Source organism: Myotis yumanensis, unplaced genomic scaffold (assembly GCF_028538775.1).
Source record: "Myotis yumanensis isolate MYYU_CA2020_CCGP unplaced genomic scaffold, mMyoYum1.0.hap1 SCAF_3, whole genome shotgun sequence".
NCBI lineage: Eukaryota > Metazoa > Chordata > Mammalia > Chiroptera > Vespertilionidae > Myotis > Myotis yumanensis.
The window spans coordinates 127,853,524-127,925,612 of NW_027223754.1; the positions used below are offsets into that span (position 1 = coordinate 127,853,524).

The following is a 72,089-nucleotide window of genomic DNA, read 5'->3' on the forward strand; positions in this document are numbered from 1 at the left end:
ATCCATTATCTGGCCTTTCTTTCGAGTGTCCAGATAAGAAACCAATAGGATCATAGAATTTAATCCTTAATTTCTTCAAATTTAATATTCTGGGCTAATTAATCCTGCTGTGTCATTGCTTGATATTTATCTACTATTTGCCTCCTCCGTGACGTAGATTTGTGTCCTACATTTATTTCTTGGCAAGATCTAGCTGAAGGGGGAGCAAATGAGTACCGAGGAGGAATGGCTAGCAGAGGCTTTCAAGCCTCCCTCCGGCTTATCCTCAGAGCAGCCCTGATATCCTCATGGTCTTCTCTGACATCTTTACTTGGGACTCAACATGGTATTCTGCAATCATGACCATCATCTATCTCTGTTATCCCTGTTATGATGTGTGTGGCTTCCCAATGTTCTTATGAGTCTGTGAGGAAGATTAAGGAGGGAAGGTACATGATAAGGATTTGGAACATTTTAAAAATAGTATTGCAGAGCTCCTTTTCTTATACACAACCCTCCACCACATTGGATTTTCCCACAGTTTCTCCTCCCTTTCTCTTGATGATATAGTTTATTTTTCATTTATTTTCTGGGTGGGAGTTTGACCTGATCCACTTGGACTATTTATGCCCTCTTCTTGTCTTCTGGGGGCATTTTCAATTTGAGCAATACAGATTTCGGTGGGAAATGTACATTTACTGTCCCCCACCTCTTTCTTTATCAGAGCTTGGCAGAAGAGAAACCAATGGTCTTGGACAAACTTGCTAAAAGAAAAATCAAGTGGGAAACACTGATTCACACATAAACAATTGTATCTGCTAAATAGTCTATTCAAATTGAGCATCTTTATGCCATGAAAGTTGGTTGTCTTGTCATACTGGATGAAAATATTGATATTCCTTTTAGAAAAATTGCCCTGTGCCTTATTAACATGATAATTTCTAATTCTACAAGTTTCCCGTAACTCCTAGGGTGGTGAGGGTGATCTCATGAAGGAGACCATGATTGCCAACTCTAAAATGCCACATGCTTTTTCTTATATCTGGAAAACTTGCTTATCATACAATACACAGTCAAGCTATTAGAGCTGGGCCCTTACAATTGTTTCTAGTAAAAAACTCACTATCTGGCAATATAGGATCCCACATTATAAACATTTGTGGTTAAGAGTATGGCTACTTAGACTAGCCAACATGCTAATTGGATTTAAGATGTTTTAGGATTTGAGGGCTGAAGAAATCCTGTTAGACATGGTGGGTAGAGATTAGCATCAGGGGCAGGGTCACCTCATTCCTTGAAGTAAGAAAGGGAAGAGCTACAGATGCAGGAGAATTTGGAGGGGTAACAATAAGGCCTCATTATGTGAGTGAGAGAAGGAAGAGCCAATGTGGGAGATGGAAAAGGTGGTCTATGGACGAAATGCTGACAGGCACTCAGTGCCAAGCTGAGATAGAAACCACAGTGCCCAGCATATATGGTCATTTGGAAATGAATAGTGTCCGCCCTTCCTTCCTTGACCTGGACATTTAGGTATACCAGGTATACCTTGCAGGTATTGTTGCCATTTGTCTTTGCTTGCATTTCTTTGACTTAGTTTATTGTGCCATGTAATACTTATGTATATCAATTGTCTACATTTTCTTAGATAAAAGACCCCCTTTATGTTTCTCTACTATTAGAAAATCTATAGCCAAAACTATTTCTCATCTTTCAGACTTGCAAGTCTAAGACACTAGCTTAAATCACAGACCTTTCTATGGTGACATAATTTGAAAGAGAAAAACCCACAAAATTTAAAGGGTACCAGTAATTATTTAGTATATATTATGTGCTAACACTCTGTGAGGTGCTTTGCATACCTTAATTGATTTAATATTCATGCAACACAGTGTGATGGATATATTATGTTTAACAAGAAGATCGCATCAATATTCCAAAGCCACCCATTTGGTAAATGGCAAAGGCAGAAAATTAATATAGGCCTAAGGCCATGTTTTATCCCATTGTTCCATACTTCCTTAGTGGAAGGTAGCATAACAAAGATCTCTGCAATTTGACTAATGACTTATTTAAGACAGCATCATAGAGGTAAGGAGCAGAGTATGTTTGGGCTTCCACTGAAGTCACTGTTGATTAGAATTTGAGAATAAAACAAAATATCAAGACAAAGGACTAGATAAGGTTAATCTGAAATAGACTTGAGCAAACATAAACAGCTTCTATGTACACACATCATAAACCATGCAATCTAGTAACAATCTTTGTTTCCATTAAAAACTAAGTCAGTTTTTCTCTTGTGGCAGCTTTCTAACCAACAGGAAAGGACGTGGCTCAGATGGTGGTCATTCCATGACTTGGATTTTGCCTTGGAGCTTTGAGTCTGTCATGATGTGTGCCAGCAGGAAAACACTTTAGAGGTCATCTAGTTAACCCTTCAAATTTCCAGATGCAAAAGCTCAGGATGCTTATATTGGCAAGATGATTCATACAACAGCACAATTTTACATATCATCAGTCTAGATATTTCTAAAAATTCTTAGATAGTATTATGCACTTAGTCTTTCTAATCTAAGAACTTACAATAAATATCATTCTTTGAAAAATTTAATTGACCATCCTGACCCACCATAGTTACTTTACTAAATATTTTTGTATCATTTGGTAGTCTGAAATATTTCGTTAGTAATTTCTAATTCAAATATACACCAAATAAATGACTTTAAAAGAGAAGGCAGAGGGGGAAGAAATCCTATTAGATATTATTATGGACTTGGAAAAATTTTAATGACTATTTTAAGCCATGTAATAAAAAAGAAAATATTATTAAAATCTTTTATTCTTTATTTTCCAGAGCTTGACGTAAAGAGCTTCTGTAAGATCCTGGGACCATTATCCTACTCCAAGATCAAGCATTTGCGCTTGGATGGCAACCGTAATATCACCCAAACTAGTCTGCCACCTAATATGTATGAATGTCTACGTGTAGCAAATGAAATCACTATCACTAATAATTAATTTCAATTATATTGACGTGTATCCTGGAGCAACATCTTATGCTTGTATTTTTGTGTGTTGGTTTTCATAGCGTCCATTTTTGTTGTTGTTTATTACTTCCATGAATTTTAAATTCTGAGAGAAAATGTTTTGTAAACATTTTACTACTTTTTTACAAAGAAAAGATGAAAAGCAGGCCTATTTCATCACAAGCATGACACATGCTCACACATACACATCAAACAATGCGTTAATTGTAAATTTAGTGCTTTTTACATCTCACTGTCAAATGATGTGCAAAGCTTTTTACTGTCTGCATGGAAGTCAGCTGAGTTTTATATCTCTAAATGTTAACTTAATGTGCCCAAAAGTATGGAATACATAAATATGGATGTTTACTGTCTTTAATCAAATTATCTTAATATGCTCAAATTTGTTCAGCTGAAAAGCAGGTGGTAAATTTTGAGACCAATGATTTTGTGAAATACTAAACAAAATTCATGAAGCCACATACATTTAAAGCAGAATTGTTAGTATTAAGAATATATATAGTTACCTAGAAAAACTTTCTGGAATTATTTTTCACTTTAAAATCTTATGTATGTTTCTTTTTTTATTATTTGCATGTTATGTTTAACAAGCTAATAGTAAAATAAAACATAGCAAATGGCATCACTGTGTTTGACTTCTTATAAAATTCATCTCTCTCATATATAAAATACAGTCATGTACCATATAATGATATTTCAGTGAATGATGGATCACATATACAATGATGGTCTCATAAGATTATAATGGAGCTGAAAATGTTCTATAGCCTAGTGATGTTATAGCCATTATAAGATCATAGCAGAACACATTACTCCTGTGTTGGAGGTGATGTTTGTGTAAGCAAATCTACCACAATGCCAGTCATATAAAAGTATAGACACACAATTATGTATAGTACATACTTGGTAATTATGATAAATAGGTTATTGGTTTATGTATTTATCATGCTATACTTCTTATCATTATTTTAGAATGTATTCTTTTTTATTTATTAAACAAAAAAGTTCCCTGTAAAGGAGAATACCATGTTATGTCAGCCTCATACACCTCCTGTTTATGTCTCTTTTTTGCATATTTTCTCTTGTGCTTGATTTAATCTCATATTGTTTTATAACTTTAGTGGAGCCTAAATGCACAGTGTGAATAAAGTCTATAGCAGTATACAGTGATGTCCTAGGGCAGTGATGGCGAACCTATGACACGCGAACTCATTTTTTTGGTTGATTTTTCTTTGTTAAATGGCATTTAAATATATAAAATAAATATCAAAAATATAAATCTTTGTTTTACTATGGTTGCAAATATCAAAAAATTTCTATATGTGACACGGCACCAGAGTTAAGTTAGGGTTTTTCAAAATGCTGACACGCCAAGCTCAAAAGGCTCGCCATCCCTGCCTAGGGCTTCACATCCACTCACCATTCATTCACTGACCCACCCAGAGCAACTTTCAGTTCTACAAACTCCATTAATGGTAAGTGCCCCATACAAGTGTACCACGGTTTATCTTTTGCACCATACTTTTTACTGCTCCTTTTCTATGTTTAAATACACAGATACTTACCATTGAATTACAGTTGCCTAAAGTCTTCAATACAATAATTTGCTGTACAGGTGTATACCCTAGAAGCAGTAGGCTATACCATTAGTCTAGGTTGTGTAATAGGCTGTACCATCTAGGTTTGTGTGAGTGCACTCTATAATGTTCACACAATGTCAATATTGCCTAAAGGTGAATTTTCCAGAACATATCCTCACTAAGTGGTGTATGACTGTATTAGATCAAAATTCAAAAAACATCTCTAATCTGCATTATATTATTCATGTTAAATAGAATTTACCACTAAGTAAATTGTCTGCTTCTAACTTCCACTTACAAAGAGGTTTAAACACACCTTACATTATGTGTCCAGATCCCAATTCTAATTCATGAAGTGAAGGGTTCCCCACCACCACCAAACAATTATCTGGACATCAAGTGGGTATCCTACAATTCAACTCAATTTTGACACTATAATTGTGGAGACAGTGTCAGATTTACAGGTTAAGACAGTATCCTTTCTTCAGATGCCAGTAACAACCCCAGGTCCTGCACTTCTAACAACTGGCTATAAAATAGAGATTTCCCAACACCTGCTCCTCATGTTTGATTATTTATAGACTAGCTCACAGAACTCAGGAAACTTGCTTACTCTCTAGATTATAAATCTATAATAATAAAAGCATAATATGCTAATTAGACCAGACAACCTTCTGGAAGAAGCCGGTGGCCAAGGGAAGCCCTGGCCCCCCATAGTAGCCAGGGAAAGGAAGGCCTACTCTTGCACAAATCCCGTGCATCGGACCTCTAGTCTCTCTCTCTCTCTCTCTCTCTCTATATATATATATATATATAATATGCTAAGTGTCCTTCTCTCCTTCCAGGTAATGACGTCACATAGCAACCCCCAGCTTCCTCTCCCTAACCACGACTAACCTCCTTGCTGTTTCTTCAGCCCAGGAACACTTTAGCCAGGTGGAAACACTTTACACTGGAACCAAATGTCTGTGAAGTGTTTTCCCTGTGCCTCATCTCATTTGATCCTCACAGAAGTCCTGGGGTAGGTAGATAGGAGACTCAGTAGAATCCTATTTTCTTGCCATTAGCTGGAAAATGGAGATTTAGAAAGTTTAGAAACTTGACCCAACTGAAAAGAAGTAAGAAATGGTGGACCTTGAAAATGACTTCAGCTTTTCTCACTGCACAGAATATACTCAAACACTGCTGCAGTTAAATATTTTACCCTTTGTTCTCCCTGCATGATCTACAATAATAATCTGCTTTGTGTTGATATTTACTGCTGTGTTGCTGACAATTACCTGAAGGAGAAGTTGGGGTGCTTCACTGGTCTGGAAAAAGTTTAGCTAAATCAGAAAGCAGGTATAAATAAGTTTGTTCTATATCTATAAAAGGCTAAGTTGATTCGCACATGCACAATACATATAAAGCTCTCGCTGGCACCAATCGCACACGTGTGTTTTGATCTGTCATTGTCGATCATGAATTTGATTGACACTTCTATTATAGAGAAAGGGTGAATAGCGATATTAAAATATTTATTCTAATTAATTTCCTTTCAATGTGCACAAATTCATGTACTGGGCCACTAGTTTATTATAAAACTCAGCCCTGGATTGTGTGGCTTGGTTGTTTGGAACATCATCCTGTGCACGGAAGGGTTTCCGGTTTGACTCCCCATCAGGGCAGTACCAGAGGCAACTGACCAATATTTCACCTTCACATTGATGTTTCTCTCTCTCTCTCTCTCTCTCTCTCTCTCTCTACTCAATAAAAACTTATCTTCAGGTGAGGACTTAAAAAAAAAGAGGATATAACTTGGGAACAGTCAGATGGAATAAATGCATAAGGCAAGGTCTGGGGAAAGGACATGGAAGCTCCTTTCTCTAAGCATGCCACTCTCTCAGGATCACCACGTGTTAACCAGCCTGAAAGCTCTCTGTACATTATCCTTTTGTCTCCTGGATAAACACTTTCGTAAAGCAATGATGCTCATGGGTTTTCTTCTTTCCTAAATCATATTCACTGGAGACTTACTGTAGACCCTGATTTTGGGTCTACAAATGGAAAAGTGAAAAAAGTCCCTCAACATTGCATTTGAAAATCAGGGCTAGATCATACCTTTAGGGTGAAGGAGAACCATAATGTACTGGTGCTTTGAAGTTTGTGAGGAATTACGCCCTAATAATACAGAGGGATGATAAACCACCAATGAGCCAGATGAATGTTGATTTCTTAGTTAAAGGTTCTCCAACTGGTAAAAGCTGTTTTCAAAATACTGGAGAGGTTAAAAGGTTGGTTTTACAAAGGACTTTTTTTTTTTTTTTTTTTTTTTTTGCTTGTGATCTTTTAAGTTTGGGTTGTTTTTTTTTCTTTTCTTTTTTTTCTATAGCTATAGTTTTATCATAGTGATAGCCTTAAATATTTTTTGGCTTGGATTTTGCAACCATTATAAATACTTGCTTAACACTTTACTCACAGGTAAAAGAAAATTCTCATTTTATTTACAGTGAACTGTGAAGGACCAGAACTGAAAATGTATATAAAAATAACAATAAAAGTTAACAGACATGCTGTAAGTATATGAAATATATATTTTAAATATTTTACTAGTTATATTTATTTATTCACTCATGAATTCCATAGATTTTGTTTCCTAATAAGGTATAAGAAGTTGGACACAACATAGGTAGGGAGAGTAGAAATTTAGGCAACATAAAATGAGTGAGGTCACTCCCCGGCACCTTTATCTCATGGAGAGCCCCAAGATTCCACTTCTGCTGTATAGTGGCTCCTCTTTCACATTTTGATCGGCCCAAATAGTATCACCTACTTGTATGTCTTATTTCCTTAAAATGTGCCTGCTGTTCTATAAAAGAGAATACATTCTATGTTTTAAAAATATCCAACAGGGCATGTGCTGGGGGGGGGGGGGGGGGGAGCAGCCAGGGACAGGTCAATGGGGGAAAAGGAGACATATGTTAATACTTTCAACAATAAAGAATTTAAAAAATAAAATAAAAATATCCAAGAATCTTAGCTACCTTACTTATGAATTTTGTCTAAATAAAAAAAAACAAAACAAAACGCTCTCTATTCTCACTGCCACTTCTTGAAGATTTGTTCAATTTTCATCTAGATTTCTGAAGACTCTCATGTTTTTCCTAACTGCGTCACCCACAATGAGTTACCAGAGTGAGTTTTCCTATGTATAACTGCTCCTTTATTATTTACCTGTTCACAACTATTCAGTGATACCCCATCATTTTCAGGATGTGACTTAGGCTCCTCAATGCAGCATGAGAGGGCCAGGACACGAACAGCCTTTTGAAGTCCAGCCTTTGGTCACCTCTAGACTAGAGTCTCATCTCTTATCAGGTCTTGCCAGGTCCCACATGCACCATATTACATCTCTTGTCACTGCAACCTTACTTACCACTTTGCAGCTGGATTTGCTCTGTTCTGTATGAAACTTCTTTCCTTTCTTCCTGGAATCTACATCTTTTCCACTTAGAAGCACCTACACATCTTTCAAGACTCAACTTATGCTACCCTCTCCATTTGTCACAAATACTTCTGAACCTACTCAGATAGAATTATTACCCTGTATCATAAAAATCATATCTTTTATCATAAAATAGTATGCTTTAGAATAAAATAATATTTTTATCATAAAGATAAAAATTCTTTGTCAAAGTTTTAAACTAGAATTATCAACTATCTGTTGTGCCTCCATCTGTAACTTTTCCATTAATTTATTAAACAAGTATTTATTGATCCTCTACTGTTTTCCAGGAATTGCTTAGTTATTAGGGGTTCAGTAGTGAGCAAGACAAATAAATTCCTCCCTTACCAAAGTTGGCATTCATAATGAATATATTAGGTGAATATTAGCAAAAGATCTAGTATAGTTCTAATAATATCAGACAAAATACACTTTAAGAGAAAAATGTATCATTAGCAATGAAAAGGTTCACAGTATCAACCTAAAGTTTAATATAATAGAATAAAAATTTAAATATATTTGCAACTAATGAAATAGTATCAAAATGTACATAGAAAATTAATAATTCTAGGCAGATACTGAAAATTTTTAATAACATTGTGGTAGATTCAAAACATTCTTTTAAATTATTAATATTCAAACAGATTTTAAAATCAGCAAAAATATAAAAGATAAGAACTACAAAATTTTCAACCTTAATTAATGGACAGATATAATATTCTTTATTGAAAAACCAGAGAATTAACATCATTGTCAAGTTCAAATAGAGCGCTCATAAAAATTAAGTTCATACGTGGGCACAAAACCAAATTTTTTCAACAAATTTCAAAAAATAGGTAGCTTACCTGTATATGTCCCATTTTCAAGTAAAAAATATATCAGAAATTTAAAAAAAGATAATTTATGTATATTTGGAAATTAAAAAAATAATTCTGAAATATTTATGGGTCAAAGAAGACATCTATATAGCGAGCTAAAAATAGTGAAAATACAAATAATGCTGAAATTCATATAAAAATGAATTTCATTTAATGATATTAGTAACTCCAATATAATTTATAACCTTCATTCCTGTTAAAAATCTGCAAGTTAATGTAAAAATAGATTGAATTTAAATAAGAATTATTTCCTTTAAAATATGTAGTATAGAAAAGATGTTCATTATCACTATTTATTTTCAACAGTTTTTTAGCAGAATTTGCCAGCATAATAGAAAAAGAAAAGAGATGCATTAAGAATGTTAAAAAGAGAATAAAACTCTAATTTTTTGATAATTATATGATTGTCTACAGAAAAAATGAAAAATATTTTACAGGTATATTATTAGAAATCATGAGAAAAGTCATTTATTTACCTATTGAATTTCAGATCCAATGCTATTTTTTAAATTTTGCAATGCTGGGTATGGGACTCTGCAAACTGCAGTTCCTGGGTACTGCAGAGGTTTGCCAGGGCGGACACTAGAGCAGTGGTTCTCAGCCTTCCTAATGCTATGACCCTTTAATACAGTTCCTCATGTTGTGGTGACTCACAACCATAAAATTATTTCCGTTGCTACTTCATAACTGTAATTTTGCTACTGTTATGAATCGTAATGTAAATATTGATATGCTATATGTGCTTTCTGATGGTCGCGACCCACAGATTGAAAACTGCTGCACTAGAGGAAAATTGATAAAGGGAAGAAGCAAGAGGACTTCCAGTTAGGTGTGTGTGTGTGTGTGTGTGTGTGTGTGTGTGTACCTGACAATTGATTCTAAGATGATGGATTTTTCTCACACACAAAAATCAATTTCAAGTAGATTAAGAACTTAAATATAAAGCACAAAGTTTAAAATGTTTAGAAGAAAAGATAGGGGAATATATTTCTGATGTGTAGTAAAAAATGATTTCTTAAGACAAATCATTAATAAGGAAGTGATTGATAAACTTGACTACATCATTATTAAAAAATAAGTTCATCAAAAAATATTGAAAAAGGAGTGAATGAAAAGGCAGAAACTAAGAGAAGATAATTGCAATGTATATAGTGTACTGAGGATTAACAACAATGGTATATAAAGAAGCACACAAAATCAATTTTTTTAAAAAAGCAAACATTTCAATTTTAAAAAGGGCGATATCCTGAGTAGGGATTTAACAGAAAACACTGACAAAAAAAAGATGTTCAACTCATTAAAAATTAAGAAAACTAATTAAAACCATAAAAAAGACATCACTTTTTGCCTATTCAGTGGTCAAAAAATAAGTCTGACAATTTAAAAGATTTGAGGAGATGTAACCATTTTTATAGCTTAATGCTATGAATGTAAATAGGCCTAACTTCTTAGGTAAACAAAGTGACATTATCTTGTAAAGTTGAAAGTTAACATATAGCCTAAACACCACCATTCCCTTTTAACAGTATTTCTCAAACCTTAATGTCCATATAAATAGAACAAGGATCTTGGTAAATTGCCATTTTCAGGCATGAGCCAAGCTTCCAGGTAACCCCCATGCTCATACTGCCAGTCAGCTCACACTTTGAGTAGCAAGATAAACCCAATATAAACTTTGCATATGTGCAAAAAGAAATGTATGTAAAATATTTATAACAATTTTTAAAAAATAGCAAAAGATTGGTAATAACCCAAATGTGCATCAATAGAGAACTTAGTAGATGGTAGTGCCCAATGGAATATTATACTGTAGTAAAAATGAATGAACTATAATTAAATGCAGTAACATGGATGCATCTTGGTAATAATACATTGAATTAAAAAACAAGTCTGAGAGGAGAAACCAAGATGGCGGCATAGGTAAACACCGGAGATTGCTGCCTCGCACAACCACCTCAAAAATACAACTAAAAGACAGAAAGGACATCATCCAGAACCACAGGAAGGCTGATTGAGTGGAAATTCTACAACTAGAAGGACAGAGAAAAGCATACTGAGACTCAGAGGAGACGCAGTGTGGAAGTAAAATACTGAGGTGCGGAGTACATGCAGAGCGGGCTGGCGGCTGAGGGCGTGGTTGTCGTTTTCAATGGGGAGGGAGTCTCAGGCTCTGAGCTCCAGTTCTGGGCGAGTCTCTAGGGACCCAGACTCATATGGGAGAAGCAGGACTGTCTGGCATCGGTAGGAACCCGAGGGCAGCTTTATCTCTGAGGGGCTTGCAGCGATTACTGGGACACTGAGAAGCAGAGCCTCTGAGGGCAAGAATGAGAGCAGCCATAACTGCTAGCTCTGCCCTGTTGATCCTGTGGGATCTGCCCCTCCCAAGCCTTGCAGGGAGGCTTTGGCTGGATAGCCACAGGCAAAGGCTAGATTAGCACCTCCCTAGAGATCCAGGAGCCAGGAAGCCCAGAGGTCAGAGTGGGACCATCCAGTTTGCAGCTCCGTGAAACCATAAAAGACACACTCAGGGGGCAGACTCAGTGAGCACCAAAGTCCCAATGAAGCAAGTCTTGCCCCAGAGGGGTGTCTCCAGCACAGAAGTTCTCCCACTGCAGACACAGCTGATTCTCACAGCCAATTGGCCTGGAGGTCAATTCCTCCCAGTGATACCTACAACAATCAAGGCTTAATTACAACAAGACTGTGCACAAAGCCCACAAGGGGGTGCACCAAGAGTGTCTACCTCAGGTAATTGGGACACTTAGCACAGAAAGGCACTCTATTGACACAGCGAAGCATAAAATATGCCAAGACAAAGAAACAGGACACAAACGACAGACATGGAGGAAAGCAAACTGCTGGATATAGAGTTCAAAACCACACTTTTAAGGTCTTCAAAGAACTGTCTAGAAGCCGCCGATAAATTTAATAAGGCCCTCGAAAAGACTGGTGAGACCACCGATAAATGTAGTGAGATCTTCAAGAAATCTAGTGAAACCCTCGATGTTGTGATAAAGAACCAACTAGAAATTAAGCATACACTGACTGAAATAAAGAATATTATACAGACTCCCAACAGCAGACCAGAGGATCGCAAGAATCAAATCAAAGATTTGAAATACGAAGAAGCAAAAAACACTCAACCGGAAAAGCAAAATGAAAAAAGAATCCGAAAATACGAAGATAGTGTAAGGAGCCTCTGGGACAGCTTCAAGCATACCAACATCCGAATTATAGGGGTGCCAGAAGAAGAGAGAGAGCAAGATATTGAAAACCTCTTTGAAGAAATAATGACAGAAAACTTCCCCTACCTGGTGAAAGAAATAGACTTCCAAGTCCAGGAAGCACATAGAACCCCAAACAAAAGGAATCCAAAGAGGACCACACCAAGACACATCATAATTAAAATGCCAAGAGCAAAAGACAAAGAGAGAGTCCTAAAAGCAACAAGAGAAAGAAAATCAGTTACTTACAAGGGAGTACCCATACGACTGTCAGCTGATTTCTCAACAGAAACTTTGCAGGCCAGAAGGGAGTGGCAAGAAATATTCAAAGTGATGAATACCAAGAACCTACAACCAAGACTACTTTATCCAGCAAAGCTATCATTCTGAAGTGAAGGCCAGATCAAGAGCTTCACAGATAAGAAAAAGCTAAAGGAGTTCATCACCACCAAACCAGTATTATATGAAATGCTGAAAGGTATCCTTTAAGAAGAGGAAGGAGAAGAAAAAGGTAAAGATACATATTATGAACAACAAATACACATCTATCAACAAGTGAATCTAAAAATCAAGTGAATAAATAATCTGATGAACAGTATGAACTGGTGATTGTAATAGAATCAGGGACATAGAAAGGGAATGGACTGACTATTCTTGGGGAGGAAAGGGGTGTGGGGGGTGTGGGAAGAGATTGGACAATAATCGTGCACCTATGGATGAGGACAGTGGGTGGAGAGTGAGGGCGGAGGGTGGGGTGGGAACTGGCTGGAGGGGAGTTATGGTGGGAAAAAAGAGGAACCAATGTAATAATCTGAACAATAAAGATTTAATAAAAAAATAAAATAAAATAAAAAACAAGTCTGAGAAGACTGACATATACTTTTTATAAAGTTCAATATAGAGTTACATAAAACAATATATTGCTTGTGCATAAATGTATGCAATACAATTATGAATTTTAGAATCAAAATATGACAAACATTTAGGTCAATGGTTTTCATAGCATAAGTGGCCAGCAGAAGAATAGCAGAAGGGCAAGGAAATAGGCACACAGAGGTTACTGGCAATGATTACTTCTTGGATTGGATGCAGGACCCATGAGCATAATTGTTATTAAAAATAATAAATTTCATAAATGCTCCACATCAAGACAAAATAATATTGATTACACATACACAAACACTTCACACATATTTTAACATAATTGATTTCCTTAACATTCCTATGTATTAGATATCATCAAATTACAAATGAAGAAACTAAGGAGCAAAGAGATAAGGTAACTCCCAGAGATTTACAACTAATGGATGGCACCCAGAGATTTCTCAAGACAAAAAACTAAGGGCATCCTTGCTTCTTCTCTTACTCTGTGCCTCACATCCAGTTCATCAGCAATTTCCAATGAATATGCCAAGGAAATGTATATCAAACTTGTCCGTTTCTCTTCTAATTCCCCAGTGCAAACTTTAGCTAATCTGTCCTGAGCAACCTCCATGTTTCTACTTCATCTTTCTGTTCCCTCTCTTATTCCCTGTTATGGGTTGAATTGTGCCCTTCCCCAAATATTTATATGTTGGCACACAACTCCCCCAGACCTCCAAATAATCACATTGAAGATGTTTACAAAGACACTAGAGGCCCGGTACACGAATTCCTGCATGGGTGGTGTCCTTGGCCTAGCCGGTGACTGGGGCTGATCGGGCCGATTGGGGCCAGCTAGCCTGGGGGAGAAACCACGGGAGGTTGGCCGGCCACGGAAGATTGGCTGTGGGAGCCCACTGACCACCAGGGGTCAGCTCCTGCATTGAGAGTCTGCCCCCTGGTGGTCAGTGCATGTCATAGCAAACAGTCATTTGGTCACTTAGGCATATATATATATATATATATATATATATATATAGAGAGAGAGAGAGAGAGAGAGAGAGAGACTAGAGGCCTGATGCATGAAATTCGTGTAAGGGGCTCGGCCCCCGCCTGTCGCAGCGGCTGCCTCTGCCTCAGCCCCCACGCCATGGCTTCGTCCAGAAGAAGGTGGTCTGGTCTAATTAGCATATTACGCTTTTATTATTATAGACTAGAGGCCCGGTGCACGAAATTCGTGCACTGGGGAATGGGGTTCCCTCAGCCAAGCCTGCCCCTCAGTCTGGGAGCCCTCAGTGGATGTCCTACTGATGGCCACAGTCTGGCAGCAGAGGCTCGGTGCAGCCGTCCCTGTGTGTGTGTGTGTGTGTGTGTGTGTGTGTGTGTCTGCTGGGAGCCTGCCCCCAGCCCTGCCACATAGGCTCTGAGCAGTTGCCGGGTGTGTGTATCCACTGGTGGTCTGCTCCCAACCACATTGGAAGCTCAGAGTAGGCGCTGTGTGTGTGTGTGTGTGTGTGTGTGTGTGTGTGCGCATCTGCTGGAGGCCTACCACCAGCCACACCCTGAAGGCTTCAAGCAGGCGCTCTTCTCTGTTGATCACTCAGGCTCCTGGCCTCCACTGCATGTTGTACTCTCCCCTGAGCTGTGGCCAGGGTGGGGCGCCCTTCCCTACTGTGGGATCCCCAGGGCTACCTAGGGAAAGGCACACAGGGGGGCTGGCTGCAGGCCGCCCTTTCCTGCTCCGTGATCGCTGCTGCATCCCATGGGCAGGCGCACACAGGGGCTGGCTGCAGACCGCCCTTTCCTGCTCCGTGATCGTGGCTGCGATCCCACGGGCAGGTGCACACAGGGGAATGCGGGTCCAGGGCAACTCACCAGCCCCGGTCTGCCAGCGGGTTGGGGGCGTGAGTGAGGGCGATCGCCCCCTCCCCCCACCCTCTCCCCGCTCTCGTGGGTTGGGGGTATGACTGCGGGGCGGACGCCACAGCCGCCCCGCCAGCCCGGGTCTGCCCGCGGGAATGAGGGTCCAGGGTTACCTGCCAGTTCTGGTCTGCCAGCGGGAGTGGGTCGGGGTGATCAGGCGGGTTGGGGCGTGAGTGCGGGCGATTGCAGCAGCCGCCTCCCCAGCCCTAGTCTGCCGGGGGAGCGGGCTGGGGGCCTCTGCCTCCCCAGCCTTGGTCTGCTGGCAGCAGCGGGTCTGGGGGCCGTGACTGCGGGCGGAAGCCTCCAGGCCAGGCCCGGTCTGCTGGTGGGAGAGCCAGTTGGGGTCTTGGCCAGTAGGGGACAGCTGTGGTCATGCCCCGCCAGGCCTGGGTTGGGTCACCCGCCATCCAGGTCACAGATAGCAGGCCTGGATGGCGGAGGGGCAGGCACGATGGCACTGCCCCATCCTGCCGGCAATACGCAAATTAGCCGCCATCTTGGTTGGCGGTTAACCGCCATCTTTGCTGACAGCTAATTTGCATATTGCCCGTGATTAGCCAATGGGAAGGGTAGCGGTCGTACGCCAATTACCATGTTTCTCTTTTATTAGTGTAGATGGTCCAAAGCCTGTATTCTCAACCACTTGCAAAACTGTCCCTGACAATCAGATTTCCAGAGTTCATTTCTGAGTAAGTTGTTCTGCTTCATGGGCCAAAACATCATTGGAATATTTGGGCTGGGCAATTCCCAAGAAGCTTTCCTTCTGAAGTCCCTCATGGACTAGTAGAGCCCTTGGCTTGAAGTGACCTAAATTCAGAGATTGCCTGGTATTTCATTTTCCTTTGTGTGTCATGTGGATTCCCACTCTACATCAATTTCGTTTTAAAGATTGCTGTAAAAAGATGAGGGAGAGATCATTTGCTCTATGAATTACACGTGGCCAGTGTTCATTTATTTGAGTAGTTCTATTCCCCAGACAAATATATAGACTGAACATCTGGACCATTCCTATGGGACCTGAACATTTTGTTGATAGAAACGTGGCTTTTCTTCTATTTGGTGGTTAGGCTTTCCAAGATTTTTCAGTCACTATGTAGATTTGTCAACTCACTGGCAAGAGAAAAATAAAATCCATCTGGCTTTCCATTTCTAGTTCTTGGCATTTTCCCAGAAAAATTCTGAACGAAAGGTTTTATTTCAAATTTTTAAAATGGCCTTTAGTCCTGAGCATGATCCTCTTAATTCTAGATTTATTATTAGACTTATATTGGTCTAAGAAAGCAATGACCTTTATTTGTCTAAGATGGAAATTACAAGTAAAATGACTTCATGGCTTTTAGGATGTTTAAAGGTGTTCAAATGCCTTAGCGTTGAAAATGTTGAAGTTCTCCAAATTCTTAACCAAGACTTGCTGAAAAAAGGAAATTTTTAAATTGAAAGAACAGTTTGCTAACCGCTGTGGTAACAGCTTAGATAACACAATTTAGGTCATTTCGGTGAGAGACATTGCCTAGTAAATAGGCATTTGAGATTTTAGTAGGAACAACTACCATCAATGCAAACAAATCACCACATCACTTCTCAGGTATGGATTTTTAAGAGGCCCTTTCAGAGAGTTTTTTGACGTTTATCATATTGAGAACTACCTCTAACTCCCACTTCATGCCCATTTTCATTGCTGTTTCAGTTATTGCTAATGTTGGTGCTCCCTTGACCATTGCCAGAGTTCTGAGCTGTTTCTAGGTTGTACTTTTCCTCTTCCCCAAAAAACCCTTTTACTGAGTTTTATTTACATCATTCGCTCTTTGAGTTATTAAGTTAAAAATGTAATAGCATTTTTAAAGATGCCTAAAAGTAAGCCTAACAAATGCCAGAAAGTAACCCTAGAGCAATTTTAGCTTATCTTTTTTGCAATAGATATAGTTTTAAATATTCTCAATTTCAAACAGGACAACCATTCCGAGTTTGCTTTATCTCTAGCCTTTCTTAATCTTTCCCCAGACATAAGAAACAAGTGGAATCAGATTTCACGTAGACCTTTAAAAAGCAATTGGAGATACAATTTAATGCTATTTGTAACTGTGATAGAAGTATCTATGCTCAATACCAAAGAAGTCTTTCACTGAGTACTTTTTTCTTAAAGGTATCTAATTCTCTCTTCAGAGATGAAGTATCAGGCAGCAGTCTGCCAGGTTCCAATTAATTATTTGACTGTAGAAGTAAAATGCTTTCTTTGTTTCTCAAGTAAACCCATCCAGCACCTGCAGAGCCACTGAAGCATTAGATATGCAAATTCCAAAAGCATGAGTTCAAGATCTTCCTCCCAGAGAGGATGAGGGTGTTTACTCGAAGATAAAAGAATCCTTTGTCACTTGTACCTTTTCCATCTTAGGTTTAGAGTGAGGACATAGCTGGAAGGTTTTATTATTCATCTGAAATGTAAGCTTCAGTGCTGGATCCTCCCCCTCTGCTTCTTCTCTATATCTTTTTTCCATTTCTCCATCTTTTCCTTGTTTTTTTCCTCCTCCCCTCTTCCCCTCCCCTCTCACTTCCCCTCCTCCCCTTCTTCTTTCTCCTCCTCCTCTTCCTCCTCCTCCTCCTCCTCCTCCTCCTCCTCCTCCTTTCTCTTCTGTAGGCCATAGCAACAAACATAAACAATAGCCATAAAATAATTTAGTGTATATAAACAATCCAAATAGGCTATTTTTTAAAAGAAATATCTTTGACAGTTTTACTCAAAACTCTTATATAATGATCTCCTTTAATAGTCACAACAGTTCCATAAGGTAGATCCTATTCCCATTTTATAAACCAGGAATTTGAAGCTCATAAAATTTATATTAGCCAGCCAAATTTCACACGGATGGTAAGTTCTGCAGCTGAGACATTAACTCAGATCTGTCTCATTCAAAAGATGATGAGCGTTAGTCTTTCATATAGATATTAATACCCATTTTTGAAAAGAAGAAAATGAATCAGTTTCCTGGCCAAGTAAGTGGTTTCACACAGGCAGAAAGAGCAGTTAGTGGTGTATAAAATGGCCTGGGGTGTAAGTGATGGTTTTGTCACTAAATATTTGACTGAAAGATTATTTCTGTGATCTTTGACATCCTTATACATAAGTCAAGAAAACTAGACTAAATGAGCCCTCAGTCCTTCGGAGTCTAAGAGTCTGTGCTTTTTAACTGATTCCAGGCCCCAGAGCTAGGCTTTGGGATGACCAGGTGTCTTATTTTTTATCTCAGTGTTCTTTTTATTGGCCCCCTTGATGAGCAGGAAATCAGAGACACAGGTAACTCAGGCAGTTGCAAAAGCAGGGCTAGACCTCTGCCATCCTACAAAGAAAGAAAAGTTGGTCTTTGGCTCATTCTGGGTTGTTGTTCCTTTCACCATCTCTCTACAGTCTGTGGTTTTGAGACAGTTTATTCCATCTAAAGTGGTCTTATCCCACGTGAGAGCTGCCCAGAGGAACACCTCAGGAAGAAAATAACCTCCTAGACTCTTCTCTGTTCTTATAGTCTTAAGAAAAAAAAAGTTACTCAGTTTTATAGATAAAAATTGGTCCCTATCTTTCCTTAAATCAAAAGCCTAGTCCATATGCCTTTCCTTTTCAAATGGCCTCACCTCTACAGAGCTTCCTCACCCCCACAATACACTTCCTCTATTTTCCCTTATCAGTTAGTTTTATTATGACTTGAGATATGTCAATAATATTATCTCTCCTAGGAATTTAAAAGCTCTGAAGAGGACAGAGAGATAAATATGGTCCTCCCAATGCAGCAACCTAAAGACCATCAGCTCCGGGAGTGAAGTCCATTGGTATTTCTTTGGTAGTCTCTCTCTAAAATTATAAAGTATTTATTTGTTTATTATATATTTGCTTGTTTATTTTCTCTTTCTTACTTATGCAAAGTATCCTGGAATATTTCTAATGAATCTCACTCCATGTTTAAATTACAGTAGTCCCAGTTGATTTTGGTTGTAACTCAGAAAACCTAAATTGACCCCCAAGATGGGTTGCCTCCTTTAGATCCTTACAAAATGTCACCTTGCTCAGATTCCCTTAAGTAATTCTTAAAGTCTCTTCACAAATCCAACCCACTTCCTGTACTTGTCATCAATTAACATGTATATTTTATTTATTTACTTTCTCCTATTCCAGTGATGGCGAACCTTTTGAGCTCGGCGTGTCAGCATTTTGAAAAACCCTAACTTAACTCTGACACCATGTCACACATATAAATTTTTTGATATTTGCAACCATAGTAAAACAAAGATTTATATTTTTGATATTTATTTTATATATTTAAATGCCATTTAACAAAGAAAAATCAACCAAAAAAATCAGTTTGCGTGTCACCTCTGACACGTGTGTCATAGGTTCGCCATCACTGTCCTATTCTTGTTTTATCTCTAATAGGATGTAAGTTCTATGGAGGCAGATATTTTAGTCTTTGATTTCCAATACTCTTTCTCCAGGACCTAGAATAATTCCATATATTTGTGTGTGTGTGTGTGTGTTACTTAGTGAATATTTGTTATTGGGTGCATGAACATTTATGGGACTAAAGTGTTAGGGTATAGTTTATCTCTCTTACTCAGGAGTTTGAGTATCCTAATGAACCCTTCCCTCCCCTCCTTCTCTCTCATTATCTGTCTCTATTTCTCTCTTTTCCACAGGCCACTGTTGCTTGTTAGCTTGCCTTTTTGCTAGTTGACATATTTGTAGAATGATAAAATTTTGTCTGCCAGACCTATGCCTAGGGCTCACCATTTTCACCTTTCTAATAATATAAAATAGGCAAGTTAAGATTTGGGTGTGGGCTTGGGGAAAGCTCAGGCTGCCTTTACTGTTATTGACCTCTGATATTTGACTCTAGTCTAGGAAAAAGGGTGGGCCAGAATTGTTATGGAGTAACATCGGGGGAAGAGTGTCTCAGAGAAATTTGTATTGGTATGACCTTGACTTCTGCGTATTTACTCTCCAGATGACTAGGATAGAAAAGAGAAATGGAAGTCAGGAAAGGATAGAGACATAGTGAGCTCTTGGTCTTGGCCAGAAATCATTTTTTTTCCCCTTAAAAATGGAAAATTGAAAAGTCAGGAGAAAAAACAAATGTCAAGAAACTACAATAAACAGAAATAACTTGATGGAGGCTAGATTTCTTATTCCACATGGAATTCATTAGGTTTTCTGTCATTATTATTTTTTTTTAATGCTAGGGCATTTTATCCAAAGAAGTAAGATAAATTCACTATTAGTATAAATTAAATATGCACAAAATTCTGATGACACATTTTTTTTCGTTTATTTTGGATAATCCTCCAAAATATTTTCCTTCTCTTTCTACAGGAACCACAATAGGATCAGTAAACTGTGACATTTACACCAGTTTTACCAAGATATGTATCCCTTTCCTGAAAGCTAAACTACAACCAAAGAGGAGAAAAATGTAACACTTTTAAATCTTTATAAAAAACACACCTGGCTTGCTTTTTATTTTTACTAGAAAGTAAACAAACCTTTGTGACCAGGTAAGAGACATATGAGAAATATGTTTGGACGTTACCAAAGACCCATAGTTTCTTACACGTTCTTTCTGATCCGAGGGGTATTTCTTATCATTAGTTTATTCCTTCTGAAGTGAAATCTTTGCTTCATTAGCTCTACCTCCTCTTTTCCACCAAGCTCTCTCCCTACTCTCCATTGAGCTGATCCTTGTAGAATCTCCTTAGAAGTGAAAAATTATCACTTAAAGAAATGTGATAATTTCTATTAACACCATGTGAAATCATGTACTTAAGCTGTAAAACATGGTGTACTCTTAATTGTTATCAGGTATTATAAATATTACAGCTTTTTAATCAAGATGAACATTATTGACAAGGATTAATGTTGAGCATCATCGTATGAAAAAGCTTATCACAGCCAAGAAATCGGAGGCCTTATCATCACACAGCACAAAATGTTAAAGAAGAAAGAGGAATTTGTCTTTTATAACAAACTCCTGAGATGCTCAATGCGAGCTGTTTTGTATAATGATCTCTAGCTCCCTCCAACCCTTATTTCATGCTATAGAGACCTTTACTTGGCTAAATACAGATTAACTGAATACGGCATCTGGTGAGTTGCTATCACCATAATTCTAATAACGTCCCTTTTAGACCCAGCCTGACCACTCACTACACTTAATACATCACACTTTCCCACACCCATGTCCAAATGCTTTAGGGGGGATTTAAATGCCACTTTTTCAGTAAAGTCATCATTGTCTCCTACCAGGACATCAAATCACCCCCTTTCCCTGAACTTCTTTCCCTCTCTTCCTCTTTTCTCTCCCTCTCTATTCCTTTCTTCCTTCCTTTCTTCTCTTCATCTCATCCCTATGACATTTACCACTGTCCATGCCATATACTCTTTTGCATCTTGTGTTAAGCTTATTCACACACCTCTTATCCTGCAGTTAGAATATGAGTTCCATGAAAGAAATGTTTTATTTCCATTTGTTCAAATAATTGCTGAGGGAAATACTGTGCCAAAAAGTGTAGGAAGCTTGAGGGACACCAAGTGGCTTCCCACCTGAAACTGAAGTCTGATGAGTGTGTCAAAACGTCAGTTGGGAAAAGGGTCAAGTTTCCTTTCTCTACTCCTAAGGAGCAAACTCGTAATAACAAAGGAAAACATAATAAACTATCAGTACAGACCAATTAATGCTTTTTAAAATGATGTTTATAGGTTCTAAAGAGATAGATGCAATGTCTAGCAACAGGGACCCTGCCAACACTGGAGCTGACCCGTTGACCTGTGGGGCACACCCCACCCGGTGCCGAGGCTTTTACACTGGATTATGATTGGTTCTATCTGGTAAAAATGGAAAGAAAATGATGCCGTGGTTTGTTTTGTTGTTTGTTTGTTTTTTGTCACAGTCCCCACAATAGCATTGCAGCCAATTGGCAGAATGCAAATTCCAGGTTTCTCTGTTTTTTTCTCCCTTCTTATAGGCTATGGAAAGTTCTAAATTCTAAAGGATCACAAGGTTATATTTCAGAGGTGACAGAATGAAATTCTATGCCATTCTCTCCACTTTAAGCTTAAGTAACTCCTTAACAGCAGATTATAATATAATATATATTTTAAAAATACCAGCTTTGAATATTTGTGCTCTCCCAGGGGAGCACAAGGGATACGTCAATTTGAGATTAGGAATATCACAATTTAATTTTAAAAATGCAGAGCAAATTTTCCCAGAGTTTTATGCTTGAATAATCTGAATCAGCATTACTCTGGACCATAATAAAAATGCAGAATCCTGGGCTCCATCTCCAGTGTAGTAAGTTAGAATCTCTTAGGGACATGAAATTTAGACAATGTCCCTGGTTGATTCTAAATTTTAAGAATCTCTTAGGTAAGGTTATTGAAATGAAGAAAGATTCTAGAGGGATCTTAATTTAAAAATGGACTGTCAAATCTCAGAGGGAAGGTGAGGAGGTGGGGGTGAGTGGGAAGAAAGCAACCAAGGAACTTGTATGCATATATGCATAACCCATGGACACAGACAATAAATAGTGTGGTGAAGGTCTGTGGGGGGGAGGGTGGAGGGCAGAAGGGGGTCAATGGGGAAAAAAAGAAAATGTATGTAATACTTTCAATAATAAATATTTATACTGCTGAGGGTAAATAAATGAGATATTTTACATTTAAAAAATAAATAATAATGTGCTTTCATTGTTGTTAATCCTCATCCAAGGATATTTTCTCCATTGATTTCCAGGGAGTGGAAGGGAGGGTGGGGGGAGAGAGACAGAGAGACAGAGAGACAGAGAGACAGAAAGAGAAACATTGATGTGAGAGAGATACATAGATTGGTTGCCTCCTGCACCCACCTGGGGACTGGGCGTGGGGGAGATCGAACCTACAACCTAGGTACCTGCCTTGACTGGAAATGAACCGGTGACCCTTTGGTGCTCAGGCTGACACTCTAACCACTGAGCAACAATGGCCAGGGCTAAACATGAGCTTTTAAAAAATATTTTTGGATTATTTATAAAAACATTAATTTTGAAATCTGAATTTAAATCATAATTTTTGTAAGACTGTAGAAGAGTATGGTGCACATTTAAAATTACTTTGGAGCACTTTCCCTAATATTTATAGAGCAATTACAGGGTGCGGGTTGGGCAAAAGTAAGTTTACAGTTGTGAGTTCACAAAACAATTTATTCTTGTATTGTTCTTTATTAATTATCACATTATTTTCTATAGGAATTATAAACCAACTTTTGCCCCACTTTGTATGTTAAAAGCAATGTAATTAGTTGGCCTTTAAAGGAATTGAAAAGCCAAAGGATTCACATATTCTTGCATAAAGTTTATGGATCTGAGCTAAAATCTTAGAAATGAGTGTAGGTAGTGAGTTGTTAACGTAGATGGAGGTTTTTGGAGCAGTTGGAAAATGAATTTAGCAGTGAAAATATTTATTGTCTTTTAGCTGAAAATATTTGGAATTAAGTTGTTTGGCTTGGAAGAAATGTGTGAAATGTATAGTGGAATATGTGGCCAACTGTTTTTAGATTTCTAATATTTCAAATAAAATCTTTAATTCTCTACCAAAAGGGGGAGAAAAACGCTTAGTGGCAGGTACGCTTGGCCAAGCCACTTTAGGTTCCAATAGCTTTGCTTTACTTTACAAGAATTCTTTTCCATAAAATGTGTATGCTTGTTCAATTTTCCCCCTTCATTTTTTTTTCTCTCTAGGAATTCTCTTTAGCCTAATTCCAAGCAGATGTAAGAAGAACTTTGACTATTATGGAAAATATACAAAGGTGAAAATAATAATCTTGTCATTTTGGATATAAGTCTCTTAATAGAGAAAATGCTTGAACACACTTCAAAATTTCAGCTAAATGTACAGAAAGTATTTTGTAGCTGGGGAGGCAAGGAAAAAGCTATTTTGAAAACCGAATTTCGGTTAGTTCTTTTGTTAAGGTGTTAAGTTTGATTTCAGATGCTGGGACTATTTCAAAGGGATTCAGTCGGTCATTCGATAGTGTGCTATCTCATCTGGCCCAGGGGATCCTGTTTCCCCAGGCAGAGCTGGAAAGTGTGAGCACTTATAAAATTTGAATTTGATATTGGTCTTTCCCTTCTGGTTCAGTGAGGCAATCCCAGTCTCTAGCAACAACATTCACACACACACACACACACACACACACACACACACACACACACATTGAAATATTAAGGTTTCTACAAGTTAAATTTCTAGATTCAATAGCTACAGTTAAAATAGTGGTATACAGAAGATATGATTCAATAAAACAATGAATTATTTTCATTATAAAATAAAATAATGTGGTAGATATCATTTTACGGATCTTCAAAATATAAAAGTCAACTATGAGAGAAAACACAACTATTAGAATTGGATTGGGGACAGTTTTGATTGCATAATGCTTCAGAGTGTATTTATTCCAAGCTCCTCTATTTTGTACTATGCATATACTTATTTCATAATAGCCTTAAGCACAGATTATGGCACAGCGTTTTTGAGAGGGTTTTTTTTTATTCTTTTTAATATATATTTTTATTGATTTCAGAGAGGAATGGTGGCCGAGAGAGCTATAGAAACATCAATGATGAGAGAGAATCATTGATTGGCTTCCTCCTGCATGCCCCACACTAGTCCACAACATAAGTATGTGTCCTGACTGGGAATCAAACCATGACCTGCGGGTTCACAGGTCGATGCTCAACCACTGAGCCATGATGGCTGGGCTTGAGAGTTTTGTGTTTTGTTTTTTTAAAACAAACAAACAATAACTGGAGAATGGATAGGGAAGTTGAATTCTTAGACTCTTCTATATCACTACTATCTTTTATAGCACTTAGCAAGCTGCATCATGCCTATTTGTAAATGATTGTTAACTTGAGTTGATATTGAGCTCACCTAAAATATTGTGACATTTCTCTGCTTAAAAACATGCTCTGGAGGCCACATAATCCTCAAAAACTTTCCCCCAGATTGCTTTCTATTCAAATCTTTTACTTTGTTTTTCTTCACATAATACCAGCTTATGTTAAGGCCAACAGTTATTGATTTCAAATTCTATACTAATTATAAGCAAAGTAAGTTACCCAAAACAATGACCATGTCAAAATCTTTATCCTCCCTGAACTTTCTGGAGCATTAAATATTGATAGGTAATTGGTACTAAAATTTGAATAAATTAAAATTCTTTTTTTTTTACTTGACTCTGAACTACATGGGTTCTTTTTTTGTTTTGTTTTTTTCTTTTGCACATTTAAATACTACCTAAGTTATATTTTTTCATCAGTAGAAAAAATATTAAATTATAATATATAAAAATTATGAAAACCATTTTAATTCTAAAAGCTAAAAGCTAACAAGATTTTTAATGCAAAATAAAGTTGATAACTTTTCCTTCATACTACTAGCAAGTGTCTTTTTTAAAAAGTTGGATGAAGAACAAAAGGCACCAGACTGGGGCTTTCCCAATTCGTTCACAATCATTTTACTTCTGCTTCCTTAATTTAGCAGATAGAAAGGTTAACCATCTTACCATCAGTGCAATTTATTTCTTCATATTCAGTAAATGAAATTCACAGTGATTTCTGGAATTTCCATTACTATACACTGGCACCAAACATAAAATAACAAACATATTTTATTTGGTTTTATTTAAGATTTACACACAGAAAAGTAGGTTTGTGTTACACTTCTCCAGCACTTTAGCTTTTGGGCCATACAATAGCACTGAGCATTTTTTCCTTTATAGCTTCTTAGATGACTACTTTCCTGATGCCTCAATTAGAAATGAGGCATTTTAATAGGAAAAAAATAGCATCTTATCCAAAATTATGAATATGGAAACTATGGTTGTGGTCTGTAGCCAGGAACATGAATGACTATTCCAACAAGAAAAATGGAAAGAACATTGTTATAAAATATCTTAGTTCTTTTTCAAAGAATATCTCCTGAAGAAAAATCAGGTTCTCAATTAGAAGTGATAGAGAAGATGTGCACATTGCAAAGTTGAATCATAAAAATAAATAGCTGGTTAAAATATAAAGCAATGAGCCTGGCTGGCATAGCTCAGTGGTTGAGCATTGACCTATAAACCAGGAAGTCACAGTTCGATTCCCAGTCAGGGCATATGCCTGAGTTGCTGGTTCCTTTCCCAGTAGGGGATATGCAGGAGGAAGACAATCAATGATTCTATCTCATCATTGATGTTTCTATCTCTCGCCTCCTTTCCCTTCCTCTCTGAAATCAATAAAAAATATATCTATATATATAAAAACCTAAATGACCATTTGACTGGTCAACCAGTCACTATGACATACACTGACCACCAGGGGGAAGATGCTCAATGCAGGAGCTGCCCCCTGGTAGTCAATGCACTCCCACTACGAGAGGGCTGCTCAGCTGACCAACGGGTACCAGACGCAGGATTCACAGCTGGCCGCCGCAGCCTGGAGACCACAGCAGAGCGCAGGGAGCCTAGTGGGTGGTGGCAGCCGCAGGCACAGAAGGGTGGGATATGCAGGAGTGGCAGGCAGGAGGAGCAGGAAGCATTAGACTGCTGTTTTCGCCCCGATCTCTGCAGGCCATGCCACGGGACCCCACTGGTGTGTGAATCCATGCACTGGGCCTCTAGTTAAAAAATAAAGTAAAACAATTAGATATGACCAATAACATTTATATAAATTAAAAATGCATTTATACAAAAATACTATTTTATAGGAGCAAATACAAATTCAAACGTACACATGAATTACATTGAAAGTACTGTGCATGAAGAGAGATATAAAAAAAAAAAGATGAATGGTAAAAAATGCAAAATATCAATAAAGCATGAGAGAGGCCATTACAGGAAATGAAGACAATAATGTGCACTTGAAGTCTTTCTAAATAAGCAAACAGGATGCTGGTTCCTGCTGCCATTAATATCAGAGGGAAGGCAGTGGTGGGGTGGGCTTGGGGGTGGAGAGAGATTAGCAGGGGAATTTATATGCATACATGTATAGCCAATAGACACAGACAATAGTGTGGTAAAGGCCTGGGGTGGGCGGGTGGTAGATGAGGGTCAATGGGAAAAAGAAAGGGGGAACATAGGCAATACATTCAACAATAAAGATAATTTTTTAAAAGACATATTTCACATTGAATGAACTAGCTTTTCCCTCCAATTCAAATTAAATTTTTTTCTCCTAGTATTCTGACTCTCCTATTCCTTTTCTTTTAAATATATTTTTAATGATTTCAGGGAGGAAGGGAGAGGGAGAGAGAGAAACATGAATCATGAGAGAGAATCATTGATCAGCTCCCTCTTGCACACCCCCTACTGGGGTTCAAGCCCCCCACCTAAGCACGTGCCCTGACCAGGAATTAAACCATGACCTCCTGGGTTCCTTGGTCAGTGCTTAGCCACTGAGCACACCAGCTGGGCTCTCCTATCCCTTTTGACAGTAATGATATTAAAGCTAAACTTTGATGATTACCTTTGTTTTACGTGTTTTACATATTGAATTATACTTAACTAGAGGCCTGTTGCACAAAAAGATTCATGCAATAGGCCTTCATTTCCCCTGGCTGCCTGAACTGGTTTTCCTTCGGCACCAGGGACCCAGGCCTTCGCTCCGGCCAGAGCTGCCTTCAAAGCCTTCGATGCTCCGGCCGGACCCACTTTGATCACTGCTCTGGTCAGAACTGCCTTCAAAGCCTTCCCTCCTCCGGCTGGAGCCGCCTTCAGTCTTCCCTCTGCAGCTTCCTGCCTATATATGCAAATTAACCACCATCTTTGTTGGCTGTTACTTTGCATATCTCACTGATTAGCCAATGGGAAGTGTAGCTAAGGTATGGTCAATTACCCTGTTTGTCTATTATTAGATAGGATTATCAAAACAAGCAATAAGGATCATCATTGCCTCTGTTTACCAATGAAGAAGATTAGGTAAATCATCCAAAGCCCCAGCTAGTTAGGCTTTTGACTCTGGATCCCTACCTAACCATGGTAATCCAGAGCCCACTGAAACCCTGCGGATAGCTGTTTTTGGTGGTAAGCATTTAATTGCATATTATCTTTAGCTATTCTTAAAAAAAAAAAACACAAAAAAAAAAACAAAACAATTTTACCCTCCAGTGAGGAAACTACTACAGCAATGTTTTTATTTAAAACTCTTTTGCTTTAATACATTTTAAATTCTGAGGAAAATACCAAAAAAAGGGTCCCTATTCAGGAGTGATTTTTATCCTAAAAGTTTAAGTAGTAGAAAAATTTAACAAAATAAGGAAAATCCTATTTGTACTGAAGTAATTAGTTGGAACATTCAACCCCAGAGAGTAGTTATGATCAGTGGAACTGAACATTTCTATTGAAATGAAGGATAAATATGGTATTTATTAATAATACTAGAGGCCCAGCGCCCAAAATTGTGCGCAGGTAGGGTCCCTAGGCCTAGCCTCCGATCAGGGCCATCTTCTGCCCATTCACCAGTCCCCAGTCCTGCCCCACCGCCGATACCCACCCCAGTTCCCTGATGATCCATTGGAGCCTGCGGGCCAGGGGGAGGGACCAAGAGCTCGGGCATTCCACCTGCTAGCCAGTCCCCAGTCCCACTCCACTGCCTACACCCTCCCCAGTTCCCTGTGATTCCCTATTGGCCATCCAGCAATCGGAGACTGTGGGCTGGGGGGAGGGACTGAAAGGTGGTCAATGCACCACATAGCGACTGGTTGATCAATCGTTTTGGTTATTACACCATTATGGTCACTGGCCTTTTATTATATAGGATTAAATTATTTCTTACTAGAAGCCCATTGCACGAAGATTCACACAATAGGCCTTCCTTCCCCTGGCTGCTGGCACTGGTTTTTCTCCGGCACCCAGGGCCCAGGCCTTTGGTCTGGCCGCAGCGGAGAAGCCAAACCACTTCAGTCTTCAGTCTTCAGTCTTCACTCCAGCCAGAGCCTTCAGTCTTCTCTCTGCACCTGTGTATGCAAATTAAACGCCATCTTTGTTGGGTTAATTTGCATAATCTTTCTGATTGGCTGGTGGGTGTAGCGGAGTGACACCAAGTTGCATGTTTCTCTTTTATTAGTGTAGATAACCAATTCTCAAAGTGGAGAAAAAATTAAGAATTGGATGCTTAAAATTAAAGAACACGGGTAGCTTTAAATTATAGTGTTAGGAAGTTAATGGTTGACTAAAAGAGAGCTTATGGACCAAATTTAATTTCTCTTCCTCATCACATAAGCATCTATTAAGCACTTATGATATGCCATCAAAAAGAATTCCCTGACATCAGGAGGTTACAGCCTAGAACACAGATATAGAAGCAACCACAAATGGTTTGAGTTGGAATCATTTGAGGCTACATAGGGTACAATAATTTTGAATAGGAGCATATACTTATAATTCTATAGGTGGGAGACAGGAAACACTGAAAGCCGTCATGGAGAAAGAAGTGCTTTATCTGAGTGTGTGGTCTATGGACAGGTCGGTGTTACGAGGATTTCTGGTAGAGGAAGCATATAAGCAAGGTTTGGAGTGAAGTTTTAACAGTAAATTTACAAAACTGCAAAAATCCAGGTAAGGCTACAACCTCACCTCTGGATGCAGGGCGAGGGTCCCATCGAGAGAATCCTGGCCCTGCAGTAAGCAAAAGACAAATCGGAATGAAAACTCCTGTGCAAAATAAATAAATAAATAAATATCAAATTTAATCTTTTAGTCAAGCAATTAAACATTCCTGGCATAAAATCAGTTTGTCTTAACTCCGTTTTCCACTAGGTAGTGATTTTCCTGGGGCCTAGTAGCCTCTAAGTACCTATTCCCTCCCCACCCTCCTGAAGCCTGGTGGAGCTTGTGGCAGTCTTAGCCACGTAGATTCTTATTCTCGTTTAGAATGTATCTGTAATGGCCGCCGGTGAGGGCCCTACTGAGGGCTTTCAGTAATGGCAGTGGCTGCCTGGGCAGATTATTTTCCAAAGGTCTCCTTATTTTCTGCTTGCTTTCCCAATCCAATCTTCCTGCTCTTTCTCATTTATATGACTCCACCTATTCCCTTAAAAGAAACTTTATTTATTTATTTATTTATTTGTTCAAACACCTAAATGTGTTTAGGAGCCTGGTTGACAAAGATATCAATACCAGAAATTCATTATGACATCAGATTTTTGGGAAAGGTGGGGAAATAGAAGATTGGTTATTGGCATAGTTTAGGCAAAAGGCAGTGAAAATCCTGAATTACACAGAGATGGAAGTCTGGAAGACAGAGACCCACAAAAATGGGGCATGCTTGTGGCTACCTGAAATGACACATCTCCTGGGAGCAAGGCTTTGAGAGACTATGTAGGTATTATCACAGAAAAGTGTGAAGGACATCAAACAGGATTGAAACGCAGGGTGGCTGTAACCAAAGGCCCATGGAACAGCTGGAAATGAAAGAATAGCAAGCTCAACTCCCTAAATTCTCAGTTCATGTTCAGGGCTTGAAATATAGGGACTTTATAAAATTATTTTTGAAAGGTAAAGTTTTTATTTCTTTCCCTTGCAAAAACAAAACAAACCCCCACATTCTCAATTGTAATTAATGCACTGTCAATCCTGTGTCTTTATAAAATGTTAGAGAATTGATCTGAAAACAGAGAGCCCCAAAGACTGGACTAGAGGTTATACAATAAAGTCCAGATTAGTGGGAGTGCCTGTGATCCCAACCCCACTGATCTAGGTTGCTTGTTAAGAGAGCTCCACTGTCCTTTACTTGTCAAGCAATTCCTACTCCTTTGAAGGTGTTGCTACTCCTTCAACTCAAGGCATAAACTTTACAAGGAATTTCATTTTTTTCATGCCCATTACCCTCAATCTTCAATGATTTTCAGCTTATTATAAGAGGTAGCAATAGGCTATCCCATATAATAAAAGGGTAATATGCAAATTGTTCGACCTGGAGTTTGACCGGGAGTTTGACCACTCGCTATGACATGTGCTGACCACCATGGGGGAACATGGTGGACATCAGGGGTGTGGTGCTGGCAGCGGGTGGCAGTGGAGGTGCTGCCAGCCCTGATGGGCCCCAACAAGAGCAGGACCATGGTGGGATGGTGGAGCAGGTGAGCGGGGGGCACCAGGCCAAGGCAGGTGCAAGTGGGGGCCCAATCCCTCACAAACGGTGACAGTGGTGGCAGCAGGGGACAGGGCTGCTGCCCAGCTCCCAGGCGCGAGGGAGCCAGGCGGAGAGGTCCAGTCCTGACTGATCACCCAGCAGATGGCGACCAGTGGCTGGCAGGCCCTGATCGCTCGATGGAGGCCAGGCCCTGGGCTGGGATGGGGAACTGGAGGTGGATGGCAGCAACCAACTTCCCATGGGGAGTGCCAGGGCTGGGGGCTGAAACCTCTAGCCAGTTATCTGGGGGCGGGGGTGATGGGGATGGAGGTGTCTACCCAGCTCACTCTCACTCTCCCTGCTACCCTCCACTGGGACGCCAGGGCTCGCACACCAGGGAAGCCCCTGTGCTCAGGTGCCAGGTGCCCATGAGGAGCCCACCCTGCACCTGTGCGGCCTCTTCTGAGTGAGCCAGGCCACAGCTCCTGGAACTGCAGGGGCTGGTCGGTCTCCCCATGGGTTGGTGCAGGAGTTAGTCTGCGAGGCTGGCCAGGATAGCATGCAATGCCCGCCAGCTTCCATGCAGTGCCACTGGGTGGCCCAGAGGCCCATGCTGTGCCCTGGCCCACAGCATCTGACCACACTGACTGCATCTCCGCATGGGAACTCAGGCACTATGACTCAGGCAGACGGGGTCACGCGGGGGCTCTGGGCCCAGGTGCTTCCCAGGGCCAGAGGTCAGCTGGGACCTGCCCTTGCATGCTAGACACTCATGCTTAATCACCGGCCATGCCTAGGGACCACACCTGTGCACAAATTTCATGCACTGGGCCTCTAGTCAATTAGAAAGTCAAATCTAGAGATAGAAATATACTCTAAAGGAACTACAGGTATTTTTTAACTTATATGGGCTAAATATTCAGAAAGATAAATCACGAAGGTACTCGACCAAGGAGGGAGAATGATAGTATTAGATCAGGCTAAATTTAGTTTTTTGAATATACTTCTAGAAATTCTAGAATTATTAAATTAGTTTAAGCCACTGGGAGTCTGTCTGAGAGTTTGTTGGAACACATCATATAATGGAAGTCAGTGGAAGTGTACATTAAGTTAAATAAAGCCCCTGGTATATTATAAAGGCACAGCATAAAACATTCACAGTGAAATTCTTTTTTTTTTTTTTTTTAAATATATTTTATTGATTTTTTACAGAGAGGAAGGGAGAGAGATAGAGAGTTAGAAACATCGATGAGAGAGAAACATCGAACAGCTGCTTCCTGCACATCTCCTACTGGGGATGTGCCCGCAACCCAGGTACATGCCCTTGACCGGAATCGAACCCGGGACCTTTCAGTCCACAGGCCGACGCTCTATCCAATGAGCCAAACCGGTTTCGGCCACAGTGAAATTCTTTAGTGGATTTATCATGTATAAGCCACCCATCCACACTCAGCAAGAATTGAGACATATATTGGGGATGAGGGTACAGTATCTTTTAAAAAAATTTTAGTAATGTTTGCGGGTTGCTGGTGAAAGGCCTAGAAATGAACATTGATCCCCTGATTTCAATGAGGAAGGGCAATCTGGACAAAATTTGTTTTATTTAAAAAATGTGTTGCCGAAACCGGTTTGGCTCATTGGATAGAGCATCGGCCTGCGGACTGAAAGGTCCCAGGTTCGATTCCGGTCAAGGGCATGTACTTGGGTTGCGGGCACATCCCCAGTAGGAGATGTGCAGGAGGCAGCTGATCGATGTTTCTCTCTCATTGATGTTTCTAACTCTCTATCTCTCTCCCTTCCTCTCTGTAAAAAATCAATAAAATACATTTAAAAAAAAATGTGGTTTTGAAACAAAACAAATAACTAAGTAGTGTCTTTTAATTACCAGTGAGTAAAATAGATACATTTCCCATCCTATCTAATAATAGAGAAACATGGTAATTAGCCATATCTCCGCTACCCTTCCCATTGGCTAATCAGGGCGATATGCAAATTAACTGCCAACCAAGATGGCGGCTGGAAGCCAGGCAGCTTGAAGCGAACAGGAGGCTTGCTTGCTTCAGTGACGGAGGAAGCAAACGTTCCCCGCCTGCCTTGCCGGCCTCTGAGCTTGCAATTTAAGAAACATTGTTACAAATATAGAAGCTAAACAAAACCCCAGAAACCTGCTTTCAGCCAGCCGGGCTTCAGCCAGCAGGACCGCAACATTGTTTCAATTATAGAACAAACGTAGATCCCTGCTTTCAGCCAGCCGAGATCTCAGAGCTGGAGTGAGCAAAACCGCAACAGTGTTACAATTATAGAATCCAAACAAACCAGATTCCTGCTTTCAGCAGCCGAGGCCTTAGAGCTGGAGCCAAGCCTCAGAGCTAAAGCTGGCCCAGAATAAAAAAAAAAGAAAAAAAGGACAGGTTGGGAGCTTCAGTCACCCGCCAGCCTGAAAACGGCCCTCAGCCCCTCACCCAGACTGGCAAGGCACCCCAGTGGGAACCCCCACCCTGAAGGGGGTGTGACCAGCTGCAAACAGCCATCATCCCCTCATCCAGGCTGGCCAGGCACCCCAGTGGGGACCCCCACCCTGAAGGGGGTGTGACCAGCTGCAAACAGCCATCATCCCCTCATCCAGACTGGCCAGGCACCCCAGTGGGGACCCCACCCTGATCCAGGACACCCTTCAGGCAAACCAGCCAGCCCCCACCCGTGCACCAGGCCTCTATCCTATATAGTAAAAGGGTAATATGCCTCCCAGCACCGGAATCAGTGGAGCAGCGAGGCCTCCCAGCACTGGGATCAGAGTGACAGGGGGCAGCGACCAAACCTCCTGATCGCCCTGTGGCTCTGTGTGTGACAGGGGGTGGGGCCACAACCTCCCTATCTGCCCTGCTCTGTTCGTGACAGGGGAAGGCGCCCCAACCTCCTGATCAGCCCTGCTCTGTGCCTGATAGGGGGGAGCTCCTCAACCCCCTGATGGGCCCTGCTCTGTGCATGACAGGGGGCAGCGCCCCAACCCCCTGATTGGCCCTGCTCTGTGTGTGACAGGGGGTGGCGCTGCAACATTCCTATCGACCCTGCCTTGAGTGTGACAGGGGGTGGTGCCCAACCCCCGATTCAGCCCTACCCTGAGCGTGACTAGGGGCATCGCAACCTCCCAATCTGCCCTGCTCTGTGCATGACAGGGGGCGGAGCCCCGACTCCCCAATCAGCCCTGCTCTGAGCCCGACCAGGGGCTGCACCTAGGGATTGGGCCTGCCCTCTGCCATCCTGGAGCAGGCCTAAGCCAGCAGGTCATTATCTCCCGAGGGGTCCTAGACTGCGAGAGGGCATAGGCCGGGCTGAGGGACCCCTTCTCTCCCCCAAGTGCACAAATTTTTGTGCCCCGGGCCTCTAGTTAATAGATAAAAGGATCAGCATAAAGTCAGAATTGGTCCATTGATGAGTAGATTTCTGAGAATGGAAGAGATGTAACGTTCTCCACTGAGCTACCTGATTTGTAAAATCAAAAACTCTTTAGAACTGCTAGTCAGAGCCTTGGCTGAACCATTGTGACATACTAGTATAAAACAGAATGTCTGCCTTTCATTCAGTTAAATCATGGACCTAGACTTAACAGAATGAAAGAATATATTGTCTTAAATAAGTACTGTGCAATCTATAATAATAAAAGCGTAATATGCAAATTGACCAAACGACCAAGCAGCAGAAGGACTATCTGGACAACCTTCCGGATGACCATGCTATGACACCCACCGGTGCCAGGCCAGCCAAGGCGGATACAATACGATTGGTTTGGGGCTTGGCCATCACCACAGGATTGCCCTGCAGACAGAAGCCCAGGCCACCAGCCGGCTATCAATCAATCAGGGGGCTCCACGATCACCCCAAAGAGGGAGGCCCAGGCACTGACCAGTGGGCTGAAGCGGGTGGGCAGGGCCTCCCTCTGCAGAGGGGCAATCCATTGCAGACCCCCGGCCAGCTGGGCGAGGCCTACCTCTTTGGGCAATCTATCGCGGGGCTCCCGGACTGTGAGAGGGCACAGGCCAGGCTGAGGCGCCCCCCCCCCGCCCCGGCCCCGGCCCGAGTGCATGAATTTCGTGCTTCGGGACTCTAGTGATATATATGCACACACACATTTGTGATATCATATATACTTTAACCTAGTCTTCCAAAAGAATGAGAAGTCATTACCAGAGTAAGTGTGCCTAAGGAAGAATATGTATTTTTGAAACAAAACAAATAAATAATTCCTGGGAATACAGGGCACTTCTGCCATCCACTACTGTGGGTATTTTTGTGTTAAGATGACAAATAGAGAATTTACCTTTATTCAGCTCATATCTTTCCCATATTTATTTCCCAAGTTTTGGTATGTATAGATGACCTCAGAAAGTGATACATTTCTCACACTAGCTCTGTTACCCATGAAAGAAGCACCGTTCTGATTAAAAAGATCAAGTAGAATATTTCAAAGTTCTCCACCCCTACAGAAAATAATAAGTTGATAGCAATATAGCTTCAATAAAACAATCAGAAATATTAGCAGCACAACCTTCAAAACTAGAAATGCAGAGTTAATAATTCTCAAAAGATTTCCATTTTAATCTAGTGTATGGTGATGGAAGACTAATTTTAGAGAATAAAAGTGGATTTTCCAAAGTTTAATTAGATGGCAACTGCTGTTCATATGTGGTCCAAATCATCATAGCTCTTAGTGCCTTGTATGAAGCAACTGGCCTGAATAATGTCTTTTCCATTATTCCAATAAACAAAATTGCTAGAAGCAGTCTGCTTTCTTTCACCAGACAGGAACAGCAGTAGAATGCTGTTGTACTGTTTCTGGATTGTGTTAACTCTCTGGCTTTGTATCACATTTTAGTCTGCAGAGATGACCATCTTACAAGACAGTTGTGATACAATCTGGAGGGTAAACTTGATTCACTAGATATACTGCTTAGACACTTGAATGCCAGTGCATTGGAGACAGATATAATGGAGGACCATCATGCAACCAAGTCATTGATATATTATGAGGGTTTAGGGTTCCAATGAAAGTTAGGCTATCTCTCCAAAGCAAAGACATATTGCTGAGACCTGCACCTATTTCCACTAAGAACATGGGGAGCCCCTGAATGTTGGAGGTCACATATTTCTCCACGTGAGTCCAGTGCTGAGAAGTTCTAAGATCTGAGTTTGTTCTATGACAAGAAAAGGCTCACAGTGATCACAGTGATCCCACTACTTATTACTCATCAGATTAAGTGATGTTTAACAGTGTAACGCAGATCAGGTTACTAAAGGTGGTGTGTGGTAAGCCTCAATAAGAGTATTAAACTCCTAGCTTTCCAAAGCAAGGGCATACTATATTGAGAAGTCAGACAAAATGGGAAGTTAAACAACAATTTGATGTTTACTGCCACATACTTAATGTTTTTATTGATTTTTTTTTTTTTTTTAGAGAGAGAGGAAGGGAAAAGGAAGTAGAAATATCGACCACCTCTAACACGCCTACACCTACGGGGAATCAAGTGTGCAACCCAGGCATGTGCCTTGACCAGGAATTGAACATATGACCTCTTGGTGCATGGGATGATGTTTTACCCACTGAGTCACACCAGCCAGGTCCCATATGCTGCTTATATTGTCTGATCTATCTAGCCTAATCATCTGAATTGCCCAGCAGTGCTGATTCAGCAAGTACATGATATAAATGGAAATGAGGCCAAAAAGGTGGCCCTACCTTCAGTCAGTTATGACCTCATAAAAATTTAAATAGATTAGAAATGACAGGACTTACTACTACTTTCAGATCAATTTTGGAATTAGCACAGCTTCAGGATGCTTCAGACACAAGGCTAAACTATAAATAAAGATTACCTGCTACTTATTCACAATCACAAAAAAATCAAACTCATGTTAGCAGTATTAATAAAAATTATAGTTATGAAAAGTACACTAAGAAGAGTAAGCATTGAATTGTTGGTCAATTTATACCCAGGGCGCACGCGCGCGCGCACACGCGCACACACACACACACACACACACAGATACGGAAAGAGAGGAGGGGCAGAGAGAGAGAGAGAGAGAGAGAAAGAGAGAACACAAACCCAGTCATTTAGAATGACGCTGAGTGGTATCATTTCTCAGAGATCTCCAGATAAGATTATTAGTGCTTTCATCTTAAGTCTCAAAGTTCATCAAAGCACCATCAGATATGTAAGGAAAGCCTCCAATATGAAATACCTTTATAGGCCATGTCACACCAAGTTTAAAAAAAAAAATCAAAGGAAAAAATTATTGCAGGGAGCAGAGAAAACTCATAATACTACCAAAATCTTACAGATTTTCATCTCATTTAGAATGAGATAAAATATAGTAATTACAGGAAACAAAAGAATGCTTTCAGATGGAAACAACTGAGAACAAGGTCCCAAAGTAAAGATATGCACCCCCCTCCCCAAAATTAAGGAAATCTGTTAGAAAGCATAAATTTTTTTTGAGAAGGAAAGTAAAAGAGATAAGAGAATTAGACAATCTCACAAGGAGGACACTAGCTAAGACTTAGAAAAAGAGAAAATATAAAAAAGTAGATGGACTATATGGATCTGAACTTCCAGATTGAAAGGACTCCTCGAGCACCCAGTGGATGAGAGATATACACCCTCTCAGGGAAGATTGTTGTCAAAGTTCAGAAACTGAGGATGAAATAAAAAGTCTAAAATTTTTCAGAGGGCAAAAGAAGGTGACATTTTGAAAACTAAAAAAAAATCATTTTTTTCAACTTTTTAAATTTCAACTCCAGATGCAACAAAAGAATCACTTTTTAAAATAGATAAAAAATTAACACAGAGAGACACACAAAACTATCTCATGTTCACAGAAAGTGATTAAAGGCTCTGTTCTGCCAACACTGTGGAGTTAACCAAGGAAGAGCAGAACACAAGACCCAGGAAGTAACAAGGTATCTAATGGAGGAAATGGAGGAAGAAAGCCCAGGACCTCAGCAATCCCCCAGGCGCAGGGAGCAAGGTTTGTATCCATTCATGTATTTTGAATGACAGCACTTTAGCAGAGGCAGTGTGATGTTTGTGTATAGCTTTGATCTACACCTTAGGTATGCTTAGTTAATGTTTGAAGAATTCTTATAATGAAGACTCACTATGTAAATTTTTAAATGCCAATGCCTGTTGCAAATGAATACCTGTTATGTAGGATACAATTGCACTGCACTTACTTTCATTAAGCATACTACTACCTCTGTGTAGGTTGCAAGGGAGGATTCCTATAGCCCTCATTAACTATGAGACAATGGAAATGCGCCATAAAAACTAACAATTATCATCTGCCAAAGGTGCTTAAGTTGGTTTGCAAAAGCAAGCAAATTTGATTGAAGGAGGAAGATAAAGAATTCCAGGGGAAATATCTTCCAGGAGAACACACATAACCTAATATGTCTGATTTTATTTATCAAACTTTTATAATGTTTTAAGTGCTTTAAAAATATTAACTTATTTAACCTTTACAACAACCCTATGAGGTGGGTATCTTTGCCATTATTATTATTAGTAGTAGTATCTTTAAATTATAGATATGGAGACAAAGACAAAGATAGTTGTTCAAGGTCTCACAGCTAGTAAAAGACAGAGATTTAGTCAAACCCAAGCACATGTGGCTTTTAACCAGCACACTATGCTACCTTACTTGCTGAGTGCCTTTTTTTTTTTTTTCAAAATGGTTTTAAAATTCTGTTTAAGATTTTGGAAAACATTAGTGAAGTATTGTGTATGTATAGAGAACATACCATACATAGCTTTATATAACAGCTAATAAATGTAGTACAATTAAAATAATTTTCACTGTTTTAGAAGTAAACAATATTTGTACTGCATAGGAATGTATGCAGCACATATTTAATCAACGTTTGTGATATGCATACATTGAGACTGATTGAAGAGAATCATGGTGGCAGGTGGGGTAAGGTGTGCTAAACCCTTATCTAGTGAAAAAACAACAGTGTAAATCGATGTTTAAAGAAAAAGAATACAAGCAAGAATATTAAAGTATATTCTAACAAAAATCCATATAGAATTGAAAATATGACTTCTTGGGAGTGAGACTTACTCTGAAGTAAGTGTGGTGGGGATCACCCTTCTAAATGTATCATTATGATATTTTAAATGCATTATTTTGACAAAAAAATAAAATAATATATTAATGTGTGTGTTCAGCTGTATGTTTTAGGGGATTCCTTTTACATTTTTAAAAATATATTTGTATTGATTTCAGAGAGGGAAGAGAGATAGAAACATCAATGATGAGAGAGAATCATCAATCCGCTGCCTTCTGCCTGCCCCACACAGGGGATCGAGCCCACAACCCAGGCATGTGCCCTGACCTGGAATCGAACCATGACCTTCTGGTTCATAGGTCGATGCTCAACCACTGAGCCATGCCAGCTGGGCTACTTTTTAAATTATTTCACAGAGTTTAGTAAACAAGGCTGAAGTTGATATGTTAAGAGAAAATTATTTCTCTTAGCAAAAGTCCAGCCAATTGTACCTAAGCAAAGCTCCTGGGAGCACTTAAATTGTCCAACCGTCATTAAAATGCCAACAAATATGAAATTCTACTAGGGTTTTATGTTGTTTATACTACCCTCATGCATAGCCTTCTCTTTTAAAATGTCAACCATTTTCAGCAATGTAACAAGATAAATTCCTCATTCCAGGACGATTTCACAAAATATCCCCCCTCTTAATAGGAAGAAGTGGAAACAAGATAAGCAAAGAGGAAAACATTATAAAGTGCTAAGCGAAGGAAAAGTGGTTAAAACAACAACAATAACAATACAACATCACTTTAACCTCTTCTCAATTTCTAGAAGGACTTTTCTCAGGTAGTCCAAATACCTATATCACCCTTTCTGGGCCTCATTTTTTTTTTGATATGAAAAACTGATTTGTAAGTTCTCCTTGAGCTTTAACTTTTTTCACTGTGAAATTTTCCTATGCTTTTGCGTCATGTTCACTTCCATTTTTTTGTTTGATTTTCAAACAACTCTTCCTAGTAGTCAGCAGGGCAGGTGCATTATGGATAGACTCAGGCTCATTCTGGTTAAATAGGCTGTGCAAGGTCAAACAACTGGTAAGGTGGGAAAGAAAAATTCTAACCCAGATATTTTTTACCATATATCTAAGGGTCTCCATTATGTTTCCATTTACCTAATTATGCTGATGAAAAACTGATGGCTATTCAAGTGATATTTATGCCTTATACATGTATTTGCTCATTCTCATTCAGTACATATTTATTGAATATTTGCTGTCTCCAACCTCCATCAACTTCTAAAATATTAATCTGTTACTAGAGAGACAATGGCAAAGCAACATCATTGCACCTTAGGCCTCCTTTCTCCCTTTTAGCACAGTCAGATAAGACTTGGAGGTCTTTCATTAATTCTTAAAAGACACGACTCAGATATGCTCACCATCATCTTAATTTATTGAACTTTCATTAAAGCAGTTCAAAAAAAAGTTTGTCTCAATTCTTCAGGAGTCAATAACCAAAGAGAGGTAGACTAGATTGGTATAGGAAAAGGCAAGATATGTAGATTACACTAACAGTAGAAAACATTTTGTGCTTTCAGTCTGGAAACAATGATAACAAATCTGGGAAGCATTCTTGATGGTCATTTTTATTTATATCTTGTCTCCCAGGATCCTTAAAACGTGATTGTTATCATATGCTCACAAAATGGGAGGGAAAAGTTAATAATGATTTCCAGATTTCTGGTTTAGGAGACTGAATAACATGATAGTGCCACTCAAAAGTATAAAATAACAAGAGCACTTAGAAGTAAAGGGAGATAGTAAATTTTATTTTAGTTAAGTGCCTTTGAGACATGCAACAGGGAATTTCTAGAAAGTCACAATACACCCACATTGGAGGGCAGAACTTTCAGAGGCTGGTTTGCAGAGAGGTACTCAGGAGTCATCATAATAGAGATAATAGTTAAAAGCATAGACTAACACAGGAAATGTGTATACAGCAAAAAGAGCACAGAACAGAGGACAGAATCTCAAAATGCTCTAAATGCTGGAGACACTTTTAAAAAATGTTAGAGGATCCACTCATCTGCTGGTGGGCACTTAGGCTGTTTCCAAATCTTAGCTATTGTAAATTGCACTGCTATGAACATAGGGGTGCATACCTTCTTTCGGATGAGTGTTTCTGGTTTCTTGGGATATATTCCTAGAAGTGGGATCACTGGGTCAAATAGGAGTTCATTTTTTATTTTTTGAGGAAATTCCCAACTGTCTTCCACAGTGGCTGCACCAGTCTGCATTCCCACTAGCAGTGTATGAGGGTTCCCTTTTCTCCACATCCTCGCCATCACTTGTCATTTGTTTTTTGTTGATGATAGCCATTCTGACAGGTGTGAGATGGTACCTCATTGTCATTTTGATTTGAATCGTCTGGATGATTAGTAACTTCGAGCATTTTTTCATATGTCTCTCAGCCTTCTGTATGTCCACTTTGGAGAACTGTCCATTTAGGTCCTTTGCCCATTTTTTAATTGGATTGCTTATCTTACTTTTGTTAAGTTCTAAGAGTTCCCTATAAATTTTGGAGGTTAACACCTTAGGGCCGTGGTCAGCAAACTGCAGCTCACGAGCCACGGTTTGCCAAGCCACAGTTTGCCGACCACTGTTAGGGGATGTATCATTAGCAAATATGTTCCCTCATGCAGTGGGCTCTCTTATTATTGTGTTGATAGTTTTGGGGTTTTTTGCTGTGTAGAAGCTTTTTATTTTTGATGTAGTCCCATTTGTTTATTTTCTACATCTATATAATGGAATACTACATAGTTATAAAGAAGAAAGAACTCTTACCATTTGTAACAGCATGGATGGACCTGGAGAGCATTATGCTAAATTAAATAAGCCAGTCAGAGAAGATAAGTTTCACATGATCCCACTCATATGTGGAATCTAATGAACAACATACAGTAAACTGATGAACACAAATATACCCAGAGACATAGAAGCATCCAACAGACTGTCAAACCTCAGAGGGAAGGCAGGGGAGGGGAGGGAAGAGATCAACCAATGAACTCATGTGCACATATGCATAACCTATGGACACAGACAATAGGGTGGTGAAGGCCTGGGGTGGGAGGTGGGGGTGGGATGGAAGAGGTCAATGTGGTGAAAAATGAGACATATGTAATACTTTCAATAATAAAGATTTTTTAAAAGTGTTTTAAAGGAAACAGAGAACTTTGGGACATAGACAAAGAGAGAGCCACAGAAAAGGGAACTAAAAACTAAGAAAATGATATTAGAGGAACTAAAAGAAAATAAAAGGGAAGGGTCGGCATTCTAAAAGCCACAACTCAAGTAAGCTAAACACTAACAGACTTCAATAGGTTAGTAAATAGATTATTGCTGATTTTTGTCAGAAAGGTTTTAGGGAAGTGGAGAGATGAGAAGTCATATTTTTGGTGTATAGATCACGGATAGAATGGTGAAGGAAAAGAAGATTGAAGGCAGCCAGCCAGTATACTACTCTAATTTTCCTACAGTGAAATTGTAGCAACATTTGTGTAATAATATTACACAATGACTGAAGTAAGTTTTCCTAAAAATAAAATAAATAAATACGAATGTAGCTGAAGGGGGGCTGTGTGGATTCGAAGGTCATCTGTTGTTTCTATCCCGAGGGTTTAGAAAACAAATCTGCTGTAGAGAGATATAATTGTGAGGAAGCAAATAACATTTGATTTTTTGTCTTAAAATATGATATGAGTGTTCCTGTAAGTCTAAGAAGAGATCATGTTTCAATCAGAACTTCGTCTCTAAAAGCACTTAAACTTGGATGCATTTTCCAGTTGAAACAGTCAGGCTAATATGAAGTAAAGAAAGGCATACATGTCGATACTCATTGGGCCACGCTGTGAGGTAGTCCATTACTATCTTTACAGATGACAAGCGGAGCTCTAATTGACCTGCGATGGTTAGGAGGGAGCACAGAGGAGGCTCAGAATGGTCCTTTGAACCTAATGCTCTCCACTCTTCCCTGCGCTCTATCTTTCATAATACGATGTGAACAGTGTTGAGTGAGTCATAGAAATTAAGCTTCCTGGTTCCAGAATAAGACAGATTTTGAAAAACAAAATTGCAATCAATCAATAAAACAATATCTGAAAATGAGACTTTAAAAATCTGCACCTTTCCTCAAAAGGCATAACAATTTTTTCCTCAAATATAAAAACTGGAAGACATTACTTAGACATATGTGTTAATGAAAAAAAATAACAGTGAAACAATGTCTCATAATAAACTCAAAGTAAAATGTGTTATGGTGATTAAAATATGCATTTAAAAAGTATTTGGAATAAAGCTTCCAGTAGGAATTAGAGACACGAAAATTATTTCCATAAAACAGAGCCTAACACCATGTTTAGTGCCAAGATTAGCTATAGTTTCCCTGATTTCATGTTTAAAATTTTTAAATATATTTTCTATCTCTTTTTTCTTAATCAAACACAATATATCTAAACAGGATTCCAGAATCTGTTTTATATGAGAAACAAACAAACAAAACCATAATTTCATATAAACAGAGAACATTGGTCTTTAATTATTTTTGTATTCATTTTTTTAAAAAGTTCTTCCAGAAAACAATTGCTTTAAAGTCTCTTTTGCTACACGTGAAACCAAAACTGCCGTAAGTTGCCTGCTGATAAATCAGGTCTAGAAATTAGCACATTACAATATCATTGGAACTGTGAACTCAGGGTGAAAATTGCCCTGAATCACTGTTATAATTTCCTGAGATTAAAGTCAGAATTTCCTGTGCTAGGCTGTGTAGGTATTGAGGTGCTGTGGTTGTTGGAGGGGTTAAAGTTGGAGCTACTGGCGAATATATATTAGGGAGGATTCCTAAAAACACGACGGTGGAGTCTGGGTCAATCCATTACTGTGAATGAGCAGTGACCAATAGGAAGGGGAGAAGAAGATCCAAGAAGGCTGAGGTAAGCAGGTTCCAACGCCCTGTCAAAGTGGGAACAATAGATCAAAAGGTTCATGGTGACCGGTCAGAGTAAGCTTTATTTTTTATCACAGGAGGCTTGTCAGCATGAAATAAAAACAAATTACTTGAGGCAAAGATTTTTTTTTTCCTTAACTGAGTTTCAGCAAACCTCAGACCCAGACACAGGACTCGACGGTATATTTCCTGGACAGCAAGGTAAACTATTTTACACTTTTAAAACCTTAATGTTAAGAATTTGAGGTTCTGATCCATCAGAGGCATGGGTACAACTTCAATAAATAAAATGAATCCCTATTCTGAAGGAAAAAAGACTATTTCACTATCTCTGCTGGAAGAGGACCAGGGCAGCATTCTGCAACTGTAAGAACTTTGACAGCTTGTGGAAGCAGCTCTGCACTTGTCATTTCCCTCAATTTAGCAGCACAATGGAAAGGTTAGCATTTCACAAGTGACGCTGGTTTGATTTATCTTTTTTTTTAAGGAATTAGTAAAATTTATTTGGTCCTTATTATCAAGCAGTTGAACTAAATGTATATTGGTCAAATGTTACTGGTACATATATGTGTTTTTTCCTGTTAAAATATTTTATTGTACCTATTATCTTGTTTATATACTATGGGCAGGGTTCATGTTTTTTAGATGTTTCATATATCAGTAAGTGTTAACCTATTCTTTGTTAGTGGCCATACTGAAAATTGGAAGCCCTCCCTGCATCCTAAGCATGTTCTTTGTTTTGTTTCTTATCAACATAAAAATGCCGTAATTAAATGCATTATTTACCTAATTGTGATATAGAGTTCATAATTCAAATTTCTTGACTGAACAACTTAATTCTATACTTATATTAGAAGTTTCTCCCCGAAACCCCAAAATAAAACTTACCTGAGAAGTCGAGCAAAAGAGTAAGAGATTAATCACACACTTTTCTTCAGATCTTAAAACGTTCCTCAAAACAAACTGCTAAAACGTTCTCTGATTGCTCTTTCTTTGGTTCAAGGCCCAGAGCCTGGGAAATCTCATCCAGATGTTCTGCTCATTTAGGAATAAAAGTAAAAGCATATGCCTGCTTCCTAGGAACAACACAGACTCTCAATGTGAATTATTTAAAGGTCATTTTTTGTACTATTTTATTCAACTCCAGATTTCAGTTAACTTCCTTGCATTAAGTAGCTTGAAATGGAAAAGCACTTATAGCTCCTAAAATTTGCTTTTCAGTTTTCATTGTGATTAGGTTAAAACCAGAAAGTTACAAGTTGGTGAGTCAGTTTCAGTGTTTGCAAAATGCTTTGCATATAGTGCCTTCTAAATAAATGGGTATAAATTACTGTCTATGTATAAAAGGCTGATATGTGTTTACTTTCTGCTCAAAGAAATAATGTTTACTGATCATGTTAGTGCACACCATTCTCTCTTTAGAGATCTTCAATATCTAACAGTTGAATCCTTCACTACAGGTACTATCATGGCAACCACAATCTGTTTCCTCATCTGGGTGGCATTCATAACAGATTCTGTGTGGACTCGAACTGTGAGACAGGTCTATGAGGTCCATGATCCAGAGGATTTTAATGAGCAAGACTTCGATTGTCCCAGGGAATGTTTCTGTCCCCCCAGTTTTCCTACAGCTTTATACTGTGAAAATCGTGGTCTCAAAGAAATCCCTGCTATTCCTTCAAGGATCTGGTATCTTTATCTTGAAAACAACCTGATAGAAACCATTCCTGAGAAGCCATTTGAGAATGCCACCCAGCTGAGGTGGATCAATCTAAACAAGAACAAAATAACCAACGATGGAATTGAAAGAGGAGCCCTCAGCCAACTAAAGAAGCTGCTTTTCTTATTTCTGGAAGATAATGAGCTAGAGGAGGTTCCTTCTCCATTGCCAAGAAGTTTAGAGCAATTACAATTAGCTAGAAATAAGGTGTCTAGAATTCCTCAAGGGACCTTTAGCAATCTGGAGAACCTGACCCTTCTTGACCTGCAACACAATAAACTATTAGACAATGCCTTCCAAAGGGACACCTTTAAGGGACTTAAGAACCTCATGCAGCTAAATATGGCCAAGAATGCCCTGAGGAATATGCCACCAAGATTACCAGCCAACACAATGCAACTGTTTTTAGACAACAATTCCATTGAGGGAATACCAGAAAATTATTTTAATGTGATTCCTAAAGTGGCCTTCTTGAGACTCAACCACAACAAGTTATCCGATTCAGGTCTCCCTTCTAGTGGTTTTGATGTGTCATCCATTCTGGATCTCCAGCTGTCTCACAACCGACTCACAAAGGTGCCCCGAATCAATGCTCATCTGCAGCACCTGCACCTGGACCATAACAAAATTAGAAGTAAGTAGCCATCAGGGCGTGTCTTTGATTGAAATGTTCATGGTCATTAAATGTATTCTATACGTTCTTTAAGAAGAGCGATTTGTTGGTTTTCTTTTGCAACTAAGCTGCCCTTAGATTTTTCAAAGTGTATTTTTAATTTTTAAAGTGTATTTACTTTTATCTCTTAACAGATGGTTTCAATGAACCAAAAAGTTTCAATCTTCAAATTGCAGATTGAAAAGTGGGCTTCGGGGATCCACAGGGGGCTGTTAGCTATCGGAGAAACGAAATGCCTCCATCTTCTTTAACTCCGAGGAGATTCTGTGTGTTCCGCCTCACTGAACAGACTTATTTAAGAAAGTGTCCCAGGCACACACAGCCTCATGAACAGTAACAGAAGGAACGTGATTTAGAGGTTTTCAGGAAGGCGCCTTTCTCTTACAAACTCCAGGGCAGCTGGTGCCTGCTGCCCTCATTAGAGTCTCTGCTTTAGATCAGTGGGTTTCTCAAACTTTAGTGTGCACAGGCCTGTGGTTCCACCTCAGAGTTTCTGATTGAGTACGTCTAGATGGGACCAGAGACTTCATCCCTAACAAGTTCCCAGATGATGCTGAGACTGCTGCATCAGCTGGGAACCATGTCCTGGGGACCAATCCTATAGTTTAAGGCTGTGCTCAATGTAAACGAAAGCCAATGTCCCTGGACTTGGGCACCTCCTTAGAACTAATGGCAATCTCCAAGGTACAATACCCTCGCCTTTCCTGAAAATAGCTTTGGATAAGGGAGAGCGAGGTGAGTGCCAAGTGTCTTGGAGGCAGAGGTGCCATCAAGGAAAGAAGTGGTTGTAGAAGGAAGAGGCTACAGGCATTAAAGGCAACTTGGCACCTTCACAGGTATGCCTGAGATCAGGCTGACTGTGGTGCAGAAGTGGGCAGTGCCTTCCTGCAGCCACAAGGGCATTGGTGTCAGCCTGGCACCTATCCCTGCATCCTCAATCCCGGCACAAGCCCTCTAGGAAGGCAATCTGGAGGAGACTTCTCCTGCACAGCCTTAGCAAATGCATGCCTAAAGTGAGAATAGGTTCAGTGGTTCTCAACCTTCTGGCCCTTTAAATACAATTCCTCAGTTGTGACCAACCATAAAATTATTTTCGTTGCTACTTCATAACTGTAATGTTCCTACTGTTATGAATCGTAATGTAAATATCTGATATGCAGGATGGTCTTAGGCGACCCCTGTGAAAGGGTCATTCGACCGCCAAAGGGGTCGCGACCCACAGGTTGAGAACCACTGGGTTAGACGGTTTGTAGAAAAATAATACAGATAATTGTCAGAAAGTTATGCTGCCCGGTTTTACAATCTAAGATTTTCTTAAAGTATGTAATCACGTAAACATCCCATTTATAAGAATAAACATTTTTCTACCCGGTACTACTCTGTATTTCAAGATCTGTCTGGTTTTTCTAACAGCATACGTGAGCTTAAAAATCCAGGAAGTAATAAGCAGGTTGCTGCCACAACAGTTCTTTTTCCATGGTGATGAGACATGCTGTTTAATCCTGTAGTCAAAAGCAAAAGAGGCAACAAAAATGTTAATAGAGTCTGTTTCACTGAACCTGATAGTACACCAGCCAATATTGACCTAAATATGTGCAATTTTTTCCTGATGAGAATCCTGTACTTCTGCAGGTGCATTCCTTATCTGACAACAAAGCCTCATAAATACTTGCTGTGGGAAGATACTTTAAAGTGATTTCATATAAGTCCTTTTTTGTGAATTAGGGATTCCCCTGAGAATTTGAGGATGAGGGTGTTCAGTAGTGAGGTAGCCAAGTTCAACACACAGCTGGGCACATATGCCAGCACTTACAGCATTATACAAAGTGACCCAAAAAAGAAAAGGACTCTGCAGTTCCTTCATTAACATTTTAGAGAGCTCTCACAAAGTGTTTTCTCATGTCTTCCTATTGAATTGTTCTCATACCTTAGCAGGCCCCAGAGTCACCTGGAGGGCTAGTGTCTGACTCAAGCGTCTGAGGTGGGGCCTCATCATTTAGTTCTCAGGCAAGTTCTGATGCTGCAGGTCCAGGGACCCCACTTTGAGAACCACAATTATCCTTAAAAGAGCCTTGTATGCTATGATTAGGAATTTATAACAAAAGGGAAACTGAGGCTCTCAACTAGGGGAAGATATTTGCTAAAACCAAAGAGTAAATATAATAGCAGGAACCTGAGCCCAGGACTTCTCATTTTAAATATTTTTTCCTGCACTCACACAGAATAACCACAGCACATTTTTCTTAAATTCTGAGAATATAAAACTTTAGAAAAATTTTTATCAATAATTTTAATAGCAACAACACCAACAAAGAGCAATTGAGTTTTTTGCTTCTTAATGTAGATATAAAGCATGGTCGTTTTAATACTCCAAGAGAATAAATTTAAAATGAGTTTTTCCCTGGATATAATTATTGGCTCACCATTATATCGCACTGTGTTATAACAATTGTTAAAGTACTTAGTTCTTCTGGACACATAATCTGCTATAGTTGTTAATAAAGTGATTTCCAAGAAATGCACCTTTTATATGAAGAGTTCTCAGAATTTACAAGGCAGTGAACTTGTCTTATGCAAAATAATGGCAACACTTATTTCTTCTGAACTCTTTATGGGACTTTAAATTTGGCAAAATGTTATGTTACTTCTAGGTGGCCTCTCAGAAATACCATAATTAATTTATAAAATATAACTAATTTAGAACACATGTTTCTTCCGTTCCATTTATTCACACATGCATTGGTTATGAGCACAGGGGTGATAAGGATGAGGAGATAGTACATAGAAGGACACGCTTTCTCCAGGAGGCAAGGGGCCCTGTGCAGTAGGAAAGGGACTAGGCTGGGATCCGGCTCTGACCGCACTTGCTGAAATACCTGGTGTGCATTATCTGACCTGTCTCAACTACTACTCCCACAAGACCCAGGTGGGGAGAATAACATTACCTGATAAAGGCTGTGTGGTAATAGCATGATAATGTATGTGAAAAAAATAACTTTATAAACACAAGACTGTCATACAAATATGAGTCATTTTTAGTTCAATTCACAAAAATGGCATAAGATCATAGCAAAGCAACCTCACTGTAAGCATAAATCCTTCAATGCAATATAAATACCTATATGCCAACAGGACCCAAAGAAGGGGCCATGGCCCAAGCTAGGTGGGTCTCATCTTCTAAGGAAGAATTTTTGCTCCAAGTAGTTTCAAAATGGGATTTAAACATAGTATAGGGATTCATGGTTGAGATCGGCTATTATACTTCTCCAAATTCTGCTAGTTTAGCAGGACTTCTCTCCCAAATCTCCTACATCTCAGTATAATCATTGATGCCAAGGGCTCTGACCCAAGGCAGGTGCACAGTTTCTCACATCCTAACCATCTGAAAAGGCTGATGGGATATTTCCTGGCTTGAATTCTTTGTTATTCAATTCTTGGCAAATGTTTCCATTCCCATTAGTTACACTTAAGTATAAAGATTCAAGTTATTTTTATGTGTTACTTATATACACTTATATTAATTGTACTTAAAAAAACTTGTCATTATATACTATTGATTTGAAATTCTGCATTTTAAGGTAATTTTCAAGCACTTTAATGACTGATTTTCCACCTATGCATCCATCCATCCATCCACCCATGCACCTACCTATTCTTTCCCTACCAACTCTGAACTGTTGTCTCTAATACCCTAAGTCTTACCTGTCTCAGCCTATGGTAATCTAAGCATGCCTTATCTCACTTGTTTTCATTGCAGCTTTTAACAATGTGTCCTTTCTAGTGCTCTGTACTACATATAGCAGAATATGGAGTCAGATGACTATACATGTGCTGCCCATTTTTTTCAGGAACAATTTTATAAAACAGATATGCATTACCCCCAACTCACAAAAAAATGGTTTGTCACGTTCTGGATCATAAGACTGGCCTCATAGTCTGTTGTAATAGTTTCTTTGTCCTCTTTCCCCTAGTCTCTTGTGTTCTAATTCATTCATTCATGCTTTCTCTGTCTCTCCAGATGTGAACGTCTCTGTAATATGTCCTGCCACTACCACACTGCCTGCAGACCAAGACTCCTTCAGTTACGGACCTCATCTGAGCTACCTGCGTCTGGATGGAAATGAAATCAAACCACCAGTCCCAATGGATTTAATGAATTGTTTCAGGCTCCTTCAGACTCTCATTATTTAAACACATTTTCAACAATCTAAAATTGATTTAATACACTAATATTTCCGACACAATATTTGGATAACATTCATAGGTTTAAAACAGAAATCACATTTCCAGTTGTTCTAGGCCGCCATTTTCATCTGTGCAGTTTAGTTTTTCTATTCAAAGAGGCCTCTTTCACAGTAGAATAGACTATTTTTTTTAAAAGAGAGAGAATAGAGAGAGAGAGAGAGAGAGAGAGAGAGACATCCATCAGTTGCCTCCTGTACATTCCCCAACCAAGGATTGAATCTGCAACCTGGGTATGTGTCCTGACTGGGAATCGAACCCACAAACTTTTGGTGTATGGGACGATCTCCAGCCAACTGAGCCATCTGGCCAGGGCCAGCCTACAATTTTTAAATAAATAAAACAGACACAGAGTTAAGTAATTAACTCAAAGATATTTTTTGTTTCTTTCACAGTGTATTAATACCAAATAATGCAATTGTATTGTTGTGCCATAGAAAGAACATATTTGTTTGCATATGTTCAAAATTGCTTATGCAGATACTATATTTACAGTAGAAATATAGTAACCTAATAGGAGATAGGACAATCTGTAGAAAATTAAAAAATGAGACCTTTTAAAATCATAATTATAAAGAAATAATTAAATTCAGAGAGCTAAGTAGCTTTTGTAGGTTGAAGTTTAGTATTTAGCCCAAAAATAGGTATGAAATACATCAAGTACTTCATGAGAGAGTTTTTTAGTCATTTAATACCAAATGTCAGAGCAACAGCCATTTTTAGTTTACTACTGTTTTCTGTAGCTGCTGTTCCTAGATATAGTACAATGTACTCCAGCAATTAAACGCCTACATTTTTTACACTTATTATAACACATTTCTGACAGAATCTTATTATTTTAACATTTGAAATCCACTTGAATTGCAGTGTTCAGCTCATATATTTGTCAATATTTTCTTGGATTTTTAAAATAAAAAGAGAGAATGCTTTCTAACAAAATGGAACTCTTTATTTCAGATTTATTTCAGGCACATTACTCACAAGTTTTATTAAAAACACATTTTAATAGAAAGTGTTATGGTGACAATTGTTTCCATTTTTCTAGCATGAGTGTATGCACATATATTTTCCCACTTTGCTTTTTTTCTTCCAATAAACATAGGAAAAAATTCATACTCTAAGTACCTGACGTAATACAGCTGTTTTTCATGAGTTAAACAATTAATCCAGGATTTTATTAAGTAACAAAGTATAGTTTCTTTTAGACTTCTGATTTTGCAAGACATATGATATAAACAATAAATATTAAATAAAGATTAATATGTGCCTTTATACAATAGTTTTTTGAAAAATCCTATAAGATTATATATATATATGAATATATGAATATATATGTATATATATATATTCATATATATATATATATATATATATAATTTGTGAAACACCAGATTAAAGAAAGCTCAACATATTGCTTTACTCCAAAGTTTCTCAGAAGCATAATATGTTATTCTGTAATATGACTTTCCAAGGGGAGAATATAAAGTGAAAGATTTCCTTCTTATTTTGACACCAGAACTTATCTGGGGATGGGAGGGAAGAACCAATTAATACACTTTAAACATAGTTTTTAAAATATAAGAAATCTAATTAATTGACATTAGGAAAAATATTACTTTTTAAAAGACTTCAAAGCACATAAATAAAATTACATCATATACAATTATGACATGAAATGTAGGCAATCAGGTATCATTAGGCTGGGGAAGAAGAATATGTTGAGAGAAACATAATAACTTGAAATATTTGAAAACTTGCCATCTGAAAAGGGGATAGAACATATTCCAGGAAGCTCCAAAATGAAGAGAAGAGCATATGGTACAATTTAGTATGAGCCATATATTAGCTCTAGCAGAGAAAGAATTCTCTAATTGTTGTTGATTGTAACTCAGCAAAGAAAGCAACTTTTCTTGAGGTAGAAGTACCCACCACTGGCACAAGGAATGAGTGATGATTCAAGAGAAAGAATATATAAATGATTCTTGACCTGTAAGCAAAGTTGTAAAATATTCCTCTTAGGCCTTTTAAATTTGAAGAATTCTATTTCTTCCTTCCTTCCTTCTTTCCTCCCTCCCTTCCTTTCTTCTTATCTTTTTTCCTTTACTTCAGAAAATACATTTTGAGTACCACATATGTACCAGACTATATTATACTCAGGAGATATAGTAGTGCATGAGGTTTATGCTATACTATAGTGGATAAGACTCAAATTAACTGAATAATCACAAATCATGATAACAGAGTTGCATGGTGCAAAAGAATTAATAATAGTGATTTGATATTTGCATAATGGTTATATGGCAAAGGCCTTCTATCTAGAATATCCAATGGCCTCAAAATTCTACAGTAAGACAATCCACTTAGAAAATGAGCAAAAAATGTGAATAGACATTTCACTGAGCAGATACAGATGCAGTAAGATGTTCCCCATTGTCAGACATTAGAGACATGCAGATTATAATCACAGTGATACGTCACTACATACCTATCAGAATCGCTAAAATAAAATACAGGCACCCCATCAAGTGCTGGTCAGGATGTGGAAGAAACACACTTATTCATTGCTGGTAGGAATGTAAAATGGTTCAGCCACTTTGAAAAACCATTTAGCACTTTCTTCTAAAACTAAACACGCAACCTTCATGTGACCTGGCGATTTCATTCTTGGACATTTGTCCCAAAGGGGGGGAAAAAAGTATGGTCAGACAAAAAAAATTATAAATGAAGTGCTGAGAGCATCTTTATCTATAAACACACACACAACTGGGAACAACCAAAACGTGCCCCTACAGGTGACTGGTTGACCACACTGGCACATCCACATGCGGAGGACTCCACAGCAGGAAAAAGGAATGAAGGACTGATATTTATCAATCCTTCAAGGCTTCAGTGCCTCTTAAGGGAACTATGTTGCATGGAAAAGGCCACCGTGATTCTATTTACATAATGTCCTTGAACTAAAATTACAGACATCAGGGACAGATTCATGGTTGCCAGGGGCTAAAGATGGGCCTGGTGGTATAGACGGCCATAAGGGCAGAGCCCGTGGAGATGGAGCAATTGTGTCTCAATTATGGTGGTCACACAGATCTGCACAAAAGTGAACAGAAGCATACACACATGCACCCATAAGTGCATGTGAATCTGGTGAAAAAGGACTAAGCTCTGTGAATTTTCCCAAAGTCAATCTCTCAGTTGTGACTCTATAGTTTAATTTAAAATAAAAGCTAAAAACATTTTGAGAAACTTGAACACTAGATATCAGATGTGGGATGGTGAGGCAGGTGGCCTGGAATGGGGTGGGAAAATCCAGTTGGGATTCTACTAATATAGGGGAAGATATCAACAATAGATTCAAGGTGTTTTTCCTTTTTTCCCCCAACAATTTAATGAGGCAAAACCAAGATATATCTTGAATGGCTACTATATCTCAGCGTAGCACTATCTGTCTTATAATTAGTGACAGACACCTAAAGCCAGACTCAAAAAAGAATGGTCTTAGGTAAAGAATATATAACTGGAAAACTAATACAAGGGAAAAGTAGAGTGACAAAGAATATTATAAAGCTAAAAAGAAAACAAGAAGAAAAAGTCAGAAAAAAAAGGACAAGTAAAAAGCATAAAATGAAATAGTACATTTGGAGCCACATATATTGGTAATTGCTTGGTATGGAGGTTAAGATCTTGTGCTTTAGAGAGAAAAGATTGAGTTTCCAGTCCAGCCTGTGCATTTCCTAACTCTTTGAACTTAACATTTCTATGCATGGGATCCTCATCTGCAGAAGAGAGAACACCAACGCTCTTAAACAGTTGCTATGAGGATAGGAGAAAGAACAGATGGGCCCTGGCCAGTTAGCTCAGTTGGTTAGAGCATTGTCTGGATAGCCAAGGTTGTGGGTTCAATCTTTGGTTAAGGCACATACAAGTAGCAACCAATGAATGTCTAAATAAGTGAAACAACAAATCTCTCTCTCTCTCTCTCTCGCTCTCTCTCTCTCTCTCTCTCCCCCCCCCCTCTCATATTAATAATAAAAAAGAACAGATATGTTGTTCACAGTTCATATCACTTGACACATAGAAAGTACCCAATAATTGGTAGGTAAGAACTTTATTATTAGGAGGGACTCCAATACACATAATCGCACAAAATGTCTTTATACCAGACCATATTGTAAATAGGAACTGAGAAAAATGTTTTGGTGCAAGAGAAGAGTAAATAAGCAAGTGAATTTGAGAGTGACAGAATGGGGCCAGTAAACTATGACTTAAAATTGGATAATGAAATAAATAAACAAACAAATAAACAAACAAACAAACAAACAAACACATGAAAATCAGGAGAGAACTGGGAGAAAAAGACTGAAGACTCCATAGGATGAAGTACAGATTTGAGGGCAATTAGAGAACACCTAACCTGGGAGGAAAAGGGTGAACTCAGACAGGGAGACTACAGTTTAAAATGGCTTAAGTAGCCCAATGTTGAGAAATGAGAAGATTCCAGGTGTGGCCAGAGGAAGCAACTGTCAAAATAAAGAGGAAGTGAATATCACTGAGGTCAAACAGGCCAAGGAACTATGATTTTGTAAGAATCTCAGATGCACGTGCTTATAGTTTATTTTAGCACTCTGGAGAGAAGAGTCAACACAAAATGACAACATTTTTGGACATTACAAATAATTTAAGGAGTTTGTTCAATGTCATGTAGCTGTTTATTGACAAACACAAAATTTAAACCTAAGTGGTTAGTCTGCCTTAAGAACTTTTGCTTGTGACCATTATGTTATACCACCTGTTATGGTGTGACACAATGGCATGATTGAATAATTTAACAAAATTATTCTAGGAATACATATATATATTATATATATAATATATATGTTTATATAATATATATATTATATGTATAATATATATTATATATTATATATTATATATATCCTTAGCAAATGATTATTAAATGATTATTAAAATATCAGTTTAAACTACTGTGAAATGTTCTATTTATGAAAAACTATAGAAAATTTTTGTGCTTTTTGCATGAGGCGAAACTCAGAAAGTCCTTGCTCAGAATATTTTTGTACCCAGAAAAGATGGAAAATGTATATAAGCATATTTTAGAATTCAAAACTGTTAAGCAAATAGAACATACAATTTGCAAAATCACAGGGTATTATCTTGAAGTTTTAGTTTATTGTTGTACCAGTTGGAAAACTCTCACTTTCTTTGTGACATTCAGCTGAGTAAACAAAGTGCAGGGGTAGAGACACATTGTCAGTTCTTAAAGGTTTCTGAAGACAAGTTAAAATGGTCCTGGAAAAAGATCACAAGAATTAAATGACTAGCAGAAATGGCTCTTGCAAAACCCATCTGAAAAGCTATCCATAGTATATGCAATGGTGCCAGGATTTGTTTCCAACAGGGCAAGAGCCCTGCCATATATTTCATTTTCTGGCTTTCTGCTTGCATTAAAATTGACATAACAAAACTGTTAGTTACTGGGAATATAGACTGGGAACACTGTCTAGATTACTAGTAGAAACATTGCCTTCAGAAAAATAAAAGAGAGATGGAACAAACATGTTTTCTATACAATATTGGCAAAATGGGATCATAAACAGTCTTTGTATAGTTAGGAGGAAAGGGACAAAAATAATTTGGGTGACAGTAGTTACAGATGTATTAAAATTGAGGATGGTGAGATATAGTATTAAAAGCATTGAAGATGTAGAATCAGTCACAAATGAATTTGAATCCTAGGTTTGACTTTTGACAATTGGTTCTTTAATTATTTATAGTAGACATAAAATAATGTGCACTTTACATGATAGTCGTCTGAGGATAAGAAGTGTATTTAAGATGCCTAGAATAGAGTAGGTGTTCAACAAATAAAATAATTATGATTAGTATAATTGATATGATTATCATTTGAGTTCTTAGACAAAAATGTGCTAAAAAATTTCAGACCTTACTGTATCTGGAAGGAATATATGATAAAATAAGAATAGTAATATGTTAAAGACAGAGTCTAGGATCTTGGTATACAGGTATTCATTGTAAGATTTTGTTGTTTGAAAATTTTTATACTAAAATTTTAGAAAAATATCTAGGGGCAGAAAAAGGACTTGAAAATTTATTAGGTGAATATTTTTTCTCATAATATTCCATTGGTTTGTAGAAACTATGAAATACTAATCATTATACTAAACCCATTTTTAAAAAAATATATTTTATTGATTTTTTACAGAGAGGAAGGGAGAGGGATAGAGAGTTAGAAACATCGATGAGAGAGAAACATCGATCAGCTGCCTCCTGCACACCACCTACTGAGGATGTAACCGCAACCAAGGTACATGCCTTTGACCGGAATCGAACCTGGGACCCTTCAGTCCACAGGCCGACGCTCTATCCACTGAGCCAAACCAGCCAGGGCTTTTATACTAAACCCATTTTAATCTTTAAATGCAAATTTCTTCATTACGATGGAGAGGTCCACTGTTCACCCATACCATTTTCCTTTCTTTTGGGGTACACTAAAGGATTAAATTTTCCTGTTCCATTAAAAGAAAACAGAGAAACCATGAGACAATTTCTGACTGCAATGAGTGGAAATGACAGGTGTCACTTCCAGGCCAAAGGACGGCATTGATAAGTGCAGCAGCCTTCTTTTACCATCCCACTATTGTGAAGAGAGGAAAAGTCCACATGCCCTACTAGATTCTAGCAGGCCTGCCACTGTCAGCTCTCCGTGTAGTTCTCTGGAGAGTTATATGGAGTAGAGCTGCCCTACTAACTGGTATATGAACAGATAGTATTTGAAAGAAAGTCACTGTATTTTTTCATATTAAGCCAATGAAATCTCTGGTATTTGCTAGTATAGCATAACAGTCTCTCCTTAATAACTTATTCCCATTTGAAATATATTTTCAATGATGTGAAATGATAAATGATAGAAAATTAGTGCTATATAAAATCAGTATCATGTTTGCAATTTAATTTTTATTTCTATTTAAATGATACATGAGCTTGGTAAAAACCAAATAGCTAAGAAAAGCTTCCATTGAAAACAATGATTCTCTGTGGCACTCTTTCCCATCCCATTCCAATTCTCTAGAAACAACACTTTAAATACTTACTGGTTTTATTTTTATGGTACACATTATATTTCATATTTGTAATAATGTTCTTTTTTAATTTATCAACTTTAAGCAACCTATATTAACTCTGCTATAGATCATTTACTCACAATTATCTACACCCTTCTTTCTGTATTTTGATAACTATCCTATTATTTGTATTTCTTAGCTTAGGTAATAATCATAAATTTAAAAACTTATACTTCCATTTCTAGTTTCAACAACTCTATTTTTAAAAAAAGATATTTTATTGATTTTTTACAGAGAGGAAAGGAGAGGGATAGAGAGTTAGAAACATCGATGAGAGAGAAACATCAACCAGTTGCCTCCAGCACACTCCCCACTGGGGATGTGCCCGCAACCAACGTACATGCCTTTGACTGGAATCAAACCCGGGACCTTTCAGTCCGTAGGCCAACCTTCTATCTACTGAGCCAAACCGGTTAGGGCTAGTTTCAACAACTCTAGAAGACCATCTCAACTTTTCTTTATATGCAATGAGGTTATTAACATTTTAACCCTTCCCTTTATTTTGCTATCATGTCATCTCCTGTCAGATAAACCTTTATTTGGTGCTCAAATGCTCAAGTCTACACTGTCTTAAACATTAACTATGCTTTCTGTGCATTGCCTATAAATTGATTTAAAAATGTGAAAATTTAAAAAAATACAGTTTGGAGTATAGTGAGTATATAAATATTGTTTATTCCTGAGTTGCAATAAGAAACAGATCCTCATTCTCTATACATTCCTAAGCAGATATTGAACCATAACTGATTAACCAGTGAATACATATCCACCTTCTTTCCACTATTGCCCATAAAGATGTTGAAATCTGCCATCCACAGTTGACCTCCTCCTCCATTCTCTTTGCTGAAATAGATTTCATCCTTTTTAAAATTCTGCACAATCAAGTCAATGTGAGAAGAATGTGAGACAAATATGTTTAGATGACATCTTCTCTGTCCATTTCTAACCCATTAAAGATTTACTATTAGATAGCTGTTTGACATACTATACCTGGAGTGTGTACATGAGTCCTAGGAAGCAAGTGTTAGAAGCAGGAAGGACAAGTGTGTGGTACAGTATCAAGAAGTGGGGAGTTGCCCTAACCAGTTTGGCTCAGCGGATAGAGCGTCGGCCTGCAGACTGAAGGGTCCCAGATTTGTTCCTGTCAAGGGCATGTACCTTGGTTGCCCTTGACACCAGTAGTGGGTGTGCAGGAGGCAGCTGATTGATGTTTCTCTCTCATTGTTTTTTCTCTCTCATTGGTGTTTCTAATTCTCTATCCCTCTCCCTTCCTCTCTGTAAAAAATCAATAAAATATATTAAAAATATTTTTTAAAAAGAAGTGGGGAGTTGTATTGGTAAATATATTGCTATGAGTTATGTCTGATATTTTTCTGCCCATGAATTCTTCTAAGAGTTTTATGGTTTCCCATCTTATATTTAAGCCTTTTACCAATTTTGAGTTTATTTTTTGTGTATGGTGTAAGTTTAATTTTTTTGCATGTATCTGTCCAATTTTCCCAACACAGTTTATTAAAGAATCTGTCTTGACTGTATTGTATGCTCTTGCCTCCTTTGTCAAATATTAATTGTGCATAATGACGTGGGTCAATTTCTGGGGTCTCGGTTCTGTTCCATTGGTCTATATATCTGTTCTTGTGCCAGTACCAGGCAGTTTTGAGAACAGTGTCTTTGTAGTATAACTTGATATCTGGTATTGTGATTCCTCCAACTCTGTTCCTCTTTCTCAGGATTTCTGCAGCTATTCAGGTTCTTTTTTTATTCCATATAAATTTCTGTAGAGTTTGCTCTATGTCTTTGAAATATGCCATTGGTATTTTCATAGAGTACTTTATAAATACATTTTTATTGATTTCAGAGAGAAGTGGAAAGGGAGAGATAATGATTAGAGAGAATTATTGACTGGCTTCCTCTTGCACACCCTAATGAAGATCGGGCCCACAACTTGGGCTTGTACCCTTGGCTAGAATCAAACCTGGGACCCTTCAGTTCACAGGCCGACACTCTATCCACTGAGCCAAACTAGCTAGATTGTTGTTGGTATTTTAATGGGGATTGCATTGAATCTATAAATTGCTTTGTGTAGTAGGACAATGGAAACTAAGGATAAAATAAACAAATGGGACTACATCAAAATAAAAAGCTTCTGCACAGCAAAAGAAACCATCAACAAAACAACAAAAGAGCCCACTGCATGGAGAACATATTTGCCAATGTTACATCTGATAAGGTTTTAATCTTCAAAATGTATAGGGAACTCATACAACTTAACAAAAGGGAGATAAACAATCCATCAAAAAATGGGCAAAGGACCTAAATAGACACTTTTAGAAAGTGGACAAACAGAAGGCCAAGAGACATATGAAAACATGCTCAAAGTTACTAATCATCCAAGAGATGCAAATAAAACAACAATGAGGTACCATGTCACACCTGTCAGAATGGCTATCATCAACAAATCAACAAAAGACAAGTGCTGGCGAGGATGTGGAGAAAAAGGAACCCTCCTGCACTGCTGGTGGGAATGCAGACTGGTGCAGCCACTGTGGAAGACAGTATGGCATTTCCTCAAAAAATTAAAAATGGAACTTCCATTTAATCTAGTAATCCCACTTCTAGGAATATATCCCAAGAAATCAAAACACCAATAAGAAAGAACATATGCACCCCTATGTTCATAGCAGCACAATTTACAATAGCTAAGATTTGGAAACAGCCTAAGTGCCATCAGCAGATGAGTGGATTAGAAAACTGTGGTGCATCTACACAATGGAATACTATGCTGCTGTAAAAAAGAAAGAATTCTTATTATTTGTAACAGCATGGATAGACATGGGGTGCATTATGCTAAGCAAAATAAGGAGAAAGATAAATATCACATGATCTCACTCATATATGGAATCTAATGAACAACATAAACTGATGAACAAAAATAGATCCAGAGACATAGAAGCATCCAACAGACTATCAAACCTCAGAGGGACAGCAGGGGAGGGCTGGAGGTGTGGGCTAAGAGATGAACCAAAGGACTTCTATACATGCATATAAGCATAGCCAATAGACACAGACAGTAGGAGGGTAAGGGCCTGTGCTGGGGAGAGGGAGAAAGCTGGGAGAGATCAATGAGGGAAAAAGGAGACACATGTTATACTTTCAACAATAAAGAATAATTTAAAAATATATTTAAATAAATAAATAAATAAATATTCTTTGGGAAAAAAAGGAGTGGGAGTTAAAGGTATAGGTGCATGGAGTAAAGTTGAAAAGGAGCTACAGCAGAAGAGAAGGGAATTGCACATGGTCCCCTGGGTCACTTGACTGAGGTGACTAAATCTGAGTGACCTTTGACTGCATTTCAGCTTGCAAGTATAGGGATAGATACTGATTTCACTTTGGGTGTCCTGCAGTGAATATTATTATTTATATGCTTAGTAAAATCACTTTGTTCCATTTGGTCTATATAAACAACTTTACTCACTAATAGCAGTACACTTTCACTTGGTGAGATTTCACTTCCTTCAATTAAAAGTTTCTATTCTTCAGTTAAATACTAAAATTACTGTGTAGTTTTTTCCTCTTTTTCCTTCAAATATATGGAACTCCAAACAACTTCATTTGATCATCACTCTTTCCAAATGTATTGTTAAATGTGCTTCTCTTTTTAAAATATTAGCATCTATATAGTTCTACTAGAGGCCCAGTGAACAAAATTCGTGCACGGGGTTGGGGGTGTCCCTCAGCTTGGCTTGCACCCTCTCTAAATCCGGGACTCCTTGGGAGATGTCCAACAGCCGGTTTAGGCCCAATCCCACAAATCAGGCCTAAACTGGCAGTCGGATATCCCTCTCACAATCCAGGACCGCTGGCCCCTAACTGCTTGTCTGCCTGCCTGATCTCCCCTAACCACTCTGCCTGCCTGGCTGATTGCCCCTAACTGCCTCTGCATGCCTGATTGCCCCTAACAACTCTGCCTGCCTGATCGCTCCTAACCACTCTGCATACCTCCCTGATGGCCCCTAACTGCTCGCCTGCCTGCCTGATTGTCCCTAACTGCTCACTGGGGGTCGGCTGGCCAGGGTGAGGGGCCATGGTCGTTCTGGTCTCTGGTTGTTCTGTTATTTCAGTCGTTGGGCTTTTATTATATAGGACTAGAAGCCCGGTGCTCAGGGGGGAGGGGGGGGCCCTCAGCCCGGCCTGTGCCCTCTCGCAGTCTGGGACACCTCAGGAGATAACGACCTGCTGGCTTAGGCCTGTTCCCGGGTGGGAGAGGGCAGGCTCAATCCCTAGGTGCAGCCCCTGGTTGGGCTCAGAGCAGGGCCGATTGGGAGGTTGCGATGCCACCCTCAGTCACGCTCAGGGTAGGGCCAATCAGGGGGTTGGGCTCCATACCCTGTCACGCACAGAGTAGGGCCAATAGGGGAGTTGGGGCACCGCCCCCTGTCACCCACAGAGCTGGGCCGATCAGGAGGTTGGGACGCTGCACCCGTCACGCTGATCCCAGTGCCAGGAGGCATATTACCCTTTAACTATATAGGATAGAGGCCTGGTGCATGGGTAGGGGCTGACTGATTTGCCCTGAAGGGTGTCCTGGATCAGGGTGGGGGTCTCCACTGGGGTGCCTGTCCAGCCTGGATGAGGGGATGATGGCTGTTTGCAGCTGGTCACACACCCTTCAGGGTGGGGGTCCCCACTGGGGTGCCTGGCCAGTCTGGGTGAGGGGATGATGGCTGTTTGCAGCTGGTCACACACCCTTCAGGGTGGGGGTCCCCACTGGGGTGCCTGGCCAGTCTGGGTGAGGGGCTGAGGGCTGCTTTCAGGCTGGTGGGTGACTGAAGCTCCCAACTGCTCCTTTTTTTCCTTTTATTCTGGGCCAAGGCCTCTGCTGCTGAAAGCAGGTATCTGGTTTGTTTCGGTTCTATAATCAAAACACTGTATCATCTCCAGCTCTGAGATCCCGGCTGGCTGAAAGTTGGTTTCTGGGATTTTGTTTAGCTTCTATATTTGTTACAATGTTTCAAACTGCCAGCTCAGAGGCCGGCAAGGCAGGCGGGGAACATTGGAGTCCTCCTTCACTGAAGCAAGCAAGCCTCATGTTCGCTTCCAGCTGCCTGGCTGCCGGCCGCCATCTTGGCTGGCAGTTAATTTGCATATCGCCCTGATTAGCCAATGGGAAGGGTAGCAGTCGTACACTAATTGCCATGTTTCTCTTTTATTAGATAGGATGATTGGCAGGTGTAATTTGTTTGTCAGGGTTGCCATAATAACACCACAGACTGGGAGCTCAGACAACAAATATTTATTTTCTCACAATCCTGGAGGCTAGAAGTCTAAGCCCGGGGTGTTGGCAGGTTTGGTTTCTCCTGAGGCCCTTCTCTTTGGCTTGCAGATGGCTGCCTTCTCTCTGTGTTCTCATGTGGCCCTTCCTCAGTGCCCACAAAACCCTGGCGTCACTCAGTGAGTTCAAGTTTCTTCTTATTATTAGTATACACACCAGTCAGTTAGATAAGGATTTATCCTTTTCAAAAGCCCAATTTTAATTTAATCACCCCTTGGAAGATTCTGAGGTACTGGGGATTAGGGCTATACAATCCATAACAGTAGTCATCTGAAAACTTAGTGTTTCCTTTTCTTAACTTTTGAAGTATTTTATTTAGTAACTAGTAAAAGTAAACAATAATAGATTATGTGAGTATTTCCCCCACATTTTACCATTACTGTTTAGTAATATACACAGACATAGATGCTAGATGCTTTTAGTGCTTAGAGGCAAATCTGATGGCAGTGCTGTAGCACTAAGATTGATCCAATTGGTTCATAAAAGGGTTAAAAGCAAGACAGCCCAGAAAAAGCAAAACACACCAATCACTACTAAACTCAACCTTTTGTTATCAGCCCTTCAAAATAACCCATCTTCAAATAAACATAGATGGTTTCTGACAGAAATAAAACTAGTGCAGCATTGTCTAAAACCAGTTCATTGCCTGGGAAATGAGAGTTTTTACTCTCAGAATCTAAGCAAACAACTTTACAAAGACTTAATGCTCAATGTAAATTATCAGCAATACTAAATGGCCAAATAGTTCAAGAATTTCTCAGCTCTCTGACAGAATCATTTGGTCCTCAGTAATAATTCCAAATGTTTGTGGAAAGAGCTCAACAGAATAAAATGAGGATTGCCACATCAAAGCTTCTTTGTTTATAAAAGAAACAGCTGTGACTAAGGAGCCTAAAGGCAATGAATTAATATTCCAAGTTATCTATCTGAAATTGAGTTATGAATTTAAACATTTCACAAGAAAATAATCCCACACCCAATTGAAATTATCTTTATAGATGCCATATAATTGTATACCATTCCACTCTGCAATTAAATCCCACATAATTAGTTCAGGAACTTTATGCCAAAAGCATGTTATAATTCTACTAAACTTAAATTGCCTACAGTGGTAAATGAGAATAAATGTTCCAAAACGAACATTTAGCAGGTAAACACACACACACACACACACACACACACTCACACACTCACACACATCACACACCAGAATCAAGCTAATGCAAAATCTGGAAATAATTATATCATCTCTTTATTGGCAAACCCAAAGGAAAAGTTCACAAGAAAACTAGTTTTACATTTAATTTCTCATGTTTCATGCACACACACACAGAAATAAATGATGGCAAAAAAAATGGTTTCTATGTATCTTGTGTTGCAATCACAAGATTGCTTAGTCTATGAACATATTGTAAAAATGGCCAAATATTCTTCATTTATCTATTTTACTAAATTGTAAGTATTTTGATTCCAGATAGTACATGTTACACAATATCATTTATTAAAAGCTGTGTGATTCTAAGCACATAACACATTTTTGCAAAAAAGTAATCACCCTAGAGTTCCTTTCTTTTTTGTTCTTTCACCCCCCACTCCCTGCTTTTTTTTTTTTTTTAACTAGGGGTGATGGTATAAATTTCTGGTAATGTAACATCTAATTTTATCATTGAAAAGAAACAAAGATCCAGACACTGCTAATATTCTTTTCTAAGTGAAAATTAGCCTTTACTTATGCTATATACTTGGTTTAGGGGAGTCTAAACTCTATACAATAGAGCAGTAAAAATTTAAAAACAACAACAACAACAAATAGCTAACATGCCAGCATCAGCAAAGAAACTCATCAGTCTAATTTGAGTAGAAAATGATGGGTCACCTGGCTGGCATGACTCAGTGGTTGTGTATAGACCTATGAACCAGGAGGTCACGGTCTGATTTTGGTCAGGGTAGATGCCCCGGTTATGGGCTTGACCCCCAGTGTGGGGCTTGCAGGAGGCAGTTGATCAATGATTCTCTCTCATCATTGATGTTTCTATCTCTTTCTCCATATCCCTTCATCTCTGAAAACAATAAAATATCTTTTAAAAAAGTAAAGGAGAGAATGTGTCAAAAAAGTTATGCTATGCCTATCTACACTAATAAAAGAGAAACATGGTAATTAGCGTATGACCACTACCCTTCCCATTGGCTAATCAGCATATCCTTATGCAAATTAACTGTCAGCCAAGATGACGGCCGGCAGCCATGCACTGAAGCGAACAGGGAGGCTTGCTTGCTCCAGTGATGGCAGACTCCAACGTTCCCCGCCTGACTTGCCGGCCTCTCAGCTGAAACTCTAAGCAACTATGTTGCAAATATAGAAGCTAAACAAAACCCCAGAAACCAGCTTTCAGTCAGCCGGGCTTCAGCCAGCCAGACCGCAACATTGTATCAAATACAGAAGGTAAAGGCCAGAAACCTGTTTTCAGCAGCCGAGGCCTCAGAGCTAAAGCTGGCCCAGAATAGAAAAAAAGAAAAGAAAAAAATGAGCAGTGGGGGGCTTCAGTCACCTGCCAGCCTGAAAACGGCCCTCAGCCCCTTAGCCAGACTGGCCAGGCACCCCAGTGGGGACCCCCACCCTGATCCAGGACACCCTTCAGGGCAAACCAGCCGGCTCCCAAAGGGTAATATGCCTCCTGGCACCGGGATCAGCGGAGCAGCGAGGCTCCCGGCACCGGGATAAGCGTGACAGGGGGCAGCGCCCGAACTCCCTGATTGCCCTGTGGCTCTGTGTGTGACAGGGGGCAGGGCCACAACCTCCCTATCTGCCCTGCTCTGTTCCTGACAGGAGAAGGCGCCCCAACCCCCTGATCAGCCCTACTCTGTGCCTGATAGTGGGGAGCTCCCCAACCCCCTGATCGCCCTGCGGCTCTGCGTGTGACAGGGTGCGGCACCCCAACCCCTCTCCCCCATGGGCCCTGCTCTGTGTGTAACGGGGTAGAGCCATAACCTCCCCATTGGCCCTGCCCTGAGTGTGACAGGGTGCAGTGCCCCAACCCCCTGATCTGCCCTGCTCTGTGTGTGACAGGGGGCGGTGCCCCAACTCCCCTATCGGCCCTGCTCTGTGCGTGACAGGGGGGAGCTCCTCAACCCCCTGATCGACGCTGCTCTGTGTGTGACAGGGTATTAGCCCCAACCCCCCTGATGGGCCCTGCTCTGTGAGTGACGGGGGCAGCGCCCCAACCCCCTGATTGGCCCTGCTCTGTGAGTGACAGGGGGCAGCGCCCCAACCCCCTGATCGGCCCTGCTCTGTGCGTGACAGGGGGTGGCGCTGCAACCTCCCCATCAACCCTGCCTTGAGTGTGACAGGGGGCGGTGCCCCAACCCCCCAATCGGCCCTACCCTGAGCGTGACTGAGGGTGGCATCGCAACCTCCCAATCCGCCCTGCTTTGTGCATGACAGGGGGCGGCCCCCCAACTCCCCAATTGGCCCTGCTCTGAGCCTGACCAGGGGATGCACCTAGGGATTGGGCGTGCCCTCTGCCACCCGGGAGCAGGCCTAAGCCAGCAGGTCGTTATCTCCCGAGGGGTCCCTGAATGTGAGAGGGCACAGGCCAGGCTGGGGGGTCCCCCCTCCCTCCCCCAAGTGCACAAATTTTTGTGCACCAGGCCTCTAGTGATATATATATCTCCTATCTAATAAAAGAGAAACATGGTAATTAGCCATACGGCCGCTAACCTCCCATTGGCTAATCAGTGAGATATTCAAATTAACTGCCAGCCAAGATGGCAGCTGGCAGCCAGGCAGCTTGAAGTGAACATGGAGGCTTCCTTGCTTCAGTGACGGAGGAAGCCAAGCTTCCCCACCTGCTCTGCCGGCCTCTGAGCTTTCAGTTTGAAACATTGTAACAAATACAGAAGCTAAACAAAACCCCAGAAACCGGCTTTAGTCAGCCAGGCTTCAGCCAGCAAGACCACAACATTGTTTCGAATACAGAAGGTAAACAAAGGCCAGAAACCTGCTTTCAGCAGCTGAGCCTCAGAGAGAAAGCCGGCTCTCAGCTCCAGTGACAGTCATAGAAGGTAAATAAGTGCCAGAATAAAAAAAATGAATAAAAAAAGGAGAGGTTTGGAGCTTCAGTCGTCTACCAGCCTGAAAACAGCCCTCAGCCCCTCACCTAGACTGGCCAGGCACCCCAGTGGGGACCCCCACCCTGAAGAAACAAGATGGCGGCTAATTTGCATACTGAAGGCAGGCAGCAGCAGGCAAGGCTGTCTGTGGTCTGGGACCCGGATCTGTGACTTTGCCGGATGGGGGGCAGTGCTTGAGGCTGTCCGCTGTCCCAGGACCCAGATCCATGACCCTGCCGGGCGGGTGGCAGTGCTTGAGGCTGTCAGCAGTCCCAGGACCTGGATCTGTGACCCTGCTGGGCGAGGGGCACCACGGGAGGCTGTCCACAGTCCGGGACCCGGATCTGTGACCCTGCCAGGCAGGGGGCAGCACTTGAGGCTGTGCATGGTCCTGGGATTCGGATCCGTGACCCTTCACTGCAGGGAGGCAGCCATCAGCGCCCAGGAGTAACTGCACAAGATCCGCCTCCTGGCCCAGAAGGTGCAGGATCGCAGGGACAGCCACCGTGGTGGGCCAGACTGATGTCCTCCTGGCCGCACCACAGGGGTTTGTGGATCTGCAAAGCCAGAGGCCTCAGGTGTGCACATCCCCCTGGCATGCGAACATCCCCCAGCACACTGTTACCCTCCCGCGCCTGCAACAGTTGTAAACCAAGGCGTGCACAAGTTCCCCCCGCCTCTCCATCGCACTTCCATCAACCCAGCATGCCTAACACCCCCACAGGATGTGCACACATCCCCTCTGATGCGCTCACATACTTTGGAGCTGTCTGGGTGTTCTGGGTGCTGAGAGTGGGTGCCTGTGAGATGACAGTGAGAGGGCAGAGTGGTGATGCCCTGTTCCCATGGAGGCCAGTGCAGCTACGAGATCACCTCTGGGGAGTTAATGCAGGTGCTGAGGCAGGAGCAGGTGCCTCACACCTGGTGGGCGCGGGCGGCCCTCTCTGAGGTGCCTTTGGTCAGCGTTCAAGATCAAGAGCCCAGAGGCAGAGAGGAAGTCCGTCCTCTCAGTGAAACAGTGGGATAGTCGGGGCGACTGTAGAGGAGGAATGTGCACTTTGGGTGCCAGCACCCATGAGTGAAGGCTGCCCTGACTGAACCTTGCTTGCTTGGGGCCTAGCGCACTCCTGCCGGGCAATGGGTGACAGGACGTGCTTTTCCAAATTAATGAGAGAAAATGTTGATTCTCCTGCTGCCCACAAAGGTGGAAAATGAAGTGGGGAGACATGTGGGGAATGAGCAAGGTTCCCTGTCTGGGGGTTCCAAATCTGCTGTTGGTTTCTTTCACCACTGACTAGAGATATACAGGGTGTTCCCCCAAAATGTATACACACTTTGAATACGTACTAATTCCAATGGTTTTAAGCATAAGAAAGGAACAACAATGGAGCTGTTATCTGTTAAAAGTGTGGGCACAAACAGGTAGTTGGACATTCCCTGAGGGGTCTCAGATTGGAGAGGGTGAAGGCCAGACTGAGGGCCCCCTTCTCCCTCCCCTACCCCAGTGCACAAATTTCGTGCACTGGGCTACTAGAATATATATATATATATATATTTTTTTTAATCAGAAATTAGAATTAGAAGTCCTACCAGAGTCCTAGGTCCTGGTAGAAAAAGTTTCTTGTAATCAAGGGCAACCTAGTCATCTAGGTTATGGCTGATATTAAGAAGAAAAATACATACTATATATTAAAAGCTCAGTGACCATAATGGTGTAATGACCAGAACGACCGCTCGACCAGTCGCTATGAGGTGCATTGACCACTTCTCAGTCCCTCCCCCCTGGACTGCAGGCTCTCATTTCAGGATAGCGAATGGGGAACCAGGGTGGCTGGTGGTGGGGTGGGGCAGGACTGGGGACTGGTGAGTGGGGGGAATGGCTGAGCTCTTGGTCTCTCCCTCCAGCCCACAGGTTCCAATCGCAGGATGGTAAACAGGGAGCCACGGGGAACCGGGGTGGGTGGCGGCAGGGCGGAAGATGGCCCTGATCGCAGGCTAGGCCTAGGGACCCTACCTGCACATGATTTCATGCACTGGGCCTCTAGTGTAATAATAAAAGAGGCTGCTATTTTTAAGCAGTAAAGGTAAATTGATAAGTATATACAGTGGGGCCTTGACTGACGAGTGTCCCGACTAACGAGTTTTTTGAGATATGAGCCGTCTCTCAGCTGATATTTTGCTTTGAGTTGCAAGCTAAAATTTAGGTTATGAGCCAGCTTCAGATACCCCACCACTAGTTGGCGCAGTGAACCTCACAGTGAACACCACAACATCAGCCCAGCATCACGTGTCTCACTTGTTCACTTTTGATTTGACATACGAGTAATTTGAGTTACGAGCTCCATCACAGAACAAATTAAACTCGTAAGTCAAGGCCCCACTGTATTGATAATATTATGAGTACACATTAGCTGCACATATTAAGCAGTATATCATGGTAGAAATTTCAACTACACAAACAAATCAGAGATGTTGCCTCCCAGTCTGGAAAGCAGGGAAAAGAGATTACAGAACCCGCTAAGGCAAAGTTCTGACCCACTTCTATTTCTGGTTTCCTCCAGCCACAGGGAGCATGCTCTCACATCCCGGACTTGAGGGCAAGTAAATAACAGATTCTATTTATCAATCACACCACTGACTTCTTGTATGAGTTCAGCAATTACAACAAGTCTATAATTTTTTCATTTTGTTAAATGAGATTAATAAAAGCTGCTACAGCAGAAATGGTTGGCTGGGTATGCCAAAAGCCACTGCCAAGTCCCCTTTTCTACTTCCCACTTCTCTGTAGACTGGAAAGGATAAACACTTCCCAATTCTCCCTTTGTCCTCATTCACTTTATCCATAAAGCAGATTCTGAGGGAAGGATTTGGCTGGAACCAGGAGAGAAAGGGAAATAATTTAGTGGGAAGGGAGGGAGGAAAGCCAATAAAGGATGTGTTCATGAGCAATTACCAAGGTGGGCAACCTGGGATCAAGCACTCAGGGGACTCCAAGACCATGGAGAAGACATCTTGAAATTATCAGTGAGGGGTAAGAAAACTGGGGTTTTAAATAATCACTCCCCTTCTTACCAATTCAATTTGTATCACAGTGAAATGGGCAATTAAGCCTGATTGCATCATGAGTAACTGGAGATGCAGGGGTAGTTTTGAAAAGTCATGTTAAAAATATGTCCTTATGTGAGTATTGCAAATTTGCCAGAGCACAGAATTTGATCAGAAGATCTGGGTTTTATCTCATCCTGGCTTTGCTGTTGGCTGATAACAAAATGAAATAGTCTCTCATCCTGGGCCTGAGAGTTTTGTCACTTGGGAAATGATGAACTTAATATTGATGAAACCGTTTTTCTAGCCCTATTTCTAAGAAATTTTGGTTAAGTACACTTTGTTATATTTACAATAACTTTGCCCTTTTTTTTGTTAAGACCTAAAAATGTTCAATGATACATTTATGATTTTTCATTAAACAGAATATAGAATGCCTTTCTTTTCTTTTTTTAAATATATTTATTGATTTTAGAGAGGAAGGGAGAGGGAGATAGAAACATCAATGATGAGAGAGAATCATTGATTGGCTGCCTCTTGCACGCCCCCTACTGGGGATTGAGCCCACAACCCAGGCATGTGCCCTTGGCTGGAATCGAACCTGGGACCCTTCAGTCCACAGGCTGATACTCTATCCATTGAGCCAAACCAGCCAGGGCAATAGAATGCCTTTCTAATGTCAAAAGTCACCTATAAGGTGAGTAAGTTCACATGGCTGAAACAAAACTTTTCCACGGGAGAAGTCAAATGATCTGTTAACATAATTGGGCAGAGCTCACACAAATTTTCATGCTAGTCCATGTAGTGTAAGCAATATTACTTCAAGGCTTGAAAACAACTTAGTCAGTGTTCAATTTTGAATTTTAAAGAGAATGACACCATGTGTAAGTAATAAAGCTAGAATCCCAAACAAACCAAACCCTAAAAAAAATCCTTATGATTTAAATTGTTCTCCAAACTACCATATTATTAATGCCAGATGTTAATCATGAAAAACAAGATAAAAAACTTATACAGCAAGAAATTTCCATTTTAAACAGTAGGACATTAACTTAGGAAAATAAGGAGTCAGTGTAAGTCTGGTTAGCCAATAAGCCTTCTGTAATATATTAAAACATTTTTCCATGAACCACAGTTTATATAGTCAAAATCTTTTCTATAGATGAAATGCATAATTTTTGGATAAAAGACTTAGCAACCATGTGATAAATGCACAAAAAAGTTACATCTTAAGAGATTTCTGTGAGCTTTTTCTATTTTTGCATTTTATTTTTCTACATGGTGATTACTGTCTCATCTATGATTTGTAGCTATATCTTCAAATCCTGCTTTTTTTCTTATAATCCAAGTATACATTTCATAGCTATTTCACATCTTTACCTGGTTTCTGGTTTACCAGCACAAACTTAGTATGCCCACACTTTCCATACAAGTTTTCCTCTTGCTAACGTCCCTTTCATTCAACAACACATTCCTTTATTCAGTAATTTCTTCATTCATCATTTCTTCACTCAACATACATCTAAATGCTCAACGGGAGGTAGATAAATTGGTAGGAGCTAAGGTAGATACAAAGAACAATATAGTGCCTGCTCTTAAGGGGCTGGCAGAAGATTATCATAGAGGCTGATGTACCAAATTCGTGCAAGAGTAGGC

The 72,089-nt window shown here is 39.8% G+C and overlaps 2 protein-coding genes across 3 annotated transcripts in view; both read left to right on the plus strand.

The window, feature by feature from the left end:
• LUM (lumican) overlaps positions 1–4,595 on the plus strand; it is an 8,253-nt gene extending 3,658 nt beyond the window's left edge. Inside the window, exon 3 of the mRNA XM_070407592.1 lies at positions 2,831–4,595. Coding sequence (XP_070263693.1) covers positions 2,831–2,994 — 164 coding nt within the window. The 3' untranslated portion in view covers positions 2,995–4,595. The remainder of the gene's footprint in view (positions 1–2,830) is intronic.
• A 39,498-nt stretch (positions 4,596–44,093) lies between these two features.
• On the plus strand, positions 44,094–51,651 carry KERA (keratocan). Of its 2 annotated transcripts, none has more exons than XM_070407594.1 (3): positions 44,094–44,131; positions 45,606–46,499; positions 50,557–51,651. In XM_070407594.1, exons 2-3 carry the CDS (start codon positions 45,614–45,616, stop codon positions 50,727–50,729), a joined length of 1,059 nt encoding a protein of 352 aa, XP_070263695.1. In that variant the 5' UTR covers positions 44,094–44,131; positions 45,606–45,613; the 3' UTR covers positions 50,730–51,651. The 2 variants fall into 2 exon arrangements, with proteins under 2 accessions (XP_070263695.1, XP_070263694.1); XM_070407593.1 differs by lacking the exon at positions 44,094–44,131 and adding an exon at positions 44,173–44,346.
• The last annotated feature ends 20,438 nt before the right edge of the window (positions 51,652–72,089 follow it).

Excerpts from the sequence above, each read along its gene's own strand:
- KERA (XM_070407593.1), top strand. The coding sequence starts at position 44,184 with ATGGTGACCGGTCAGAGTAAGCTTTATTTTTTATCACAGGAGGCTTGT. Across the intron at positions 44,347-45,605 it reads TATATTTCCTGGACAGCAAG|GTACTATCATGGCAACCACA; the intron begins GTAAACTATTTT and ends CCTTCACTACAG. Across the intron at positions 46,500-50,556 it reads GGACCATAACAAAATTAGAA|ATGTGAACGTCTCTGTAATA; the intron begins GTAAGTAGCCAT and ends CTGTCTCTCCAG.